The sequence below is a fragment of the Lolium perenne genome, chromosome 3 (genome assembly GCF_019359855.2).
Source record: "Lolium perenne isolate Kyuss_39 chromosome 3, Kyuss_2.0, whole genome shotgun sequence".
In the NCBI taxonomy this organism is placed as follows: Eukaryota; Viridiplantae; Streptophyta; class Magnoliopsida; order Poales; family Poaceae; genus Lolium; species Lolium perenne.
In genome coordinates this window covers 200,908,102-200,980,190 of record NC_067246.2, presented here as the reverse complement: position 1 = coordinate 200,980,190, position 72,089 = coordinate 200,908,102, and the positions used below count along the sequence as shown (strand labels likewise).

Genomic DNA, 72,089 nt, shown 5'->3' with positions numbered 1-72,089 from the left:
CGTCTAACTTGTTTGCAGGGTTTGGTGATGTGATATGGCCATGATGTGATGATGAATATGTATGAGATGATCATTAGTGTATTGTGGCAACCGGCAGGAGCCTTATGGTTGTCTTTAATTTTCATGTTGAGTAGTATTTCAAAGTAGTTGTAATAGTTGCTACATGATGTGTACAACCATGAACTCGGCGCCATGGACCTTGACGCTACGCCGACGATGATGGAGATCATGCCCATTGATGATGGAGATCATGTTCGTGCTTTGAAGATGAAGATCAAAGGCGCAAAGACTAAAGGGCCATATCATATCACATATGAATTGCATGTGATGTTAATCCTTTATGCATCTTATTTTGCTTAGATCGCGACGGTAGCATTATAAGATGATCCCTTACATTAATATCAAGATAATAAAGTGTTCTCCCCTCGTATGCACCGTTGCTACAATTCGTCGTTTCGAAGCACACTACAAGAAATCTGCCATAAGTTGACAAAATAAAGGTGTCACTGAAACGTCACTGATGGGTACTTGTGACGTTACGGTGACGCTTTTCAATACGTCGATAGTTGGGAGTCAGCAGTGACTGCTTGAGACGTTCCACTTGAAAACGTCATAGAGCTTTGTGACGTTTGCAAACGTCACTGACGGCATGACGTTCCCAAAACGTCATGGGCACCTGCCCCCGAGTCCAGCGTGGCAATCCGACGTGGCCAAATTGTGACGAAAAAATAACGTAGTTATCGGAAATCAGCCCGGTCCATTCAGTATGTTATATGGGCCAAGCCTAGTAATGCTAATTTTTTTCATCTTTGTTGGGCCTTGACCTGTTACGAGCCCAATTCTTATTTGAATTTGGCATTTTTTAGCTTCAATGTTTTTGGGCTCATGTTTTTGGGCCTCATTTTTTTCACGGTATGCATCAGGTCACATTTTATTCAGATTCCAATTACGAACTTGATAGCTAATAAATAACCCACATTTAAATCGAATACACAAAAAATGCACGTAATTATACTTCAAATAACACCCAAAATTAGTCAATGTAGATCATCTCACAAGCAGATGTGTATACAATCACAGTATTACTAGGTCTACAAATTTGATAACTACATAATTTCCACCAAGTGTCTTCAAACTTCTTCAACCTGGAGCTCCTTGATAAGGATCACAAACTAGGATCCAGCTCCTGTCAAACGAAACCATATGCATGATATCAGTACATCGCCAACTTACATCGCCAACTGCACCATATATGCTTGATATATCCTTTAAGGAATGTTTGATTTGAACAGCTAGCATAGCAGCAGTTCAACTACACTATATTCTAACAAAAAAACATTTTATAACTAGGAAGCAGAAACAACTAGCATAGCAGCAGTTCAACTACACTATATGCTAACAAATTACATTTTATAACTAGAAAGCAGCAAGCTGCAATTATTCGTACCAATGGAATACCACACTAAGATTTTGAACTGTCATAGGATTTATATTCAATAGATTTATATCATAGCCATCCATTCTCTGGTAGCATCAAGTTATATAAAACCAAAGTCATCCAGATGGGTCATTGCTGAAGTAACCATATGGGTTATTTGAAATCAAGTAAATATCCGACAAAGAAATAATACAGATCAGAGATTCATTATGGTTTACAAAAATAATTATGACAAGTCTAAAATGAAACATGCTACTGTGGTTTACATAGATTCATTATGATGCACCATATGATCTGGATATAATGAATGTAGCAACAAAAATCAGCAGGGGACAACAAGGAAACTTGGACAAAACACGGTGGGAAAATGAAGTGTAACACAGACGAGGACTTGACCCCATTGTAGTAAAGAAGAAACATTTAATGCATAACAACAATAAGCTAGTATTTAACAGGTTATGGAAACCTACAGACTAGTATATCTATTCATCTCAACTATGGGAAAAGGGTATTAAAATGAAAAGGTAATTTCGAATTCAACCATGTCCACATAGGTCAAATTATTAATCAAATGAACACAGGCACAAAGGCCACTGCATGTACAATTAATGTTATGTTGGTCAATATAGAATAATTATGCTTGGTTAATTGAATTGAAGAAAAATAAATTTACAACACAATCTGAGGAAAGTATAAGTGAAAAAAGAACTAAGCTTGATCAAGTACGTCAATTCGCAAAAGGAAAAGATATTAGATTATTACTATGCAATTTCTTGATTCAGTTTTTTTAATGCACTAGGTACAAAATCTGTAGAAGAAGCATGGCATGGTGAACAACTATTGTAGCAGGATTAAAGGAACGAACACATAACATCTGCAATTAATCATAAATTTGGGTGGCCGCAGAACATCTCCAGCATAAACAACAGCAATAACCATGGTTCGCACATGCGTGTCAAGTAACAGTTTTGCAAAAGGCACATGCCTACCTATCTACAATTCAGAAATGATAACATGCAAAAGCACCGCAGCTGACTTAGAATTATCGTGTTAATGCATACACTCAGTTCTCTAAACTGCAGTAAGAACATAATTAAGTAAAAGTCAGAACTAGCATAAAAAAATGCAGAGATTCTTGCCTCTAAAAATTTCTACACTATATATAAAAAACAATTGCAGTAATTTGCATTTCAATAAACACAATAAGTGGACAAGCAGAGACACATTAAGATGAATAGCAAAGAAGGTTAAACATCCTATTTCTATATGCAATGAATGGGCAAAGCAAAGGTACATCAACAATTAAATGAAGCTCTATATCTTACACAATATATATTTGCGTGTCTACAGCACACATGGTCTAGCCAGGCGCCTGAAACTAATACATAGCAAAGGCTCATACACAGTCCAGCGTACCAAGAATCAGAGAACCAAAGGCCCAGAGCACATGCTGATACACATTTCGTATGGGGACACAATTGGTCGGACATGGGAGGGGGCAGGGGCGAGCGTAAGTACCATGGATGTGCCACGATGGTGCGTACAGAAGCTCTAGGCGGGGGTGTGCTATTTGCTCTGCTGTCGCGCGAGCTCACTGGTGCCCATCGCACCTGACAAACCAGCAACACACAAAAAATCTGTCAGATTGGCATCGTGTATGCTGTAGAAAGACAAGAAAATAAGAGGGAGGGAGGGATCTGGGGGCCTGGAGTCGAGAGACGAGTACATCGACCAGAACTGCTTCTCCTCATCGTGGAGTGAGTGAGATGGGGGCGCCAGTGGTACCTTGACCGGATCTGGTGTACGAGCTCACCGTGGGAGAGATGGGGCATGATGGGGATGTTGAGCAGGACTCCATGGCGCGCTCGTAGAGGGTGACCTCCTTCTCGAGCTTGGCGGCCTGGGCGAGGAGCTGGGCACGCGCGGTGGCCATGGCTTCCTTGTCCTCGATGCAGCGGCGGATCCCCTCGGCCTTCATGGCGGACTCCTTCTGCACAATCACGCGGATGCGTGAAATGGATCGGTCCGGTTGTTGCTCGCGATGAGATGAGATTGAGATGAGGAGGTAACCGCTGAGGGGGGAGAGGGGACGGACCTTGAGGAGGTCGATGCAGCGGGCGGCGGCGTGGATGTCCTCCTCGAGGGAGAAGACTTGCTCCTGGAGGTCCGCGGAGGCGTGGAGCTGGCGGTGGAGTTGGTTTGGCGATGGGTGGCGGCGGGGGGGGGGGGGGGGGTGGGAGAAAGATTGGATATCGGCGGCGGGGAACGAAAGTGGATGGGGAATTAGGGTTAAGTCAGTCGCGATGGGATCTGAAAATTTCGATTAGGCGCGCACATATCCCGCTCGATGAAAACTTCCCTCTCTTCTCTTATACGCCCAATACAAACTTCCAGCAATGGGATTGAGGCGGGAGTGATACGTCTCAAACGTATCTATAATTTCTTATGTTCCATGCTACTTTTATGATGATACTCACATGTTTTATACACACTTTATGTCATTATTATGCATTTTCCGGAACTAACCTATTAACAAGATGCCACAGTGCCAGTTCCTGTTTTCTGCTGTTTTTGGTTCCAGGAAGGCTGTTCGGGCAATATTCTCGGAATTCGACGAAACAAAAGCCAAATATCTTAATTCACCGAGACGGACCAAAACACCGAAGGAGAGCCGGAGAGGAGGCCCAGGGCCCCCAGACTATAGGGCCACACGGGTGGACCCCTGGCCGCGCCGGCCTATGGGGAGGGCGCCCTGGTGCCCCTCCGACGCTGCCTCTTCGCCTATATAATCCCTCGTGACCTAAAAACTCGATACCAATTGATGAAACTCCAGAAAGACTCCAGGGGTGCCGCCGCCATCGCGAAACTCCGTTTCGGGGGACAGAAGTCTCTGTTCCGGCACGCCGCCGGGACGGGGAATTGCCCCCGGAGTCATCTCCATCGACACCACCGCCATCTTCATCGCCGCTGCTGACTCCCATGATGAGGAGGGAGTAGTTCTCCCCCGAGGCTGAGGGCTCTACCGGTAGCTATGTGGTTCATCTCTCTCTCCCATGGTGTGATCTTTATGTGATCATGAGCTTTGTATCACTATTAATCTATGTGCTACTCTAGTGATGTTATTAAAGTAGTCTATTCCTCCTCCATGATGTAATGTTGACAGTGTGTGCATCATGTAGTACTTGGCGTAGGTTATGATTGTAATCTCTTGTAGATTATGAAGTTAACTATTACTATGATAGTATTGATGTGATCTATTCCCCCTTTCACAGCTATTGTTGATAGTGTGTATGCTATGTTAGTACTCGGTCTAAATTGTAACGGTCTATTATGCACTCTAGAGGTTACTTTAATATGAACTCCGGATGTTGTGGAGCTTGTTTACTCCGGCTTGAGGTGTGCTTTTGTAGCCCTACACAATGAATGGTGTTTGTTATCCAACAAGAGAGTGTAGAAAGTAGCATTTATTTATTCATTTATGTGATCAATGTTGAGAGTGTCCACTAGTGAAAGTATGATCCCTAGGCCTTGTTTCTAAGCACTGAAACACCGTTTCCAACAAGTTCTGCTACATGTTCGCTTGCTGCCATCTTTATTTCAGATTGCAATTACTGCTTACAATCATCCATATCACTTGCATTTTACTATCTCTTCGCCGAACTAGTGGACCTATACATCTGACAAGTGTATTAGGTGTGTTGGGGACACAAGAGACTTCTTGTATCGTAATTGAAGGGTTGCTTGAGAGGGATATCTTTGACCTCTACCTCCCTGAGTTCGATAAACCTTGGGCGATTCACTTAAGGGAAACTTGCTGCTGTTCTACAAACCTCTGCTCTTGGAGGCCCAACACTGTCTACAGGAATAGAAGCATGCGTAGACATCAAGCTATTTTCTGGCGCCGTTGCCGGGGAGGTAAGGTAAAAGGTATTCACATCCTCCGACTACTAAGCTATTTCCTAGCACTGTTGCCAGTGTGTGAGTGCTCGAAGTTATTTCCTTTAGATCCTGCAATTGCATCTTTTTGTTTCTTGTTTTTATTTCACTAGTTAGGCTTAATGGAAAACAACAGTGAGCTTTTTAATCTATTTCCTGAGTTAAGACATGAATTGTGTGATGCGAAAATTAAAAAACCTATAGAACCTTATTTGCATGCTAGTAGCAATGTTATTAGTATGAACGCAATTACTACTAATGCTATGGAGAAGTCTAAGCTTGGGGAAGCTAGTTTTTATGATCTTTTTAGCTTCCCATCTTTAGGGGAGAAAATTTGCTCTGATAATACTTTATCTCCCATATGCGATAACTCTAATGATGCTTGTGATATTTTAAATCCACCTATTGAAAGTATTCCATATAAAATACCTATTAAAATTATTCAATGTGTTGTGGATAACCGCTATGAAGGAGATGGAACTGTCCATCCTGGAGATCATTTACTGTTTTTGCATGAATTATGCGGGTTATTCAAGTGTGCAGGTATCTCTATGGATGAAGTGAGGAAGAAACTATTCTCTATGTCGTTGTCTGGTAAAGCGGCGCATTGGTATAAATTGCTGAAGAATAGGCATTCTCTTAATTGGGAGGATATTATGCCTCTATTTTATTCTAAATTCTATCCTCCAAGTGAAATTCACAAAGACCGAAACCGCATATATAATTTCTGGTCTCATGATGGAGAGAGTATTGCCCAAGCATGGGGGAGATTGAATTCTTTAATGCTCAAATGCCCCATTCATGAGCTTCCTGGTAATATCATCATTGATAATTTCTATGCAAGACTTTCTTTTCAAGACAAAACCTTGCTGGATACTACTTGTTCTGGATCATTCACGCGCAATAAAGAAGAGTTTAAACGGGACCTTCTTGATCGGATTCAGGAGAACGCTGAAGATTGGGAGAACGACAAAGGTAAAGAATCAGGTATAAACTATGAATATGAATGGATTAAGTATTTCATTGAAACTGTTGATTTTCAAGAGCTTAGTGCTAAATATGGTCTTGATCCTCAAATTATGGTCGATTGCTATAGAGCCTTTGCTTCTCATATTAATGTTCCTAAAGAAAATTGGTACATGTATCATGAACCTTTCAAAGACACTTGCATGGAAAATGAAATTGTTGTTAATGATTGCAATAAACATGCCCAAACTTCTGAAAATACTATTTCTTATAAGCATGTTAATTTTTGTGGAATGCATAGACCTTGTGGAATTAATCAAATCGAAGATGAATATTGTATCCATCATAGGAATGAAAAAACTAGAAAGTGGTCTAGGGCTCTAGATGATCTTGGTGAAAAAGTTTGTGCCCTCTATCCTTTTATTTGTGAACTTTGCCATAGAGTGGGTCATTTTAATTTTCAATGCTCCTCCAATGATAATTCAAACCCCATGAGTGCTGCAAATTTGTATTGTGATGATGAAATTACTCCTAATCAGCATGACGAACTTACTTTATTTTTGAAGTGTGAAGAGTTATCAAGAAAAATTTCTTTGTTAGATATTAATGATCTTGATATTAATAGTGTCCTGCATGGGTGTCTTTCTTATTGCATTGATAATTTCCATACAAATAATTACATACAAAATATTTTAGAAGATGACACTTTGCCAAAATACGATAGGACCGCTGTGTGTTTGAAACTTATTAATGAAAAGGAGGAATCCTCCCAAGTTTCTTCTATTGTTTCTGGAAATAAATCAAGTTATGTGGAGAAGCCTCCCTTCAAGCCTCTTCCTCCTAAAGAAGGGAACGAGGAGAAGGAAAAGAAGAAGAAGAAGGGAACGAAGAAGAAGAAGAGGGGAAATAAAAAGAAAGAGGTAACGGCATATCCCCGCGTGTATGAGATAACGATAGGTAACCGTAAATATGTTGCTCCTAATGATTATTATGATAATGAATCTGAGTACAATGATCTTCCTATGCCCTTTACCTACATTAGTGATCATGATTTGAAATACCACACTACTTTTGATATTGAAAATCTCTGGAAAACTAATTCTGAAAAAGATGATGTTAATAATTGCCATAGTATTAGTACTATCCATGCTTCTTCCCATAATGATATAGAAAGCTCTAAGCTTGGGGATGAGGTGTTTGAAAATCCTTTTGCAACTGATGATTATATGTTTGATACTTCCCCTTCTAGTAACAATGATGGTATGGTTACAGATGAACATACTGTGGAAGATAACTATTTTATTTCTTATGATGACACTATGCCTCCAATCTCTGACAATTATTATAAAGAATGCTATGACATAGGTTATAATTACCCTTATGAAACTTGTCATAGTTATGATGGGATTGCCAAAAACAATTCCCTTAGTATGCAACTTGTTTATCATGTTCAAATTCTTGATAATGATCCTGCTCCAATTACTATTAATGAGAAGAATTCTTCTTATGCCAAAATTAATGATACTTTTATGCATATGAACCATGATAAGAATGTTTTAATTGATGGTTATATTGTTGAGTTTGTTCATGATGCTATTGAAAGTTATTATGAAAGAGGGAAACATGGTTATATGCATCTTAATAATATTAAGTTTCCCCTCTTTATGTTGAGAATCTTGAAGTTACTCGTGTTTTATCTTCCTATGCTTGTCACTTTGTTCTTCATGAATTTATTTGTGTACAAGATTCCTTTTCATAGGAAGTGGGTTAGACTTAAAAGTGTTTCTTATTTGCTTTTGATGCTCTCTTTTGCTTCAACTCTTATTTCTTGCGAGTGCATCATTAAAATTACTGAGCCCATCTTAACGGCTATAAAGAAAGCACTTCTTGGGAGATAACCCATGTTTTTATTTTGCTACTGTTTTGTTGTGTATTGGAAGTTGTTACTACTATAGCAACCTCTCCTTATCTTTATTTTATTGCATTGCTGTGCCAAGTAAAGTCTTTGATAGTAAGGTTGATACTAGATTTGGATTACTGCGCAGAAACAGATTTCTATCTGTCACGAATTTGAGTAGGCCTCTCTGTAGGTAACTCAGAAAAATCTGCCAATTTACGTGAGTGATCCTCAGATATGTACGCAACTTTCATTAAATTTGAGCATTTTCATCTGAGCAAGTTAAGTGCCTCTAAAAAATTAGTCTTTACGGACTGTTCTGTTTTGACAGATTCTGCCTTTTATTTCGCATTGCCTGTTTTGCTATGTTGGATGGATTTCTTTGTTCCATTAACTTTCAGTAGCTTTGTGCAATGTTCAGAAATGTTAAGAATGATTATGTCACCTCTGAATATGTGAATTTTTGATTATGCACTAACCCTCTAATAAGTTTGTTTTGAGTTTGGTGTGGAGGAAGTTTTCAAGGGTCAAGAGAGGATGCCCCCGTGGTTCATCCCTGCATATTTCAAGAAGACTCAAGCATCTAAGCTTGGGGATGCCCAAGGCATCCCCTTCTTCATCGACAACTTATCAGGTCACCTCTAGTGAAACTATATTTTTATTCCATCACATCTTATGTGCTTTACTTGGAGCGTCTGTATGTTTTTATTTTTGTTTTTGTTTGAATAAAATCGGATCCTAGCATTCCTTGTGTGGGAGAGAAACACGCTCCGCTGTTGCATATGAACACTGGTGTTCTTAGCTTTACTTTTAATGTTCATGGCGAAGGTTGAAACTGCTTTGTTCATTGTTATTTGGTTGGAAACAGAAAATGCTTCATGTGGTAATTGGTATATTGTCTTGAATAATTTGATACTTGGCAATTGTTGTGCTCAATAGATCATGTTTAAGCTCTTGCATCTTGTACTTTGCACCTATTAATGAAGAACTACCATAGAGCTTGTTGAAATTTGGTTTGCATGATTGGTCTCTCTAAAGTCTAGATATTTTCTGGTGAGGTGTTTGAACAACAAGGAAGACAGTGTAGAGTCTTATAATGCTTGCAATATGCTCTTATGTAAGTTTTGCTGTACCGGTTCATACTTGTGTTTGCTTCAAACAACCTTGCTAGCCAAAGCCTTGTACTGAGAGGGAATACTTCTCGTGCATCCAAATCCTTGAGCCAAAACCTATGCCATTTGTGTCCACCATACCTACCTACTATGTTGTATTTCTCTGCCATTCCAAAGTAAATTGCTTGCGTGCTACCTTTAAAATTTAATTCCTTGTCTTTGCAATATATAGCTCATGGGAAAATAGCCTTAAAAACTATTGTGGTAAAGAATATGTAGCTTATGTATCTTATTTCTTATAAGTTGCTTGTTGAGCGGTAACCATGTTTCTGGGGACGCCATCAACTATTACACCTTTGTTGAATATCATGTGAGTTGCTATGCATGTTCGTCTTGTCTGAAGTAAGGGTGATTTATCATGATCAAATGGTTTGAGTATGCATATTGTTAGAGAAGAACATTGGGCCGCTAACTAAAGCCATGAACCATGGTGGAAGTTTCAGTTTGGACATCAATCCTCAATCTCTTATGAGAATATTATCTGTTGTTGAATGTTCATGCATTAAAGAGGAGTCCATTATCTGTTGTCTATGTTGTCCCGATATGGATGTCCTAAGTTGAGATGTATCAAAAACGAGATATCAAATGCGATCTATCTCCTTGGACCTTTGTACAGGCGGCATAGAGGTACCCCTTTGTGACACTTGGTTGAAACATATGTTATGCAATGATAATCCATGTAAATCCAAATTAATTAGGACAAGGTGCGAGCACTATTGGTATTCTATGCATGAGGCTTGCAACTTATAGGATGTCTTATGCATAACACATATGAATTATTACTACCGTTGACAAAATTGTTTCTATGTTTTCAAAATAAAAGCTCTAGCACAAAAATAGTAATCCATGCTTCCCTCTGCGAAGGGTCTTTCTTTTACTTTATGTTGAGTCAGTTTACCTACTTCTTTCTATCTTAGAAGCAAACACTTGTGTCAACTGCGTGCATTGATTCCTACATACTTGCTTATTTGCATTCATCATATTACTTTGTGTTCACAATTATCTATGAGATATACATGTTGAAGTTGAAAGCAACTGCTGAAACTTATATCTTCCTTTGTGTTGCTTCAAAACTTTCTACTAAGAATTTATTTCTTTATGAGTTAACTCCTATGCAAGTCTTATTGATGCTTGTCTTGAAAGTACTATTCATGAAAAGTATTTGCTATATGATTCAGTTGTTTAGTTATTATCTTTACCATTGCTTCGAATCACTTCATTCATCTCATATGCTTTACAATAGTATTGATCAAGATTATGTAAGTAGCATGTCACTTCAGAAATTATCCTTGTTATCGTTTACCTACTCGAGGGCGAGTAGGAACTAAGCTTGGGGATGCTTGATACGTATCAAACGTATCTATAATTTCTTATGTTCCATGCTACTTTTATGATGATACTCACATGTTTTATACACACTTTATGTCATTATTATGCATTTTCCGGAACTAACCCATTAACAAGATGCCACGGTGCCAGTTCATGTTTTCTGCTGTTTTTGGTTCCAGGAAGGCAGTTCGGGCAATATTCTCGGAATTCGACGAAACAAAAGCCAAATATCTTAATTCACCGAGACGGACCAGAACACCGAAGGGGAGCCGGAGAGGAGGCCCAGGGCCCCCAGACCATAGGGCCGCGCGGGTGGACCCCTGGCCGCGCCGGCCTATGGGGAGGTGATGACCCACAAGTATAGGGGATCGCAATAGTCTTCGCGGGAAGTAAAACCCAATTTATTGATTCGACACAAGGGGAGACAAAGAATACTTGAAAGCCTTAACAGCGGAGTTGTCAATTCAGCTGCACCTGGAAACAGACTTGCTCGCAAGAGTTTATCAGTAGTAACAGTTTTATAGCAGTAGCAGTAGTGAAATAACAGCAGTAGTGTGACAGAGACAGCAGTAGTGATTATAGTAAACAGCACGATTAAAATACTGTAGGCACAAGGATGGATGATGGGCGTTGCATGGATGAGAGAAACTCATGTAACAATCAAGGCAGGGCATTTGCAGATAATAATAAAACGGTGTCCAAGTACAAAGCAATCCATAGGCATGTGTTCCGTATATAGTCGTACGTGCTCGCAATGAGAAACTTGCACAACATCTTTTGTCCTACCAGCCGGTGGCAGCCGGGCCTCTAGGGAATCTACTGGATATTAAGGTACTCCTTTTAATAAAGTACCGGAGCAAAGCATTAACACTCCGTGAACACATGTGATCCTCACATCACCGCCATTCCCTCCGGTTGTCCCAATTTCTGTCACTTCGGGGCCTTTGGTTCCGGACAGCGACATGTGTATACAACTTGCAGGTAAGATCATAAAACAATGCATATCATGATGAAATAATAACATGTTCAGATCTGAGATCATAGCACTCGGGCCCTAGTGACAAGTATTAAGCATAACAAGTTGCAACAATATCATCAAAGTACCAATTACGGACACTAGGCACTACGCCCTAACAATCTTGTGCTATTACATGACCAATCTCATCCAATCCCTACCATCCCCTTCAGCCTACAGCGGGGGAATTACTCACACATGGATGGGGGAAGCATTGCTGGTCGATGGAGAGGCGTCGGTGGTGATGATGGCGATGATCTCCTCCAATTCCCCGTCCCGGCGGAGTGCCAGAACGGAGTTTCTGGTCCCCGAGACGGAGTTTCGCGATGTGGCGGCGTACTGGAGGGTTTCTGGCGACTTCGACCTCCTCTTCACGTTTTTTAGATCGAACCCTTTAAGTAGTCCAGAGGGGGGCGTCGGAGGCCAGCCGAGGGGGCCACACACTAGGGCGGCGCGCCCCCCCCCCTGGGCCGCGCCGGCCTGGTGTGTGGGGCCCTCGGGCCTCCACCTGGCTTGCCCTTCTGGCTCCGAGAGTCTTCTGGTAAAATAGGCCCTTTGGTATAAATTCCGGGGATTTTCCCGAAAGTTGAATTTCTGCAAAAAAACAAGACACCAGAGCAATTCTGCTGAAAACAGCGTTAGTCCGTGTTAGTTGTATCCAAAATGCACAAATTAGAGGCAAAGCAATAACAAAAGTGTTCGGGAAAGTAGATACGTTTTGGACGTATCAACTCCCCCCAAGCTTAGCTTATTGCTTGTCCTCAAGCAATTCAGTTTACAACTGAGTGCGATAAAAGAACTTTCACGAACACATTTGCTCATATGATGTAAATATTCTCATGATATGGCTAACACTTAGGCAGTTCATAATAAGGTACATGCAAACAAGATCATCTAATAGCTATGTCAATCATGGAAAGGTACCAACAATTAATAATAAGCATCATGAATCATGTCTATAAGCATGATTGCAATGTTCATAAAAGGGTATGATAAAGTGGTATCTCGCTTGCCCGAATTTGAACAGCAAAACATAAATGCCCAGGCACCTCTGAAGTTCATAGAAAGACTAGAAATAGAGATTGTCAAAGATAAAGGCATCAAAGTTATACCACAGTCAATCATATTTTGGGACAAGCATATTACACTAAGAATGACAGTTGTGCTCTCAAGAAAGTGCTCAAAGAAAGGATGGAGACACAACATAAAAGTAAAAGATTGACCCTTCGCAGAGGGAAGCAGGGATTAACATGCGCTAGAGCTTTTTATTTTTAAAACAGGAGTAAAATCATTTTGAGAGGTGTTTGTTGTTGTCAATGAATGGTAATGGGTACACCAACTACCTCCCCAACCAGACTTTCAAGAGCGGCTCCCATGAAGGACGTTATTTCTACCAGCAAGGTAGATCACCCATCTTCTCTTTTGTTTACACATGTGCTTTAGTTTCATTATGGGCGACACTCCCCCCAACCTTTGCTTACACAAGCCATGGCTAACCGAATCCTCGGGTGCCTTCCATCAATCTCATACCATGGAGGAGTGTCTATTTGCAAAATTAAGTTGCTTACTGATGAATCAGAGCAAAACATGTGAAGATAATTATTAATGAAGTTATTAGTTGGGGCTGGGCACCCCATTGCCAGCTCTTATTATGAAATTCCGTCAAAAGTAAATGGCAAGGTTGGAAGATAAACACCACATACTTCCTCATGAGCTATAAAACATTAACACAAATTGAGAAGCATTTTGAAGGTTTTAAAGGTAGCGCATGAGAATTTACTTGGAATGGTTTGAAATGCCATGCATAGGTATTTATGGTGGACACTTTGGAACAACTTGGTTTTCAGGGGTTTGGAAGCACGAGCAGCATTCCCGCTCAGTACAAGTGAAGGCTAGCAATAGACTGGGGAGCGACAAATCAAGAGAGCGATCCTTTGTCATAATCATGCTTGCGGCAAAATAAATTAACGGAGGCATAAAAGTGATACAAGAACTCTGAAACAATGTAAATCATAGAGGCTTAATTGACTTTTGTTCAGTCATATGCATGCGTGAGCATGTGCCAAGTCTATTCAAATGAATTATTCAGAGGAGGATACCACAATATCATGCCTATTTATGAATAAAACAATGCAAGCAAACATCCATGACATGCTACTCATATTAATAAATTGGAGCTTAACATGAGAGATCATGAACTACTAGACTTTCTTAAATGACATATACCTTACATGAACCAACTAAGCATGCTCACATGGATGAGTATATGTACAAAAATGAAAACAAATAGAGTTCATACCAGCCTCTCACCACATTCGAATTGTCGTAGATCGTCATTATTGCCTTTCACTTGTGTAGCTTGGATAATATGAAATGAAAACCACGCTCCAGCCACCGAAGACCATTGAACTCATAATGAACTTTACAAAACCAAAGAAGAACAGCAAATATTTTTGCTGTTTTCAAATTTGAAACAAGAACAAAGTGAAACAAGCAAACAAATCAAAATCTTTTTGGATTTTCTTATAGCAAACCAACGATAGCAAATAAAGCAAAATAAATGCAAGAAACCAAAATAAACAAATGGTGAAGAGAAACAACAGAAATATTTTTGGTCTTTTTGTGTTTTAGGAAAGAAACAAGGCAAAAACAAGAAAATGGAAACTAGAAGAGTCACATAAACACAAAGCAGCAGGAATTCGTCAAACTTGACAGCAGTACAGTAATCGATTTTTAAGAAATTCTTACACTGCTCACATCGAAAAGTGTTAAACTAATTAAAGTTAGATAACAACCTGGGGAACATGCACAAAAATTGGCTTCGCAAAATAACGTCCTGGCTATTTTTGAGAATTTTTTCGGTAACCGTCCAGAATCTGTTTTCAGGCAGCACTTTCCCAAATATCATCTCCCTCTCATTAGAAAACCACTCAAAGAAACTAAACAAGTATATACAAGTATCCAGCAACCATAATATGCAAAGAATGAGTGATGCCGGTATACCTCCCCCCAAGCTTAGGCTTTTGGCCTAAGTGGAGTTCAACCCCAGCGAGGGTCGCTGTTCCACGCCGGTGGATCATACATGGCATAGTCATAGTGAGGTCCCGATGCAGAAGAAAAGCGTGGAGGCTCCACATGCCCAAAATGTTGATGCGAAGAACTTGCTGCATCGGATGACGAGTTGAGGTGTTCCTCGGCCTCCTCCGTGTTGTCTCTTGCATGATGGCCTCCTCCCTCTATGTGTGCATTCAGTGCACCTTCTGTGACTAACCAATCCTCCCTGGAATCAAGGTTAAATAGAACAGGCGCAGGCAATCTTACCAGTTTTTCAGTTTTCTTAGTTATTCTCCAAGTTTTCTTATAAAATGTCATCTTGTAAAATAGGTTACCCAAATTAGATGAATCAGAAACAAATTCATGTTTAATCATGGAGACTATGTCAAGTTTTTCTATGGGAAGTTGAATATCAAGATGGTGAGGTTCTACACCATGCAAAGCTAGTAAACGAGAGGCGACGAGACCTCCACAAATTCTGCCCTTCTCACGGTTAGTAGCAAGTCTATAGGCTATCAATGCACCCAAATTATAAGCCCTATTACTTTGCAGTGCAGCAGCTGATACGTCTCCGACGTATCGATAATTTCTTATGTTCCATGCCACATTATTGATGTTATCTACATGTTTTATGCACACTTTATGTCATATTCGTGCATTTTCTGGAACTAACCTATTAACAAGATGCCGAAGTGCCAGTTGCTGTTTTCTGCTGTTTTTGGTTTCAGAAATCCTAGTAAGGAAATATTCTCGGAATTGGACGAAATCAAAGCCCAGGGGCCTATTTTTCCACGAAGCTTCCAGAAGTCCGAAGGAGAGACGAATAGGGGCCACGAGGGGGCCACACCCTAGGGCGGCGCGGCCCCCCCTTGGCCGCGCGGCCCTATGGTGTGGGGCCCCCGTGCCGCCTCTTGACCTGCCCTTCCGCCTACAAATAGCCTCTGTGACGAAACCCCCAGTACCGAGAGCCACGATACGGAAAACCTTCCAGAGACGCCGCCAACGCCGATCCCATCTCGGGGGATCCAGGAGATCGCCTCCGGCACCCTGCCGGAGAGGGGAATCATCTCCCGGAGGACTCTACGCCGCCATGGTCACCTCCGGTGTGATGTGTGAGTAGTCTACCCCTGGACTATGGGTCCATAGCAGTAGCTAGATGGTTGTCTTCTCCCCATTGTGCTATCATTGTCGGATCTTGTGAGCTGCCTAACATGATCAAGATCATCTATCTGTAATTCTATATGTTGCGTTTGTTGGGATCCGATGAATAGAGAATACTTGTTATGTTGATTATCAAAGTTATATCTATGTGTTGTTTATGATCTTGCATGCTCTCCGTTATTAGTAGATGCTCTGGCCAAGTTGATGCTAGTAACTCCAAGAGGGAGTATTTATGCTCGATAGTGGGTTCATGTCTCCGTGAATCTGGAGGGGTGACAAGAACCTCTAAGGTTATGGATGTGCTATTGCCACTAGGGATAAAACATTGGTGCTATGTTCAAGGATGTAGTCACTAGTTACATTACGCGCAATACTTAATGCAATTGTCTGTTGTTAGCAACTTAATGCGGAGGGGTTCGGATGATAACTTTGAAGGTGGACTTTTTAGGCATAGATGCAGTTGGATGGCGGTCTATGTACTTTGTCGTAATGCCCAATTAAATCTCACTATACTCATCATGATATGTATGTGCATGGTCATGCTCTCTTTATTTGTCAATTGCCCAACAGTAATTTGTTCACCCAACATGCTGTTTGTCTTATGGGAGAGACACCTCTAGTGAACTGTGGACCCCGGTCCAATTCTCTTTACTGAAATACAATCTACTGCAATACTTGTTCTCTTGTTTTTACGCAAACAATCATCTTCCACACAATACGGTTAATCCTTTGTTACAGCAAGCCGGTGAGATTGACAACCTCACTGTTTCGTTGGGGCAAAGTACTTTGGTTGTGTTGTGCAGGTTCCACGTTGGCGCCGGAATCCCTGGTGTTGCGCCGCACTACATCCCGCCGCCATCAACCTTCAACGTGCTTCTTGGCTCCTCCTGGTTCGATAAACCTTGGTTTCTTTCTGAGGGAAAACTTGCTGCTGTGCGCATCATACCTTCCTCTTGGGGTTCCCAACGAACGTGTGAGTTACACGCCATCAAGCATACTTTCTGGCGCCGTTGCCGGGGAGATCAAGACACGCTGCAAGGGGAGTCTCCACTTCTCAATCTCTTTACTTTGTTTTTGTCTTGCTTAGTTTTATTTACTACTTTGTTTGCTGCACTAAATCAAAACACAAAAAAATTAGTTGCTAGTTTTACTTTACTTGCTATCTTGTTTGCTATCAAAAACACAAAAAAATTAGTTACTTGCATTTACCTTACTTGATTCATCATGTTTCCTTTTAATTTTACCACAAAAGACATACCGGTAGGACGTGGGTCTATAGTTGGGAGAAATAATATAGAAGAATTTTTCAATCATGTTAGTACCATCGAAAATTTTGAAGATAGACACTTGGTAGACCTTGCGCCTACTTATGAAATTGCTGCTGCGCATTTAGTTTGCCTGTTGGAGACTAAATTTGGTAATCTTAATCCTATAATCCAACACATGTTTCTCACACTTGGTGATATGGAAGAAGGGGAAAAGAAAGATTTTGTTTTAGAAACCCTTCTTAGAGAATTTGGTGGTCTAGCAAGAGAAGCTAGAAAGGTCTTTGCTAAATTTAATATGCTTGGTTCACATACTAATTTTGTTAGTCTCCTTGAAAAGATGGACATGGATAGAATAAGATACACCAATAATATTGATGATGGTGGGGAGATCAAAGCACCAATACCATGTAAACTCTTAGCTATGAATGATGCTCTAGAAAATAACTATGCTTGGCTTGTTCCTGAAAATTTGTTTGATGAGAGTAGCACGCCTAAGACTAATGAAAAGGGAGATGCTAAAACTTATGTATCTAATATACTATGCCTGGTTGAGAAAACTCCGCACCCCGCTGAGAATACACCATCCTTTGATAATACTTGATACACACTTTCTGCGCCTAGCTGAAAGGCGTTAAAGAAAAGCGCTTATGGGAGACAACCCATGTTTTTACCTACAGTACTTTGTTTTTATTTTGTGTCTTGGAAGTTGTTTACTACTGTAGCAACCTCTCCTTATCTTAGTTTTGTGTTTTGTTGTGCCAAGTTAAGCCGTTGATAGAAAAGTAAGTACTAGATTTGGATTACTGCACAGTTCCAGATTTCTTTGCTGTCACGAATCTGGGTCTACCTCTCTGTAGGTAGCTCAGAAAATTAAGCCAATTTACGTGCATGATCCTCAGATATGTACGCAACTTTCATTCAATTTGAGCATTTTCATTTGAGCAATTCTGGTGCCATTTTAAAATTCGTCAATACGAACTGTTCTGTTTTGACAGATTCTGCCTTTTATTTCGCATTGCCTCTTTTGCTATGTTGGATGAATTTCTTTGATCCACTAATGTCCAGTAGCATTATGCAATGTCCAGAAGTGTTAAGAATGATTGTGTCACCTCTGAATATGTTAATTTTTATTGTGCACTAACCCTCTAATGAGTTGTTTCGAGTTTGGTGTGGAGGAAGTTTTCAAGGATCAAGAGAGGAGTATGATGCAACATGATCAAGGAGAGTGAAAGCTCTAAGCTTGGGGATGCCCCGGTGGTTCACCCCTGCATATATCAAGAAGACTCAAGCGTCTAAGCTTGGGGATGCCCAAGGCATCCCCTTCTTCATCGATAACATTATCAGGTTCCTCCCCTGGAACTATATTTTTATTCCATCACATCTTATGTGCTTTTTCTTGGAGCGTCGGTTTGTTTTTATTTTTGTTTTGTTTGAATAAAATGGATCCTAGCATTCACTTTATGGGAGAGAGACACGCTCCGCTGTAGCATATGGACAAGTATGTCCTTGGTTTCTACTCATAGTATTCATGGCGAAGTTTCTTCTTCGTTAAATTGTTATATGGTTGGAATTGGAAAATGATACATGTAGTAATTGCTATAAATGTCTTGGGTAATGTGATACTTGGCAATTGTTGTGCTCATGATTAAGCTCTTGCATCATATGCTTTGCACCCATTAATGAAGAAATACATAGAGCATGCTAAAATTTGGTTTGCATATTTGGTTTCTCTAAGGTCTAGATAATTTCTAGTATTGAGTTTGAACAACAAGGAAGACGGTGTAGAGTCTTATAATGTTTTCAATATGTATTTTATGTGAGTTTTGCTGCACCGGTTCATCCTTGTGTTTGTTTCAAATAAGCCTTGCTAGCCTAAACCTTGTATCGAGAGGGAATACTTCTCATGCATCCAAAATACTTGAGCCAACCACTATGCCATTTGTGTCCACCATACCTACCTACTACATGGTATTTCCCGCCATTCCAAAGTAAATTGCTTGAGTGCTACCTTTAAAATTCCATCATTCACCTTTGCAATATATAGCTCATGGGACAAATAGCTTAAAAACTATTGTGGTATTGAATATGTAATTATGCACTTTATCTCTTATTAAGTTGCTTGTTGTGCGATAACCATGTTCACTGGGGACGCCATCAACTATTCATTGTTGAATTTCATGTGAGTTGCTATGCATGTCCGTCTTGTCTGAAGTAAGAGAGATCTACCACCTTATGGTTAAGCATGCATATGTTAGAGAAGAACATTGGGCCGCTAACTAAAGCCATGATCCATGGTGGAAGTTTCAGTTTTGGACATATATCCTCAATCTCAAATGAGAAAATTATTAATTGTTGTTACATGCTTATGCATAAAAGAGGAGTCCATTATCTGTTGTCTATGTTGTCCCGGTATGGATGTCTAAGTTGAAGAATAATCAATAGCGAGAAATCCAATGCGAGCTTTCTCCTTAGACCTTTGTATAGGCGGCATAGAGGTACCCCTTTGTGACACTTGGTTAAAACAGTGCATTGTGATGATCCGGTAGTCCAAGCTAATTAGGACAAGGTGCGGGCACTATTAGTACACTATGCATGAGGCTCGCAACTTATAAGATATAATTTACATGATGCATATGCTTTATTACTACCGTTGACAAAATTGTTTCATGTTTTCAAAATCAAAGCTCTAGCACAAATATAGCAATCGATGCTTTTCCTCTATGGAGGCCCATTCTTTTACTTTCAATGTTGAGTCAGTTCACCTATTTCTCTCCACCTCAAGAAGCAAACACTTGTGTGAACTATGCATTGATTCCTACATATTTGCATATTGCACTTATTATATTACTCTATGTTGACAATATCCATGAGATATACATGTTACAAGTTGAAAGCAACCGCTGAAACTTAATCTTCTTTTGTGTTGCTTCAATGCCTTTACTTTGAATTATTGCTTTATGAGTTAACTCTTATGCAAGACTTATTGATGCTTGTCTTGAAGTGCTATTCATGAAAAGTCTTTGCTTTATGATTCACTTGTTCACTCATGTCATATACATTGTTTTGATCGCTGCATTCACTACATATGCTTTACAAATAGTATGATCAAGATTATGATGGCATGTCACTCCAGAAATTATCTGTGTTATCGTTTTACCTGCTCGGGACGAGCAGAACTAAGCTTGGGGATGCTGATACGTCTCCGACGTATCGATAATTTCTTATGTTCCATGCCACATTATTGATGTTATCTACATGTTTTATGCACACTTTATGTCATATTCGTGCATTTTCTGGAACTAACCTATTAACAAGATGCCGAAGTGCCGATTCTTTGTTCTGCTGTTTTTGGTTTCAGAAATCCTAGTAAGGAAATATTCTCGGAATTGGACGAAATCAAAGCCCAGGGCCTATTTTTCCACGAAGCTTCCGGAAGTCCGAAGGAGAGACGAAGAGGGGCCACGAGGGGGCCACACCCTAGGCGGCGCGGCCCCCCTTGGCCGCGCGGCCCTATGGTGTGGGGCCCCGTGCCGCCTCTGGACCTGCCCTTCCGCCTACAAATAGCCTCCGTGACGAAACCCCGCACCGAGAGCCACGATACGGAAAACCTTCCGAGACGCCGCCAACGCCGATCCCATCTCGGGGATCCAGAGATCGCCTCCGGCACCTGCCGGAGAGGGGAATCATCTCCCGGAGGACTCTACGCCGCCATGGTCGCCTCCGGTGTGATGTGTGAGTAGTCTACCCCTGGACTATGGGTCCATAGCAGTAGCTAGATGGTTGTCTTCTCCCCATTGTGCTATCATTGTCGGATCTTGTGAGCTGCCTAACATGATCAAGATCATCTATCTGTAATTCTATATGTTGCGTTTGTTGGGATCCGATGAATAGAGAATACTTGTTATGTTGATTATCAAAGTTATATCTATGTGTTGTTTATGATCTTGCATGCTCTCCGTTATTAGTAGATGCTCTGGCCAAGTTGATGCTAGTAACTCCAAGAGGGAGTATTTATGCTCGATAGTGGGTTCATGTCTCCGTGAATGCGGAGGGTGACAAGAACCTCTAAGGTTATGGATGTGCTGTTGCCACTAGGGATAAAACATTGGTGCTATGTTCAAGGATGTAGTCACTAGTTACATTACGCGCAATACTTAATGCAATTGTCTGTTGTTAGCAACTTAATACTGGAGGGGGTTCGAATGATAACCTGAAGGTGGACTTTTTAGGCATAGATGCAGTTGGATGGCGGTCTATGTACTTTGTCGTAATGCCCAATTAAATCTCACTATACTCATCATGATATGTATGTGCATGGTCATGCTCTCTTTATTTGTCAATTGCCCAACTGTAATTTGTTCACCCAACATGCTGTTTGTCTTATGGGAGAGACACCTCTAGTGAACTGTGGACCCCGGTCCAATTCTCTTTACTGAAATACAATCTACTGCAATACTTGTTCTACTGTTTTCTGCAAACAATCATCTTCCACACAATACGGTTAATCCTTTGTTACAGCAAGCCGGTGAGATTGACAACCTCACTGTTTCGTTGGGGCAAAGTACTTTGGTTGTGTTGTGCAGGTTCCACGTTGGCGCCGGAATCCCTGGTGTTGCGCCGCACTACATCCCGCCGCCATCAACCTTCAACGTGCTTCTTGGCTCCTCCTGGTTCGATAAACCTTGGTTTCTTTCTGAGGGAAAACTTGCTGCTGTGCGCATCATACCTTCCTCTTGGGGTTCCCAACGAACGTGTGAGTTACACGCCATCAGCAGCTAGAAAAGCAAAATCCTGGATAGATAATTTACTACCATTCTTTCTAGCAAGAACGCACTTAGTAATGAAATAAGCAAAGTAGCGGATAGCTGGAAGTTGAATGCTACTGATTTTACCACCATCCTCTGAGAAGCTCCTTCCATGACAAATCATCTCGAAGAGGTTCAAGAGCTCTCGTGGCGATCCCCTTATCTTCTCGCATGATCCCCATTGCGGCACTCTAATTGTTGTACAAAAATCATCGAATGGCAAGTTGATAGTTTTATTATAAATTTTGTATTGAACCATGGGGTTAGATTGCGACCAATTGAACATAAAGTCCTGCACGACAGACATAGCCAATTTTTCATATTGGCATGGTTCTCCGTCAACAAAATCATTCAACCCTGCACGAGAAATTAGATTCTGAACAGCTCCCAAGATTCCTGCACTTCTCATGAAATCTGTGCACGGGTAGTAAGAGGGGTATACTCCCTTTTCGCGGTTCACTCTCATGACTTGTTGCACCTCCAATTCTTGCTGGTTTAGTTGATGCCTATTCCACTCCATTTTCTGAAATTTTTCAACAAACATTATAAAATTTGATTTGGTGACATATAATTGAGGGGAACTACTATAGGAACTTGCTAGAGTACTAATCATACATCAAAACTAGTTTCTACAACTTAGAACAAGCATGCAAGCTCACTAAACATGTTACCTACAACAGCAAAATATTCAAGATATACTCAACCAAACAAAATTCCACTTGGATAATCGGAGGAGTCACATACCGGAGAGCAAATGTGCCAAATTTCAGACAGAAATCTGGGCTGAGCAAAGAGATCGAGAAATCTTGAGCTCTTGAGCAGAAATGCGAGTGAGAGGTAACTGGTGCTGGTTTTTTCGGGAGAGAGAAGAGTGTGGGAGGAAGAGATAAGGAAGTGGGGCAAGGGGAGCCCACACACCAGGGTGGCGCGCCCCCCTTCCAGGCCGCGCCGGCCTGTGGGGTGCCACCCTGGGGTGCCCCACTGGTCATCCCCAGGTGCTCCCAGGTGCGTCTTCAAAAAATAGGACCAACGGTATAATTTTTGTGAATTTTTGAAAACTTTGAAAAATGCACATTTCTGGGTATTAAGTTTATTATTACTGGACACAAAAAGATTTTGAAATTTCTATACAACTAATGGAACTTTGCAAATCAAAAGTGCTACAGCAAGTAGAACAAGTGGAGGAAGAAAGAAATGTTGTTTACCTCCTCTATGCATATAAAAAGTATTTGTTAACAAGGTTGATCAACTCTTGCCACCAAATAAATTTTACATAGCATAAGAAGAAATAAACCTCAAATCAATCATGTTACCTTGAATTGTATTGATATGGATCCAATCATAAGATTTGGATAACCTTCTTTAGGCTCATATATAGGACAATCAATAGTTCCAACTTTGATAGTTCTCACATTAGAAATAGTATTAACTCCACATACTTTATCAATCTTCTTGGGGAAATAAACGGTATGCTCCTTGTCATCAACATTGAAAGTAACTTTTCCTTTATTGCAATCAATAACAGCCCCGTCATGTCATCAGCAGCTTCATCATCACCATCATCACCTCATCTGGGAAGCCCGATCCATTTTGGCTCCTACGAATTCACCCCGCACAGCGAATCATCTCGCTCGACCTTCTCTGGTCTACAAGGCAACATGGAGATGGCTTTCGGGAGCATCCACTACAACGTCAACTCAGAAGGAATTCTTCGGTTGCTGGAATCCCCTATCTCCAGATCGACGAGTCCAAGCGCATCGTCGATACCCGACCTCTCGGCTGGCCTGACAAGCCCGTCGAGTCCGTCTGCTCCATCGACTCCTCGTTCGGCATCTTCCATGTCGGTTGGATCTGATGACCCCGTGCCCTCGGAGCTGATCTTGTATTACTACATGAACTGCGACACCAGGCATGGACTAGGGTCAAGCGACACGCCATTCATCTGCAACACCTACTATTCATCGGGAGAGGACATCATCGGCAGCGTCGCCCGAGTAGACACCCGAAGAGTGGCGCCCCTCCAAGTTTATGTCGCTAACAGGGGAGACGGAGATCGCACCCCCCGTTCCAGCAGGCGGGCTAGTTTTGAGAATAGCGCCAGCAATGACAATAGCGACCACACCATTACGGAGGAGGAGTGGGCGGCGGCCAAGGCAGCCGTACTCAGCAACACACCGCTTTCGGCGGGAACCACGGTTGGCACACTCAATGCTTACCGCTCCATATTGGAGAAAAATCGGGAGCGCCTGTCTAAGGAGCAAGCCACCCTCGAGAGACGCCTATCTGCGGCAGACCGATCCAGCGAGCGACGAAGGGGCTCGCAGGGGAGTGCCTCTCGAAGTACCCACGGAGGAGGCAAACATCGATCGAGACTGTCCAGGCTTTCGGAAGATGACGCAAGGGAGATAACATCAAACCTGACCAAGTCTTTTATAACCACAGACACCGCGGGCATGCCACGGCCAAAAACCGTTGCGGGAGCAACAGCCAACCTCGCAGCATACCTCATTAACCAGCGTCCCGAAGGATCCATGGCTCAGGCCCACCGTGGTGCTTTGGAAAGTCTTGCGATACTAGGACATAATCTAGTTCCACCGAAAGAGAAGACCCTGCAGGCCAGCGGGTCAAAGCATCGCACAAAAGACGCTCGGGACGAAATCACACAGAGCAGGATCGACAAAGCAAGGCGGCGACGCGCCATCAGAGAAGAACTTGACAGTGATTCTTCGGACGAGACCCAGGAGAACGACGGCGAGCTTAGAGGAGCCGAGTGTTTGAGCTACAAAATTTGGCAGGCGATGCCACCCAAGAAGTTCAAACCTACACCTACCTATGCCGCCAAATATGATGGGCAGCAGGAGCCAAGATCCTGGATAGAGGACTATCTGCAGACAGTAATTCTGCAAAAATGGAATCAGATAGCAGCAATGCAATGCCTGCAGCTTTACCTAAAGGACTCAGCACGAGCCTGGCTCAGAGGGCTGCCGAAGGGTTCCATCAAGTCATGGGATGACCTAGTAGAAGATTTTGTCGCTAACTTTCAAGCAACCTACAAAAGGCCCGTCGGGATCGAGGAGTTACGACACTGTCAGCAAAAGCAGAAGGAGTCGATGCGCGCATATATCGGGAGGTTCACCAAACTCCTGAATGCTGCGGAAGACGTATCTGTCGACAGAGCAATCGACGCTTTTAGTGATGGAATCCGACGTGAAAGCTATATAGAAGAACTTGGGCGCAAGAAGCCGAAACCCATAACCAAGTTGATGGAAATCGCCAACAGCTGGGCCGATGGTGAAGACTACGTCCGAAAGCCACGACATCGCAGTGACGACGAAGAGGATGACCAGCCGAAGCATGATTCGGGTAGTCGAAGGGATCGGAACAAGAGAAGGAAGAACCGCAGTTACGATGACAATAACTTGGTGGCCGCAGGTTACTCTGATCGGCAGGATGATCGGTACGACAACAGGCGAGACGATCGGCAGGACGGTAATCGGAACGACTCTGGGAACCGTGGCAACTATAAACCACGACCACAGAGAACTCCTGAATTACCTTACGCTGAACAGATCAACGCCCCTTGCTACCTGCATTCATATACCGATTCAAAAGATGATAAAGTAAAGTCTAGCCACCTGCTCAGGGATTGTCGGCAGTTCCTCGATATGCATAAACTCATCCAGCAGGCAGGCCAGCAACAGCTACCACCACCACCGCCACCCCCATCACAACATCAGGTCCAGCAAGCTCAACCTCATCAACCCAGCGAGGCGTTCCCACCACCACGTGGGCAAATGAGTATGATCCACAGGACATGCGTTTCAAGGAGAGAGATGAAGAAGCTCACCCAAGAAATTAACCTGGCAGAAAGTGTTATGGCGAACATTCCTGAATATGTCGAGTGGTCGTCTCAGGAAATCACGTTCAGTCGAATGGACCACCCGATGACTATACCAAAACCAGGGCACGCCGCCCTAGTGGTCGAAGCACAGATAGGAGGGTTCAAGATGAGCAAAGTCTTTATGGATGGAGGAAGTGGACTCAACCTGATATTCCTTGACACAATTCAAAGTATGGGGATCACCATGAGAATGTTGGAAGACTCAGACACCCGCTTCCATGGGATACTCCCTACTTCGCCAGCGCATTCTCTAGGCAAAGCATACCTGAACGTCGTCTTCGGCAAACCCGACAATTTCAGGAAGGAAAAGATCGAGTTTGAAGTCGTGAACTGGGAATCACAGTACCACGCCATACTCGGGAGACCAGCTTACGCCAAGTTCATGGTTGTGCCGCACTATGCATACCTCAAGCTGAAGATGCCAGGGAACAATGGGACAAACATCACAGTCTACGGAAGCTTCTCGCGCTCGGACAATTGTGATCGTGACTTTCAAAGGATTGCTGCAAAATTTGGGCCACGGCGAGAGACTGTCGACCCCCCACCCAAGTTGACGATACAAGAAATCAAGGAGGAAAAACTCGACAGGGAAATCAAGAAGAAGCCAGCTCCCGAAGCCCCAGCAGCAATAGCATTGGCGGAAAAAGTTTCGGCAGAAGATGTAGGAGGTGGCAAGATGCTAACAATCGCTGCCCAGGCATCTGGCGAAATCAACAGCGCTGCAGCAACCACCAGCATGACGAAGAAATCGGAAGATGCTTCTGAAGAAGAGAAGAACCCCTTCCTTGATAAAACACTCCCTTAGTTTTTAAATTTTTCCCTTTACTTTATACAGGGCCTCTTGTTTTCGCCCTCTAGTTTTGTATTTACCCTATCAATAAGCACTTAAGTTTCGATTCTTGTTAAAGTATTGCAGTAATCTAAAGCATCTATGACCGTGCTGTCGCCAAGTAACGACATAACGTAACGCACGGCAGAAGATAGCGCCCAGGGCAAAAGCCTCGACAAGCACTGCAAAGAAGAATAAGGACATTAATCCTTCCCTCTGCTTCAGATGCCTCTACGAGTGCCGTACAAAGCAAGAGTTTGGAAAACTTACACACAACCCACGCTCGATATTTCACTTATGGAAATATCAGAGAGCAACGGGCTCATCGGCAGAATCATTACACCTGAAATATTTTGGAATGACTGTCGAAATTTACAATCGGTTGAAAGCAAAGTTGCGCATACAACAGGTTTAGCAAAACCTGCAACACGAGCTGATCACTCATAATGATTTGCTGACCAACTAGTACACATACATCCAACGGGCAATTAAGCTTTGCTCCCTTGAATATTTGCCAACGGCATGGTAAAAGTACATATTCATGTATTAACCAGATAAAAAAGTTTCGGCTCAACAATCCTAACACTCGGATGGACTAGCCAATACAATTTACAAAAGTAACTTTACACCTTCACCCTTGCGGAGTTTCCCTTTCCTCAGGTACCTTTGAATCCTCCTCAAGCCTGTCGACAATTATATGGGCAGGTGCTAAAACCTTCGGGTACAGCTCTTCAAAATCACCAGTTGCATTGGCGATAGATAACAAGCAAGCTGAAGGATGACAAGCAAGCACAAGGGCAAGTGTACACTTGGCCCCTGCAAAAACTTGAGATCTTACTAGCTCCAGAACCTTCTTGGCATTTCCAAACTCAGACATCAAAGTCAAAAGAGTAGGGGGAACTGCATTCAAAGGAAACATCGTCTTCCAAACTACCCTCATAGCCTTGTAGCACTTGTCGAAGAACTGGTAGACCTGTTGCACTCGATCCTGAAATTTGACGACAGCCGAGGCCTTCGAGTGTTCCCGCCAGAAAATCTCTTCGGATGAGGAAAGCTGAGTCAAAGCATGCACTCGCTCGTGTATCCGCTTGTTCTCTTCCGCGTGGTTCAAAGCTATGACTGGCAAAAGAATCAGTAAAGACTTAGACAAGAAGTTGCTAGCAAACAGGCAAAAGGATCAGGAAACTTACAGTTTAAACTTTCGGTAGCCTTATGCAGCTCGCTAAGAATGTACCGCTCCACGTCGGCTGCAATCTCGCTCTTTTTATTGAAGATGGCAGCTAATGCATAAGTGCTGCGTAAGTCCTTTTCCATCTGCGTGACCCGGTCCTTCATACGCTGGATCCGATCACTTTCAGGAAGGGCACCCGACGAGTCGTCAACAAACGAGGGCACTGGGAAGACCTACAGGAATTACCGTTATAAAAGGATGATGGATATGGTACAGCCGAAAATCCAAAATAACTCCCATCGGGAGAAGTGCAAGAAAGTGATATCATAACAAAAGTATGCTAACAACACTGCCAGCACGGAGTTTATTACAAGCATAAGTTTTGCGGCAGAACAATGTTTCGCATCAGCTCAAGGCACAAGTTTGTTACAAGAATCAAGGGAGTTGGGTCTGAGTCGATAAACTGGGTCCAGCCGACGACTTCATTGATGAAACCAGTTCAAGGAGCTGACGGGCACAAGTAAGAGCAGACGCCTTAAAGGTGCTCAAATCAACAAGCTGCCCGTCTCGCTCTTTCGGAAGCCCCTTAGTCATTTCCTCGATGTCACCCTTAAAGCCGTAACCCATCATAAGCTGGAAGGCAAGGACAGCACCAAAAGTGCGCGATGTACGCTTGAATACCTCGATGACCTCCTTGGTGTCAACTGCAAAGGTATCGATCAGCTGTCCCAAGGTCTTCTCTTGCTTGATCTTGGGGAAGATCATCGAGTGCATCCGCGCCAGGGCACCCTTCCCCTTCACAAGAAGCTCTTGTGTAAGCTGGTGAGAAGCAAGAATCGTTGATACAGCATTCGCTGGGGAGTTATTTGGAACTCTCTCCAGGGAATCGACAGGGATGTTCGCCGCCTCTGCAGTAAAAAGGAAGGAAAAAAAATCAGTCATTGACAAAAAGTTTGAATCCATAAGTACGTCATTCGACAGAAGTATGTTAGAAATTACCAAGCAAGGCCAAAGAAGACTGACGAAGGACTTCATCCTTTTCGGCTGCCCGAGCCTCAGCCACCAGCCTGGATGCTTCCTCCTCCTTCAGCTTCTCTTTCAGCCTGACCAGTTCCTCCTTCAGAGAATCAATCTCTTGGCGAGCCGCAGCAGCTATCTTGACTGCGCCATCCAATTTCGAGGAAGAATATTCGACTTCCTCTTGTAGCCGAGCTTTGTCAGCTTCTAGAGAAGTGAATCGGGAGGCGAAAACCTCCAGAGAAGAAATAACGCCTCGCAGGTCCTTAATAGAGAAAGAAAAAACAATTAAACAAGGCACGCACCAAGAAATCTGTATTGCAATCAGAAGAGGACTTACAGAAAAAGGAGTCGCGGTGGCAGCAGTTGGAGAAATATCCTTCCCTTTGGAAAGGGAAGAAGTAGTCGATGCTTGAGCCATGGGGGCAGCCTTAGGAGTCGAAGCTTCGGAAGCCACCACGACCGGCGAGGCAGCATCAGATTTGGCCTTTTTAGGCGGAGGCTCGATAAAGCCCTCGTCGCTGCAAAGGTGAATGGTTGACTATGATTATAAAAGGGGTGTGAAAAGTAAAAAAGGCAAAGTATAACTTTTAGAAAAGAACTACTTACATGTCGAAGAGATCATCTTCATCGGCAAAGCCGCCGGTTGCTCTCTTCGCGGGAGAAGCTCTGGCCCCTTCCACAGCTGCATCAACAAAAGTATCACGATCAGTGTCGATGTTACGCACTGATCCATCTGCGACACAAGTGTTATCGGCTGAGGAGGGAAGGTCAGTGTGGGCAACTTCGAGATCCATCGGATCATTATATTCATCCTCTAGACATGTTTGCTCGGTGGTGTGAAAATCTACGGGGATTGAGGATCCTCTCCCCTCAGAAGTATCATCCGGTGAATCACGTGTATTTTCAGAAGCCATGGGGATCTGGCGAAGAAAAATGACAAGTAAGAACATAGGTAATTATGTCGACCAAGAAAAAAGGCATAGTAGAGATGAGAAGAAAGAAAAATACCCCTGATGGTGGATGATCAACGTCGAGGGGAGCATAAGAAGAGGTCAACGGAATCGAATCTTCCTGGTTAAAGGAAGTAAGGCGACATACTTCATCAAGCAACTCCTTTTCTGATAGATCAGCAGCATTAATCCTAGTTACATCCTTTGGACCTGAGTACAACCACATCGGGTGAACTCTGGCCATGACTGGCTGGACTCGGCGCTTCAGGAATACTGCTGCCACCTCTGTACCAATCATAGTTTGGCCGTCGGCCTCTTTGATTCGAAAGAATTTGGCAAATAATTCTTCGGCTGAAGCCCTTTCGTCAGCTGAGAGAATATTCTTCCAAGAGTTCTTGGGCTTGGCTTCAGAAACATCGGCATAGCAAGGGAGCCGACACTCGGGTGACGAAGAGTCCTTGACGTAAAACCATTTCAGCCTCCATCCTTGCACGGACTCTCTCATTGGGAAATTAAAGTAATTGACCTCTGAGTGAGCGACAAAACCTACTCCTCCAGTAACAAAGTACCCATTACTACTGATGTATCTCTTCACATAAAAGATCTTCTTCCACAGCCCAAAATGAGGTCAATCCCCAGAAACGCCTCGCAAAGGGTGATGAACACAGCAACATGGAGGACTGAGTTGGGGGTAAGTTGCCATAACTGGATTTCGTACGTCCGCAAGAGATGGAGGAGGAATCCGTGAGTGGGGAGCGAAAGGCCTCGGTGAAGGAAAGATAAGAACATCACAGTAAATCCAGCAAGAGGATCAGGCCGAGAAATCGCACCTGGAAGGATCACATCTCCCGCATCGGAGGATATCAATCCTAGGCTTCGGGATCTCTTCTCGTCACGCTTGGTGATGGTTGATGCTACCCAGTCCCCAGGTTTGACCATTGAGCTTGACGGCGCTGGCGGCGCCGGAGCTGGGGGAGGGGCGCCCAGAGCGCTCCCCTTCGGAAGAGAAGAGGAGGACTTGGCGGCGGCACCTCCGCTGGTGGAGCTAGCAGCGGCGGCAGGATTCTTCTTCTTCACCATTGTGGGATCTGAGGAAGATTGGAAAAGCTGTGGTGGCGGCGCGACAATGACGAAGGAAGGAAGAAGGGGGAGAATGAGGAGATACTGCGGAACCGTGGAGAAGATTAGGAATTTTTCGCCCTTTGGAGATTTTGAGGAGAAGTTAAGAGCTAAGTAAGCACGTGGCGCTTGAGGAAGGGGAGGAACCGGCGGCCCACTACGCCCACGATTGCGCGAAAATCGAGGAGCCACCTCGATCGTTACGCGTATAGTGGTCAAGCCCTAAAAAAACTGATTGCGCAGAGCTAGGGCAAGCCTGTCAGGTCAGGACCCGTCAGATCAGCTCGCAGCAGTTACACGTCATCAATGACATCATAAAAAAACTAGAGGCACTCGAAGGAAACATGAAAAGTCATCGGATGAAGGACTTGAGTCTACGCACGGATTACAAGCATTCGAACCTAGACTCGGGGGCTACTCCCATCGGGAGCACTGACGTGCACCCGATAAAAAGAAGGCTCGACAGAATAAGCGGTCGAAGGAAGAAGGTTTGAGTCTGTATCCAGAATCGATAATTACTCCCATCGGGAGGACGTGGTGCACACCCGTTAAAAGGTTTTTGCACTCCAGGATCATGCCCGGGGACTTGATTCTGTGTAGGGTAACGTTGTTTTGCCATCGGCAGTTAACCAACAAAAGTTGGGCACGTTACTCATTATCCTTTGCGTAAAGAAAGTATATCGGATGACCTATGAAGATCTGTGAAAAATTCGGCAGAGGAAAGTATTCGAGTAGAACAACTTGAGTCTACGCACGGATTGCAAGCATCCGTACCTAGACTCGGGGGCTACTCCCATCGGGAGCGCTGACGCGCACCCGATAAAAGAAGGTGAAGCAGATTCAAGATGAACAAGGACAATGAAGGAGAAGAATATCAAGAGAAGACATGCATTAAGTCTCTACCCGAATAATCTTCGGCTAGACACTCGGGGGCTACTGACGTGGGCATTACCCTTCGAGTAACCAATGTTGCCCTATCCAGTATTGACTAATTGGAGGCCCATGAAGATACCTGAAGGCGTGATGGGCCACTAGGTCGGCGCACCAGAAGATTCCTTGACGTGCAAGACAAGGAAGCGATTAAGCAAGGAAAGATTGGATCTAAACTACTGTAAATCTAGTCGTATTCGGTTAGACCTCTTGAGACCTGGCCTCCTATATAAAGGCCAGGAGAGGGGCTGCCGAGGGACACGATCAATCTTAGCAATCTTAGCCAGGAAAAGCTTAGAGCTAGGTAACCCTAGCAATAGCAATCTCGACTAGATCTTAGCCGAACTATTCGGCACCCCATTGTAACCCATTGTCTTCATAATCAAAGAACAGACAGGCAGGACGTAAGGGTTTTACCTCATCGAGGGCCCCGAACCTGGGTAAATTGCTCTCCCCGCTTGTCTGAAAACCGATGTCTCGTGTCAGCCTACAGGATTCCGTCAACCCTAAGCCCCTATCGGAGGGCATTGGCGAGGAGTACCCTCGACATGCGGTGTTAAGAAAAGGTCTCCCAAGAATAATAGACATATTATCATCTTCAGGCATTTCCAACACAACAAAATCAGTTAATATCAAGCAGTTATTAGTAACTTGAACAGGAACATCCTCACATATACCAACATGAATAGCAGTAGATTTATCAGCCATTTGCAAAGATATATCAGTAGGTATCAACTTATCTAAATAAAGTCTCTTATAAAGAGAAAAAGGCATAACACTAACACCGGCTCCCAAATCACATAGAGCAGTTCTAACATAATTATTCTTGATAGAACAAGGAATAGTAGGTATACCTGGGTCGCCCAACTTCTTTGGAACCTTGCCATTGAAAGAGTAATTAGCAAGCATAGTGGAAATCTCCTCATTAGGAATTTTCCTTTTGTTAGTGACAATATCTTTCATATACTTTGAATAAGGAGGCAATTTAATAGCATCAGTCAAAGGGATTTGCAAGAATAAAGGTTTCATCCAATCGCAAAATTTATTATAGTGTTCTTCTTCCTTTGATTTTAATTTCTTAGCAGGAAAAGGAATTTGCTTTTGCACCCAAGGTTCCCTTTCATTACCATGTTTCTTAGCAATAAAATCTTCTTTAGTATACTTTTTATTCTTAGCATGCTTTTCAGGTTCATCCTCAACTTCTTCTTTATCAGAAACATCATTCTTATCATTATCATTATCATTATCATGTTCATTACCACTTTCAGTTTCGGCATCGGAAATAGAAATACTATTAGGATCATTAACAGATTCAGAGGATTCTACAACATTTTTATGTTTCTTCTTCTTTTTCTTAGAAGGGGCACTAGTTTCAATTCATTGAGAATCTTGTTCAACTCTTTTGGGATGCCCTTCAGGATATAGAGGATCCTGGGTAGAGACACCGCCTCTAGTTGTTACTTCATAAGCATGTTTCTCTTTAGAATTATTTTTTAGCAAGTCATTTTGCACTTTAGTGAGTTGATCAATTTGAGTTTGAACCATTTGAAAATGTTTAACAAGCATCTTAACATCATTGGAGGTTCTCTCCACAATATCATGCAAATTGCTAATAGCTTGAGAATTTTCCATTAGATGATTCTCTACTCTCATATTAAAATTTTCTTGCTTAACAATATAATTATCAAACTCATCTAAGCATTGAGCAGGAAGTTTCGGATACGGAATATCTTCCCTAGTAAAGCGTTGAAGGGAGTTTACCTCAATCATGGATGAAGGGGGAATTATCTCACATATATTTTCTATGGGGGGTAAATTCTTCACATCTTCGGATTTAATACCTTTCTCCTTGAGAGACTTCTTGACTTCCCTCATATCTTCATCATTTAATTTAATTAAACCCCTCTTCTTCAATATTGGCGTCGGAGTTGGTTCAGGTGTAGTCCAATCATCATGATTCCGGCCTATTTTAGCCAATAATTCTTCAGCTTCGTCTGGAGTTCTTTTCCTGAAAACACAACCAGCACAACTATCCAAATATGCTCTTGACTCAACGGTTAGTCCACTATAGAATATATCAAGTAAATTATGCTTTTCCAAATCATGTCTAGGTCGAGCCCTGATAAGAGAGCAAAATCTTGCCCATGCTTCAGGCAATTACTCTCCATCTTCTTGGTCAAAGCTATAAATTTTCTGTAAAGCAGCATGTTGAGCACTAGCAGGAAAGTATTTCCGAAATAAAACATCAAGCAAATCACCTGGACTTTTAATAGAACCAGGAGGCAAATTATTATACCAAGTTTTAGCATCATCCTTTAATGAGAAAGGAAAATTTTTAGCAACGAAATAAGTACGCATCTTGACATCATCAGAAAACAAGCTACTCATAGAAGAAAGTTCATTCATGTGTTCTACAACACTTTCTTTTTCAGTACCACAAAAGGGTGTTTTCTCAACAATAGCTATATGAGATAGATCAAGAGAAAAATCATAATCTTTATCCTTAATGCATATAGGAGATGTGGCAAATTTAGGATCAGGAGATAGCTTATGTCTAACAGTATATTGTGCGAGAAACTTTTTAATTTTTCTTGCATCAGCAGTAGCATTGCATCTATTAATAAAATCATCATTAAGCTCCACATAATCCTCATCAGGATCATCACTAGAATAATCAAGTTCAGGTGAATTAACAGGTGTAGCAGCATTTTCATTAGGAGTTTCAGCATTTTCAATTTGTCTAAACCTAGCAATTGTACCATCTAGAAAGGATCCCAATGAACCACTATCATCAAGCACATCAGAAACATTATCAATATTATGAGAGTTTTTAGATTCAGCAGACGTACCAGCAAGTGAAGCTTGCGGCGGTGAAACAAGTTGACTTATCACAGATGGTGAATCAAGAGTAGCAGAGGTACTCAGAGTTGTACCTTTTCTTGTAGTGGATGGTAATATGGCGACTTTAGGATCGCGAGATTTACCCATGATGGAGAATTTGTAGCGAACAATATCAATCCAAGTGAACTTCCAAATAAAGCTATGCTCCCCGGCAACGGCGCCAGAAAACATTCTTGATGACCCACAAGTATAGGGGATCGCAATAGTCTTCGCGGGAAGTAAAACCCAATTTATTGATTTGACACAAGGGGAGACAAAGAATACTTGAAAGCCTTAACAGCGGAGTTGTCAATTCAGCTGCACCTGGAAACAGACTTGCTCGCAAGAGTTTATCAGTAGTAACAGTTTTATAGCAGTAGCAGTAGTGAAATAACAGCAGTAGTGTGACAGAGACAACAGTAGTGATTATAGTAAACAACAGGATTAAAATACTATAGGCACAGGGATGGATGACGGGCGTTGCATGGATGAGAGAAACTCATGTAACAATCAAGGCAGGGCATTTGCAGATAATAATAAAACGGTGTCCAAGTACAAAGCAATCCATAGGCATGTGTTCCGTATATAGTCGTACGTGCTCGCAATGAGAAACTTGCACAACATCTTTTGTCCTACCAGTCGGTGGCAGCCGGTCCTCTAGGGAATCTACTGGATATTAAGGTACTCCTTTTAATAAAGTACCGGAGCAAAGCATTAACACTCCGTGAACACATGTGATCCTCACATCACCGCCATCCCCTCCGGTTGTCCCAATTTCTGTCACTTCGGGGCCTTTGGTTCCGGACAGTGACATGTGTATACAACTTGCAGGTAAGATCATAAAACAATGCATATCATGATGAAACAATAACATGTTCAGATCTGAGATCATGGCACTCGGGCCCTAGTGACAAGCATTAAGCATAACAAGTTGCAACAATATCATCAAAGTACCAATTACGGACACTAGGCACTATGCCCTAACAATCTTATGCTATTACATGACCAATCTCATCCAATCCCTACCATCCCCTTCAGCCTACAGCGGGGGAATTACTCACACATGGATGGGGGAAGCATTGCTGGTCGATGGAGAGGCGTCGGTGGTGATGATGGCGATGATCTCCTCCAATTCCCCATCCCGGCGGATTGCCAGAACGGAGTTTCTGGTCCCCGAGACGGAGTTTCGCGATGTGGCGGCGTAATGGAGGGTTTCTGGCGACTTCGACCTCCTCTTCGCGTTTTTTAGATCGAACCCTTTAAGTAGTCCAGAGGGGGGGCGTCAGAGGCCAGCCGAGGGGGCCACACACTAGGGCGACGCGCCCCCCTGGGCCGCGCCGGCCTGGTGTGTGGGGCCCTCGGGCCTCCACCTGGCTTGCCCTTCTGGCTCCGAGAGTCTTCTGGTAAAATAGGCCCTTTGGTATAAATTCCGAGGATTTTCCCGAAAGTTGAATTTCTGCACAAAAACAAGACACCAAAGCAATTCTGCTGAAAACAACGTTAGTCCGTGTTAGTTGTATCCAAAATGCACAAATTAGAGGCAAAACAATAGCAAAAGTGTTCAGGAAAGTAGATACGTTTTGGACGTATCACGAGGGCGCCCTGGTGCCCCTCCGACGCCGCCTCTTCGCCTATATAATCCCTCATGACCTAAAAACTCGATACCAATTGACGAAACTCCAGAAAGATTCCAGAGGCGCCGCCGCCATCGCGAAACTCCATTTCGAGAGACAGAAGTCTCTGTTCCGGCACGCCGCCGGGACGGGGAATTGCCCCCGGAGTCATCTCCATCGACACCACCGCCATCTTCATCGCCGCTGCTGACTCCCATGATGAGGAGGGAGTAGTTCTCCCCCGAGGCTGAGGGCTCTACCGGTAGCTATGTGGTTCATCTCTCTCTCTCCCATGGTGTGATCTTTATGTGATCATGAGCTTTGTATCACTATTAATCTATGTGCTACTCTAGTGATGTTATTAAAGTAGTCTATTCCTCCTCCATGATGTAATGTTGACAGTGTGTGCATCATGTAGTACTTGGCGTAGGTTATGATTGTAATCTCTTGTAGATTATGAAGTTAACTATTACTATGATAGTATTGATGCGATCTATTCCCCCTTTCATAGCTATTGTTGACAGTGTGTATGCTATGTTAGTACTCGGTCTAAATTGCAACGGTCTATTATGCACTCTAGAGGTTACTTTAATATGAACTCCGGATGTTGTGGAGCTTGTTTACTCCGGCTTAAGGTGTGCTTTTGTAGCCCTACACAATGAATGGTGTTTGTTATCCAACAAGAGAGTGTAGAAAGTAGCATTTATTTATTCAGTTATGTGATCAATGTTGAGAGTGTCCACTAGTGAAAGTATGATCCCTAGGCCTTGTTTCTAAGCACTGAAACACCGTTTCCAACAAGTTCTGCTACATGTTCGCTTGCTGCCATCTTTATTTCAGATTGCAATTACTACTTACAATCATCCATATCACTTGCATTTTACTATCTCTTCGCCGAACTAGTGCACCTATACATCTGACAAGTGTATTAGGTGTGTTGGGGACACAAGAGACTTCTTGTATCGTAATTGCAGGGTTGCTTGAGAGGGATATCTTTGACCTCTACCCCCCTGAGTTCGATAAACCTTGGGTGATTCACTTAAGGGAAACTTGCTGCTGTTCTACAAACCTCTGCTCTTGGAGGCCCAACACTGTCTACAGGAATAGAAGCGTGCGTAGACATCAGGGAGACAAAAAATAGGCCACGTAGGCGAAAATTGATATGAGGTAGGTCCCAAATGTCTGAGTAAAAGTGATGACATGGCAGCCAAACACATACCATTGTATTGAGCCGAATGCCAATGACGTTATTGATTTGTCGCAATCGGTAGTGGAAAAACGTCGTATGCCACTTAATTTTGCTAATGATGTTTTGACCTAAATTTCCAATGACGTTTTTGCCCAATAACGTCACGATTTTCTAGGGTTTTGCCCCCCCGAGTGGCCAACGACGGTCAAAGCTAGTAACGTCATAAAGCTATGACATTTTGATTTCCATTCATAAAAAACATCATATTATGGCAGATTTCTTGTAGTGGCATCTCGTGATGATCGGATGTGATAGACTCTACGTTCACATACAACGGGTGTAAGCCATGTTTACACACGCGGAATACTTGGGTTTGCTTGACGAGCCTAGCATGTACAGACATGGCCTCGGGACAACGGAAACCGAAAGGTTGAACACGAGTCATATGGATGATATTATCAACATGTTGATGTTCACCATTGAAGCTACATCATCTCACGTGATTATCGGTTTTGGTGTAGTGAATGTGGATCGTGTACCACTTAACAACTATGAGGGATGTTGTATTAAGTGTGAGTTCGTTAGTAATTAGATTAAAACATGAACTAATTATCACAAACATAGTCTGAGTAGTATTTTGAATTAATTTTGTAGTATTGGCATCCGTTTTCTACCATGCGCTAGTCTTGTAATTGAGATAGAAATACTGTTAAAATCTGACAAGAAACTTTACGAACTGGTACCGTATTGTTAAAGAATCAAGAAATGATTAAGTCCTATTGCAAACTTTTAGTAAACCTCACATTGTTGATTCAAAGAGCTATGGTTTCAATTAGTACCTAAAATTATCTTGTCTCCGTGAAACTTGAAGTTCAAATCTGTTTGAAAAGTAAGGAGCTGGAAATTTAGTTTTCAGAAATAATCAAGGTATGAGATATATGTGAAATGTAAGACCTTATTGCAAGATGATAGAATATAATTTGGTGAGACTACATAAACTCATAATTTTATAGGAATGTACGAAGGTTGAAGACGCAAGGCGTCTCAATCCTCCAACTGTTGGGGCACTAACGATATTCGTATATCCATGAAGTGATTGTCGTTGCCTAATCGACGGTACCTCGGAGGAGGGATCCTCACGAGGGGGAGAAGAAGTAGGGGCCATAGGGCGGAGTGCACACGGGACGGTGGTACGCGATTTACCCAGCTTCGGAACACCTGCACGATGACAGGGCCTACTGCTGCTTGTCTGGAATTATCTGGGCGCTTTCGCGTTGTTACAATGAGTTGTGGTTGTTCTGAACGTGCACGTGAACGTGAACGTGAACGTGAACGTGAACGTGAACGTGAACGTGCCTCTAGGGCTCCCAGGATCCGGCTTATAAAGGCGCACGGATCTAGGGTTTACATGGAGAGTCCTAGCCGGATTACAGGTCGCCTAACTACGGTACAAGGTCTTGCCGTGTACGTCAAGGATCTGCCTTCCTCCCTACGTCGTACTGGATCCGGGTTCCACATGGGCCTCCATGGATCCGGGTTACTCCTGGGCCTCCATGGATCCGGGTTACTCCTGTGCCTCCATGGATCCGGGTTACTCCTGGGCCTCCATGGATCCGGGTTACTACTGGGCCTCCATGGATCCGGGTTACTCCTGGGCCTCCATGGATCCGGGTTCCACATGGACCTTCACGGATCCGACTTCCTCCGATGGTCGGCTGGGATCCGGCTTCCCTATCCTGGGCTGGACTTCATCCTTTAGGATCAACAGCAACTGGGCTGCCCGGTGGGCCATAAGCCATCACCACCATCTGTGGGCCACCCGGGCTTGCCGGAATCGGACCATGTCGATGGTATACCTATGAAGTATATCCACAACAGTAGCCCCCGGAGTTCTCCAAGATTCGCCGTTCTTCCATCCAGCTCAGCTTGCGCATGCATCTTCATCCTTTGGCTGGAACGAATAATAGAGAATCTTGAAGGACTCCAAACTTCGTATCTCCAACCAAGTATTGGTCGGAAACTTCATGATCCAATGGTCAGATTCTTCGGAGACACCATCCAACGTAATCTTCGGTATGGATCCGACTAGCCAAATGCAGGTTCGGATCTGACTAGCCAAAATATAGGTGTGGATCCGACTACCCAAAATATAGGTGCGGATCCGACTAACAAAAGATTAGGTGCGGATCCGGCTACCGAAAATTGAGGTGCGGATCCGACTACCAAAAATTAGGTGCGGATCTGGCTGCCAAAAATTGAGGTGCGGATCCGGCTACCAAAAATTAGGTGCGGATCCGGCTACCAAAAAATTATGTGCGGATCCGACTAGTTAGCCAGATTTTCGCAATCTTTGAAAATTTTCTTCACATAGCCATATGTATGTAGCCCCCGAGCGTTGAGTCGGCTTGCTCCAAGGAGACTCGATGCTCAGAAACTTAGCCCCCAAGCGTCAAGGTGGGAAATTTCCGGCCTGTTGCTCCAAAGAGAACTTCATCGATGTAGCCCCCGAGCGCCAAGGTGAATTTACTTGAAAATCCGGCTTGGTGCTCTTAGAGTAGCTTTATCTTTATATGTGACTTAGGAATAGCGTAAATCCCAAGCATCTAGGCGGAAATTTCCAAGATCGATACCCGAAAGGAAACACACTTTTCACCTAAGATCAAACCGCAGCCCCCGAGGGTTGGTTCCGGCAAAGCATAGCGGAATCAAGACTCAAGTTGCTTTTCCAGCTGTGCACGCCATGGATCCGCCTAACCTCGGGAGACTGTTGTACGTCCAAGTGTCATGTACCTGATACATAAACATAAAAACATATTTGTATTAAATTGTTTCTTTGATCATGTTCAACGAACAAATGTAAGGCGGAACAAAAACGGCCTTTGAACAAATGTTTTAAAGCTGAAACTATGCAGCAGTTGAACAACATAAAACTGTCAAGGCGGAAACAACTCGACTATCTTGAACAGTTAATGTAATTTATATGTTTTAAGCAAGTGCTGGTTTATCCGTTCTTCTGGTTTATATGCTTGACTTTTCGCGAGACGGCAAACTTTAAACACGGAACATCTCTTTGAGGCGATAGCGCTTAATAGCGAAACAATCAAGAACCTCAAAAACAGAGGCCGACTTTAAGTACCGAGATGTCACTACTAAGGAATCCACACATAAAACAACAGAAAACGTGTAGGCCAGAAAACTCAAGCTAACGCCCGAAGGCGGAAATTTTGCAACGTCTTTGGAGCCTTAAGCGGCAAAAACAGTACAAAGTTTTTCACGAGCGCAAGGCAAATCGTGGGAAAGATATGACCAACAGCGAAAGCGGTAAAAGACTCAGGATATGAGTGAACCAATCTTAATCTCATGATCATAAAATATTAAAATATTAAATATAAATAGGCACTTAGCTGTTTGGAGCGGAGTCAACGTCGGTCGTGGTGGTTTTTCTTCAGCGTTCCGTCGAGCCGGTGCGAGATTGATTGTCGCAGTGGTGCAGATCCACCTACCAAAATTTAGGTGTGGATCCGACTTCCAAAAATTTAGGTGCGGATCCACATCCCAAAATTTTGGTATGGATCCGGCTACAAAAATATAGGTGCGGATCCGACTACCAAAATAGGTATGGATCCGACTACCAAAAATTGAGGTGCGGATCCGGCTACCCAAAAATTGAGGTGCGGATCCGGTTACCCAAAAATATAGGTGCGGATCCGAGTACCAAAAACGTAGGCGCGGATCCGGCAACCAAAAACATAGGTGCGGATCCGTCTACCAAAAACGTAGGCGCGGATCCGGCAACCAAAAACATAGGTGCGGATCCGTCTACCAAAAACGTAGGTGCGGATCCGGCAACCAAAAACATAGGTGCGGATCCGAGTACCAAAAACGTAGGCGCGGATCCGGCAACCAAAAACATAGGTGCGGATCCGACTACCAAAAACGTAGGCGCGGATCCGGCAACCAAAAACATAGGTGCGGATCCGACTACCAAAAACGTAGGCGCGGATCCGGCTACCGAAACCAGAATTTGAAATTTTCAGATCTAAGGCGGAGTCTTCCTTAGGAAGGTCCAGCAACTCAGATCGAATCTTTGCAGCTGCGTCCTGCTCGGCGGCGGTCGTAGCTACATTACTTAACAGTGCGTTTCCGTCGAAATCAACGGTCTCGCAGATGAAGATGTGGAACCCGCCCGGTTCCGGCCTCCAGACGCCGCAGGCCCCACGGTGGGCGCCAACTGTCGTTGCCTAATCGACGGTACCTCGGAGGAGGGATCCTCACGAGGGGGAGAAGAAGTAGGGGCCATAGGGCGGAGTGCACACGGGACGGTGGTACGCGATTTACCCAGCTTCGGAACACCTGCACGATGACAGGGCCTACTGCTGCTTGTCTGGAATTATCTGGGCGCTTTCGCGTTGTTACAATGAGTTGTGGTTGTTCTGAACGTGCACGTGAACGTGAACGTGAACGTGAACGTGAACGTGAACGTGCCTCTAGGGCTCCCAGGATCCGGCTTATAAAGGCGCACGGATCTAGGGTTTACATGGAGAGTCCTAGCCGGATTACAGGTCGCCTAACTACGGTACAAGGTCTTGCCGTGTACGTCAAGGATCTGCCTTCCTCCCTACGTCGTACTGGATCCGGGTTCCACATGGGCCTCCATGGATCCGGGTTACTCCTGGGCCTCCATGGATCCGGGTTACTCCTGTGCCTCCATGGATCCGGGTTACTCCTGGGCCTCCATGGATCCGGGTTACTCCTGGGCCTCCATGGATCCGGGTTACTCCTGGGCCTCCATGGATCCGGGTTCCACATGGACCTTCACGGATCCGACTTCCTCCGATGGTCGGCTGGGATCCGGCTTCCCTATCCTGGGCTGGACTTCATCCTTTAGGATCAACAGCAACTGGGCTGCCCGGTGGGCCATAAGCCATCACCACCATCTGTGGGCCACCCGGGCTTGCCGGAATCGGACCATGTCGATGGTATACCTATGAAGTATATCCACAACAGTGATCGTCCTTAGTATGCACCGTTGCTAAGACTCGTCGTTTCGAAGAATCATGTGATGATCGGGTGTTATAGATTCTACGTGTGCATACAACGGGTGCAAGCCAGATTTGCACATGCGAATACTGAGGTTAAACTTTACGAGCCTAGCATGTACAGACATGGTCTCGGAAAGTCGTCATGATATGATGGATAAAATTATGAGTGAAATTGTTCATCATATTAAAAAGTTACTAATAGTGAAATCTGAAACACTTGTCATATGATGATCAACTTCAAAGAAAGAACCTCAAGGTTATTGGTATTTGACCAACAAACCTAGAAGTTATTGAAGGTGAAGTTTTTTCTGAGAATGAGGAAAGCTAAAAGAGAAACTACAAAAGATATTTTGGCAGAAAGAAAGAAAAGACTAGAAAGTCTAGCTCAGGTATATATAGATGATATACATGTTATGGATGTATTCCTTGTTTGGTCACATAATGAAATTCTTGGTTATTTGTACCAGATTGGTTGGTATGAGATGTCATACAATACGACGCAATACAAGAATACGATGGCCTAAGTGACTGATAAGGAATATGGTATTAATGCACGTCTGGAATATAATAAGGTGTTATTATGTTTGTCGTTGGTATTCTACCTAGCCCTTAGAATTTATAACAAAGAACTTAATAATTGTTATTTTGCTCTAGTCAAATGAAAACAATGAGTTGTTCAAATTATGACATTACTCCATGTACGATGGATAAGTTATTATAAATCTTAATGGTGAAACACACATACATAACACTGACGCTAAAATGCCATAAGGTAAATGATTTGAATTACACTTATCTGTGGAACCGCCATTTAGATCATGTGAGAAACGCATGAAGAAACTCCATGCAGATGGATTTTTGGAGTCATTTGATTTTTGAATCGTTTGGCGCTTGCAAAATCTTTTCTAAAAGGAATGACTGAAATACCGTTCATAGGCCAAGAGTTGAACGGGAACTAACTTAGTGGAAACATACATAATGATATATGTGGTTCACTGGGCATAGTTGTATGCGGGAGATTCTTCTACTTCATGAGAACTTCCAACAATGAATTGAGTATATAGATGTGGATATATTCGATAAGGAAGAAGTTTGAAACATTTGAATGGATTCAAATAAATTTCAGCATGAAGCGGAAATCATCGTAATAGAAAAGTCAAATATCTATGATTGGATCATGGTGGAAATATTTGAATTACGAGTCTTAGCGAACATCTAAGAGAGTTGTGAAATTGTTCTACAACTCACGTTTCTTGGAGTATCATAGTGCTGATGGAGTATCCGAGAGACGTATCCAAACCTTGTTGGGTTAATGATGAGATAAATTGACGCCATTATATTTTGTGGATTATTCTTTAGAGACTACCGCTTTTACACTAAATAGAGAATCATCATAATCCGTTGAAATGACACCATACGTGTTATGGCATGGGTATGAACCCTAATAGTCCTTTCTTAATTTTTGGTATGCATAGCATAAGTAAATAAGTTTACAACCAAAATCGGATGAATGTCTTTGTTGGTTATCCCAAAGAATTGATTGGGAATTCTTTCCACTATGGAGACAAAGACAAAAGTGTTTGTCGATGTTTCTTACTTATTTCCAAGAAATTATTTCTAGCGAAGTATTTGAGTGGGAGGACAATGGAACTTGATAAGGTTTATGAACCTGAGCATGATCAGAGTAGCGCAGCATCAGAAATGGTTCCGGAAGCGGTCACGAAGATCATGGCTCCCATGACTACAAAATGTTATAGTCATGGAGATCAAAGTACCTATTGAACCTTGTAGGAATGGTTTACTTTGTGATCAAATAAATGATTTGTGGACAAAGGATTGTTTTTTGAACAATGATAAACCAACTACAAACAAAGAAGTTATGATGGGCCCTGACTCTGTTAAAACGGCCATGCGCCATGAAATCCATGATAGATGAATACTTTTTGAAAGTAAATGGATCTATAAAATTGATGGACTTGGATGGAATATCCTTGAAGAAGCTCGACTTGTCGAAAAGTTGTTTACGACAAAGTTCAAAGAGTTGACTATGATAAGATTAGATCTTCCGTAGCAATGCTTATAGTCTATGTGGATTATTCTAGTAATCGCTACATATTTCTTTTATGAGATATTCTAGTAGGATGGCAAAATACATTACTTAACAGAAGTGTGTATTAAAGGTGTACACAAGATACAACTAAGAGTTTTGCTAGTTCGTGGAATACTAGATAGGTATACGAACTTCAATTGGATGAAGTGAGTATCGCGGAGTTGGAATCTTCACCGGATGAAATAGTCAAAGAGTTTTTGATTTCATCAGAAACGATGAAGATCCTTGCATTTGCAAGAAATTAAGTGGGAGCGCTGAGACATATTTATAATACTTTATGTATATGACATATAGTGGGTTATAAATGATGTAATTATATACTTGATTAAAAGGTTTCATTGAGAATTAACTTCAATGAAAGGAAATGGACTAAAATATATTTAGTGTCAAGATCTATGAAGATAGATTGAAACACATAATAAGTTTAAGTCAAAGCACATGAGTGATTATAGATCACGAATAATATGTACACAATCAGATGTCCTGTGCTCTAAAGTGTTATGAGCATGTACCAGAATGATTCATGTGATGATCATTGGACGACAGTAAGAATATCCTTGAGTACTTTAGAAGAACTAAGGATATATATATATATATAGTTTTGTATGGGTTAATGACAAACAAATCGCTGTAAAGTGTTGCACCGATATTAGTTTGATCACATATAAAAATAAATTTCAATCTCAAATTAGGCTAAGTGTTGTTTAAAAGGTAGCACAATGAGCTAGAAGTTGTCTATGCTAGATTTAGATCAGTTCTAAATGTTGTGACGGATTCTACAAACGAAGGCAGAGTATGTCATTGTTTTGACAATGACTGAGGATGTTAAGTCAATAAGTTCTTTGAGAACTTGGTGTAGTTCCAATAGTGTCAGAACTTTGAAGCTATATTGTGTGTGACAATATTAGTGACATATTTCAGACTGCGGAATTAAGGTTCCACCAGAATACCAAACATATTTAATGCCGACTCATTAGGAAAATGAGTGATGCGTTAAGACGCAAATGAATTGCAAAATACATACGTTTCTGAGCATGTCAGATCCGTTGACTAAAACCTCTCCCGTGAGCAAAACATGATAAAGCACCGGAAGGCCAAGGTGTTATATCTTTACAAATGTAAACTAGATTATTGACGCTAGTGCAAGTGGGGGACTGTTGGAGATATGCCCAAGAGGCAATAATAAAATGGTTATTAAAATATATCTTTGTGTTTATGATAATGTTTGCATACCATGCTATAATTGTATTAACCGAAACATTGATACATGTGTGTTATGTAAACAAAAAGGAGTCCCTAGTAAGCCTCTTGAATAACTAGCTTGTTGATTAATAGATGATCATGGTTTCGTGATCATGAACATTGGATGTTATTAATGACAAGGTTGTGTCATTGATGAATGATGTAATGGACACACCCAATTAAGCGTAGCATAAGATCACGTCATTAAGTTCATTTACTATAAGCTTTCGATACATAGTTACCTAGTCCTTCGACCATGAGATCATGTAAATCACTTATGCTGGAAGGATACTTTGATTACATCAAACGCCACTGCGTAAATGTGTGGTTATAAAGGTGGGATTAGGTATTCAGAAAGTATGAGTTGAGACATATGGATCAACACACTACAACAAAAAAGACACGTAGAGACGTTCAATTTATGTGCTAAAGTCGCTTTAAAGCATCACTGCGTGCTTGTAGAGACGCTTTTGTAAAGCATCATAGAAGCGTCTCCTTATGCACCGTCTCAAGTTCTGTAAAGACGCATCATAGCATGAGACGTTGATAAAGCGTGCCAAGCCTTTTTAGAGACGTCGCGCTAAATTCCACCATACATCGTCTTTAAAGTAAGTCCTTGCGTCTTATAGAATCTTAAGACGTTTTGTTGTTTTACATAAAAATAATTATTTTACTTTTGTAACTATCATCCAGAGTTATCAGGATAATCATATATTGTACATGCTATCAGCAAGCACATCACAACCGAAAAATACATTGCATTCTTCTGAATAAAAAAATAACTTTATTTCTAGAGAATAGCAGTAATTTACAATTGTACATTTTCATGAAACAGTTACAATCTTGACCAGGCAAAATCCTGCAAATCTTGTACATTTTCTTCTAGTAGTTCGAATAGGGGGAAGCTTCCGCATGGAAATGATACATCAGCTCTCCATGGCCACTAATGTTGATTTTCTTTAAATTCTGTGTTGTTGCTTAAAAACATTCACAAACAATTTCTCTGTAGACAATGTCAGCTGAAAAACAAGTTCTTCTTTCCACATTTTTTTTTAAACAAGGGCAAAAGCTTTGCCCATTCTTTCCACATTCACAAATGAAGCACATGCCACCGGCGTGACAGAGCAGTATCTGTATAATGAAAGCACCATCTCTTCACATTGGTATTTTAGCTCTTTGTTGGCATAAAGTTGCATATGGCATACCAACTGGCAGCTGCACGGAAAAAAAGTTACTAAATACTAAACAACCATATAGAAATATAGAGTGCTTACTTGAGTGAAGATAAAAAATAAGTATATATTGGTTCTGTATAAAACAGTGCTTTACAAGTAAAGCAGAGATTAGTTCAGACGCCACTCTAAGGATTCAGCATGTAAAGCATGTACATCAAAAGTGATGCTTGGTGACGTAGTTAATAAGAAAGTATTCAGAAGATTACATATATTGCTGCAGTTAGATAAATCAGACTTCAGAGGATTAGATAATTGCTCATGGTATATTGGTATCTGATGAAACAGAGGCTTAGAACTGAGAAGAAAACAAAATAGAATGTACGTTGGCATTGGCTTTACAAGTAAATCATGCCGAGGGACCAATTCTTTGAGTTCACAACAATGAATAGATTACAAATGCAAACAATCTCCTGAAGTTGCGAAACAATGGAACATAAAATATGTATGTTAAGCTTGAAGAACAAAAACAATTAGTCCGCATGGTTCACATCTATGGCTTCACTCTAAGCCTTGATGCCACCATAGTTTACTTATATAAGTCACTCAAGGCAAAACCAAAGTGAAATACTTGAAAGGCAGCAATATAAATGAAAATTAACACAATGCATGTACGGATTCAGTTCCGAGAGGTAGCTACCCAAGCCAAGATGTTGCGGTCTTACAGAACAATAGGTCAACCCATGCCAGAATTAGCTCAATATGTGAGGCACAGATTAATTACGCTGCTACTTCTGCTCTGTCATGCACCTAATCTCTGGTAGAGCACACCTACCATGTAATCCACTTAGCCAAGCGTCAACCATGACCACAGGTTCATACACCATACTCATCTGAAATCTGCATCATAAAATTAAGAAAATCCCAGATCAAAAAAAGACTACTCGTGCATGATATGGTCTGATAACTGAGTGGAAGTTCTGTTGCATGACAGTGGAAAATGACAGCCATATATATCTTGGAGTGAAATGCAAAACTTACAATTTATGTTACTTGGGCTGAAGATTCAATATACATTTCTGGTGAGACGTTATCAATCGGTGCAGCACCTTGTAAACCATTTTCTGCATCTCATTCTGCAAAAAACTGGTCTTTCGCAGTCGGTTAGGTATCCTCGACATGACACCTTTTCCTAAAGGAACACAATCTCAGTCACTCCTTTCGTTCAGTAAATGTGACACATAATACAGTAAGCTAGCTAGATCAAACTTGATTACAATATGACTCCTCAGATTTTAGATGTCAAACAAATGGTGGGAAAGAAAACAACAGATAAAACCTTAAAATAGGCACTCATAAGGTCTCACCTGGGTGCGTTCTTCACATCGTACGAGGACACAAGCACCACTCCAATGGGTTACGCCGTCTACCACTGGGTGCACGCCTACACGCACTGCACCTCACGGAAGAGGCCTGCCGCTAGGGAGATGGGGTTCACTTCGCTACCGGCAGACCGACAACACCGCGATGGGGTTCACCTATCTCGGCGATTGGATCTAGCGGCATCGCGTATTGCATTAGACAACCTAGATTGATTTAGTAGTTGAAAATACAACATCTAACTGAGACGGAATTGATGGAGCACAAACCTGAGCGGAACTGTGGAAGAACAAGGACGGCGGACTCGATCTATAATTTTTTTCTCGAAATGGAATAGATCTTCCATGAGCAGTTGAAGATCTGTGGTGGCGGCTGAAGAGATGGAGGCGATGAGGAAAATATGGGTGACTTTATATGGTAGTTTTTTCCTAGGAGAAAAAGCGCGTATGTTTTCATGAAGCGGTAAAACTAAAAAACTTGGCGCCGAAGCAAAATATTTTAAGGGAAATCCTGGAGTCTGCCCGCTTTCGTCTCTACATATTCAGGAATTGGCAAAAGTATTTATTTGGCTACTTAGACATTTTGGGACGTTGAGTGGAACGTCGCAAGAAACGTCTTTACGTGAGGGTGATTCTTTCCTTTAGGGACAAAAATAATTGCAGTCTCATGGATAACGTCTCTACATGATCATTTTCTTGTAGTGACAGTGGGATTTGTCCATCCCGGTAACGGATAAATATACTCTGGGCCCACTTGGTGGATAGTCGTCTAATTAGCTTGCAAGCATATGAATGGTCCGTAAGAGACCACATACCAAGGTACAAGTAAAGAGTACTTATCATGAGACGAGGTTGAACAAGGTATAGAGATATCGATGATCAAACCTCGGACAAGTAAAATATCGCGTGACAAAGGGAATCGGTATCGTATGTGAATGGTTCAATCGATCACTAAGTCATCGTTGAATATGTGGGAGCAATTATGGATCTCCAGATCCCGCTATTGGTTATTGGTCAGAGAGAAGTCTCAACCATGTCTGCATAGTTCGCGAACCGTAGGGTGACACACTTAAGGTTTGATGTCGTTTAAGTAGATATGGAATATGGAATATGGAATGGAGTTCGAAGTTTTGTTCGGAGTCTCGGATGGGATCCAGTACATCACGAGGAGTTCCGGAATTGTCCGGAGAATAAGATTCATATATAGGAAGTCACTTTCCAAGTTTGGAAATGATCCGGTGAATTTATGGAAGGTGGTTTCTAGAAATTATCCGGAATAAATCACTATGGAAGGAGGAGTCCCGGAGGGACTCCACAAACCCTAACCAGCCAACCAAGTGGGAGGGTGGAGCCCACGGTGGACTCCACCTCCTTGGCCGGCCAAGTAAAGGGGGAAGTGGAGAGTCCCTGTCCCTCTAGGTTTCGTCCATAAGGCAGTTTTTCTGTTGGGGTCTTATTCGAAGACTTTGGGCATACCCTTGGGGTTCCACCTATATAATGAGGAGGAGAGGGAGGGGCTGCCCATGGCTTGGCCGCACCACCTAGGGCATCCAAGGGCCGGCGCCCAAGTGCCCCTCCCCTCTCCCCAAACCCTAGCCTCTCCTCCTCCACATAATACTCCTGCAGCGCATAGGCGAAACCCTGCCGGAGTTCTCCAGCACCACCGCCACCACGCCGTCGTGCTGCCGGGATTCCGAGGAGGATCTACTACTTCCGCCGCCCGCTGGAACGGGGAGGAGGACGTCGTCTTCATCAACACCAAACGTGTAACCGAGTACGGAGGTGCTACCCGTTTGTGGCACCGTCAAGATCTTCTACGCGCTTTTGCAAGCGGCAAGTGATCATCTTCTGCAACAATGAGATCTAATCTCGTAGGCTTTGGAAATCTTCAAGGGTTAGTCTCGTGATCCCCTCGTTGCTACCATCTTCTAGATTGCATCTTGGCTTGGTTTTCGTTCTTGCGGTAGGAAATTTTTTGTTTTCTATGCTACGAATCCCTTCAAAAACCCATCACGAAACTCACCATTACTTGAGGGTAGGGTATCACTCCCTAGAGACCAACCTTCGTAAAGGTCTAACTAACGTCCGTCCGTACGACACGTGGTATCTCAACAAACAACTGCAGCCCGCGCCGAACGAAATTTCCCGCGACTTAGGGCATCTCCAACACGGAGACCCAAACCCAAAAACGGAGTCCACTTTCGTCCGTTTGGGTAAAACCTGCTCCCAACGCGCGGACCTATATTAAAAACGGACAGCTATAGTGTCCGACACAACCCAAAGTCAGACCAAATTTGGGAGCAATTTGGGGCGAGCCGGACGCTGCGGGCGTCCGTGGTTATCCGCGCGTGTCCTCCCAAACCCCACATGGCAGCCGGACTAGTCAATCCACAGCCTTCTCTCTCCTCTGTCCTTCTCTTTTCTTTTTCTGCCATGGATGTTGGCTTCGCTCCTCACCGGAATAGGGCTCGCCGGCCAACCGCCGTCGTCGAGCTCGTGTGGAGGCTCCCCGCTAAAGACGACCCCTTTTTTTCGTCCATGCCGGAGGTCGCCGCGGCCGAAACGGAGCACGGGCGCGGGAACGGACGCCGGCCGCTTGCCACGCCGTCGTGGGCGGAGCTCGCCGCGACGGGCGCGAGCACGGGCGGGCATGGGCGGGGACGGAGCTCGCCTCGCCTCTCTGGCCGCGCCGCGCGGGGGCTCGCCGTCCGGGCTGCGCGGGCAGGCCGCGTCGGCCAAGGGCGGGCACGGGCAGGGGCGGGCGGGCACAGGCGGGGGCTCGCCGTCCGGGCTGCGCGGGCAGGCCGCGTCGGCCAAGGGCGGGCACGGCCAAGGGCGGCCGAAACGGAGCACGGGCGCGGGAACGGACGCCGGCCGCTTGCCACGCCGTCGTGGGCGGAGCTCGCCGCGACGGGCGCGAGCACGGGCGGGCATGGGCGGGGACGGAGCTCGCCTCGCCTCTCGGCCGCGCCGCGCGGGGGCTCGCCGTCCGGGCTGCGCGGGAAGGCCGCGCGTCGGCCACGGGCGGGCGGGCATGGGCGGGGCGGCGCTTGCCCCGACGGCCACGGGTGGAGCTTGCCGCGTCAGGCACCAGCGGGGGCGGGCGGGCACAGGCGGGGGCGCCGCCGGCCGCGTCGGCCACGGGCGGAGCGGGCATGGGCGGGGGCGCCGCCGGCCTCGTCGGGCACGGGCGGGGCGGGCATGGGCGGGGGCGGCGCTTGCCCCGACGGCCGCGTCGGCCACAGGCGGGAGCGGGCATGGGCGGGGCGCCGCCGGCCTCGTCGGGCATGGGCGGGGCTGGCATGGGCGGGGCGGCGCTTGCCCCGACGGCCGACGGCCACGGCGGGAGCGGCCACGGGCGGGGCAGCGCTGGCCGAGTCGGCGACGGAGCAGGCCGGGTGCGCATGTGCGGGGCCGGAGCCGGCCGCGTCGACACGGGCGGGGACGGGCACAGCCACGGGTGGGGCGAAGCTGGCCGCGGGCGTGGCCTGACAGGACGCCGCCGAGCTCATCGCCGGAGCTCGTCGCCGGAGCCGTGGCATGGCGGGGCGGAGTTGCTGGGCTGGTTCTTGCCAACTAGTAGTAGTATAGCTGGAGAAGATAAATAGGGATTTGATCACTGCGCGCGTTGGGGAAAAAATAAAGCCACGGATGTCTCGTCTGTCCGCGTCTCCAGAAGGCGACCCAAACAGCCAGAATCGGACGCGAAAATGCGTCCGGTTAGGGCATCTCCAACCGGCTGACCCAAACGGACGCGCTGGGCCGTCCGTTTTGGGCCGTTTGGGTGGCCAAGCGGACACCCGGACAACGGCCCGCGTCCGCGTGTCCGTTTGGGTCGCGCGCTGCGCCCAACGCGCGGACGCAGCGCATTTGTAATAAAATAAAACAAAAATGAAAATAAAAAAGGAAAAGAACAAAACATAAATTTAAACTAGTTGGTCATTAAACTTAGCCCTATTTTGGGCAAATTTTACACAAAAGAAAGCCATATATGGCTTTAAACTAAAAAAAAGCAAACCCTAGCCAGGGTTTGCGAGCACGCGGTGGCCGCCGGCAGTACTACCCCCAGTAGTACTCGTCGTCGTCGGCGTCGATGACGACGATGCCCCCCGGCGGCGACGCGCTGTTCCGGCTCGAAACGCCGGAGGGCACCAGGGACTCCAGCCAGGGCGACCACTGCGCTCTTTCCCAAGCAGAGTCCGGGTTCGGCGGGCTCGCCGGCCTGCGCAGCCGTGCCCTCCGCGCGGACTCACCGCGGAGCTGCTCCTCCGCTGCGGCCTGCAGCTCCGCCTGCAGCCGGAGCGTGGCCAGCGCTCCTCCTCCGCCGGCGCGCGGCCGGCGCTCCTCCTCCTCCCGGAGCGCCGCCGACGCGTCGCCTCCTCCTGACGGCGCGCGCCGGCTCGAGGAAGGCCCACGCCTCCGCTCGGGCGTCCTCCCGGGCCTTCCTGGCCGCCTCCTCCCGGCGCGGAGGTGCGCAGCGTCTCGGCGAGGTGTGGCCATTTGGCCAGCTCGTCGAGGTCGCCTGCTCGCGGGACGCCGCGAGCGCCGCTGCAGCCTCCGGGTCGTCCTCCTCCTCCTGGGGCTGCGGCTGGGGCTGGGGCTGGAGCGCGGGCTCGTTGATGTAGAGGCCGCCGGGGCGGCGGCCTGCCCGCCTAGCGGTGTGCGCGGCTGCGCGCGAGGCCGCGCCGTCGCGGATGTGAAGCACGTGCGCCGGCGCGCATCGTGCTCCACCTCGAACCACAAGTCCCAGTTGAGACTTGCGTCGCCGTACGCGGGGTCCTACTGGAGGTCCGCCGGCAGTTGAGCGCGGCGCCTCCGGATCTCGACGTAGCGGGCGCGGCCGGAGCTCGGGATGGGCGGCACCGGAACCCGATCTGGGCTCAGGTGCCAGCCGTGGGGGAGGTGCACGTCCCCCCACGGCATTGGGACGCCGGCGTCCTAGAACATCTGCGCCACCGCTACGGTGACGTAGATCCGATCGCGTCTGGGCGTCGCCGGCGGCCCCATGGCGAACGGCGCCGGCGCGACTGGCCGGCTGCTGCCGGCCTCGTGGTCGTTGGCGGATGGCGAGAACTCGCGCTTCGGGGCCATGGCGGCGCGGAAGCTTCGAGCTCGCGCGTGCGGCCGGAGTGGGAAGTGGGGGACTGGATAGGGACAGTCCCCCTCCCCAGTCCACATTTAATAGGGCCAGCACCGACAGGTGGGCCAGCCACGCGGACGAGGCGGACACGCGAGGACGCCGCGTGCCATCCGCGGCCACGCAAAGCCGGCCCAGATTTGGGCCGGGTTTGCGTCGTTCCGGACTCCGCGGACGTCCGCTTTTGCGGTGTGTCCCCGCGCTGGGCCGCTTTTTTGTCCGGCTCAACCCAAACGGACGCGCGGGCGCGGTTTGGGTCGCGCGGTTGGAGATGCCCTTACCTCCCGCCGCGTACTTGCCGGCCGCTCGCGCACGTACTTCCCGGCCGCTCCGCGCGCATGCATACAGGAACCAGCTCTCCGCTCGCGCATGCATCGCATGCATATGCATGGATTAGCACCACCTCCGCTCGCGCATGGATGCATGGATTAGCACCACACATTTACGGCTAGCTAGTAAGTACAAAAGTAGTTACAAACGCGTCCGGTTACGTATAGCACACAAGTATAGTCATGTACAAAATCGAGTACGACGAAGGACAAGTACAACTCAATAAGCACCCCGAGTACAATTGCGTACGAAACACGAGTACAGTCGCGTGCGAGAGCGAGTACAGGTACAGTAACGTAAATGAGATAGGTACAGTCGTGCAGTAAGTACAGTCGCCCAGACGAGGCAGTTACAGTCGCGCACACGAGTAAGTACAGTCGCGTACACGAACGAGTACAGGTACAGTTGCGCAGACGAGACAAGTACAGCCGCGCACTTGAGTAAGCACAGTCGCGTACGCGAGCGAGTACATGTACAGTCGTGCAGACAAGACAGGTACAGTCGAGCACACAAGGAAGTACTAGTACAAAAGCACAGGTACAGTAGCGCACACGAGTAAGTACAGTTACTGAATAAAGGGAAAAAATGCGTCAAATACACTAAAAACACAAGTACTTATCAGTTGAAGCACGAGTATAATTAGATACACACCACGAGTAGGAAGTACGAAAAAAAAGTATCTCGAAACCTATCAACATGGGATCTAGTTTTGAAGATCTCGACGCGGGGATCTCAAAAGTGAAAACGGTTCGTAATTTAGACTTACGGTTCGCAAGATATTTCATTTTGAAAAAACAAATCTTCAAAATAAAGGGAAAAACGCAGCCCCCTCTGCCTTCTCTCTCCTCCCTCATCTCCACTTTGCTTCTCCTTGCGACACGTGGCGAGCAGGGAGATCACTTCCCATGGATTTTCTAGCATCACAGCGCGCCACTTGTCGCGCGCGGAGCGAGTTGTGTTCCTTTCGTGAAGGTCGGTTTTTTTCTAGAGTTTTCGGAGGTATGATCACGAACCAGGTCCAAAGTGGCCATGGAGGACGACAACAAACTGGGCGGCTCTAGGGTTAGGGATTGCTTTGATTTCGAAATTTTGCGTCCAACACAATTCAGGTGATAATTTTACCGCTTCAAGATTTTTGCAGATAACCCCTCCTACTATTTTCGCAAGGTGGGTGATGCAAATTGCAACTCCTACTCCCTCTCACGTGCCCCGTACGCCATGTGGACAAAAAAAAACCCTCTTCTGAGCTGGTTTGTGACTAAAACGCTTATAATGGTGAGTTTTGGGAGTTGTGTTGGGTTTTCACATTGAGCACTAACCAATGTGCTTATCACGGAAAAATGCAGTGACCAAACTCTTACCTTAAGATTTTTTACCCGCTGGTACATTGATTATGGGTACCCTTGGCATCCCTGCGTCTCCTCCAATACGTGCCTAGTCCTTAAGCATACATTGCAACATTTCTCCCTTACTGGACAAGCATTCAAACAGCTTATCACAATTTAACCATCGACGGGACTAGGCGTCAGAAATAACTGCTGGACAGGTGTTCTTGTTACAGTTCACAACCAATGAACCGTGGATAGGCAGGTTCTCCCTCTGTAAACAAGAACCCCGCAGAATGTAAACCGAGCCTGCAGATATATGCAACTAGCTAACCATTTCTGCAGTATCTGATTTCAGAGTTTCCATGTCTCGAAGCTGCCGTGGACGAAGTCGTAGCGTGCACCAATCAAATGCAGTGTGCCCTTGCTCATTCTATCCTTGACGAATGGGTAGGAGTCCAGATTTCGAAGGGACACATTGACAGCCTCCTGCACAGCATTCACAAATGCAGAATCAGTACTTATCCGGCTATAGAATGGTTAGTTAACTACAGACGAGGAGTGCCCAAAGGATAGTTAGATGAGGGAAACCATTTTGAACAATTGACCCACAGTTCTGCTTAACAAGAAATGGAATGTTTTAAGCAATTGTACCTTTTCAAGTACAGTGCATTGGTCGTCAAAAGGCAACAACCTGTTTTCTCTCTGGACCTTGTTCTTGGCATTCATACCGATCTTCACCCAGTCCTCGATGAAGTGGCTAAGTAACAAAACAAACCATGAAACTCAATAAAAAGTGTGGGAGGACAAATTAACACTGAATCCATGTTTTCACTCACTGATCCAGACAACCCCTTATGTGGACCCTTGCGTATATATGGTTTGTTTTTGGTGCATAATAAGCATGGAGACATTTACTTACTAAGCATTTGGCCCTTTGTCCTTCAGCGAGAGTAGCTCCCTAATTCCAGCACAGCGGCTGTGACCAATCACAACAATGTACTCAACCTGCCAGATGGATGTAAATGAACTTGTGGTTTTCATGGAAAATATACCAACTTTTATAATTGGTAGCAAGAGCAAGTACCAGATATCCAGTGTATCCCTTTCGGCTTAGTAAAATACAACTAATGTCCTTTTCCATATTAGAATCATTAGACACATTATGAACTTCATTAACTGTCCGGATGATACTTTTGACCGAGTAGAATGGCTATTGCACAAATATAAACTTGAGGGTGGCTATAAGAGAACGTATATTTATTCCCTAATGAGAGATATCATACAGTTTCCCCTAAATGAGAAATATCATACATTTCCCCCTAATGAGAGTTCCTCTTCTCTAGGCACATCACTTTCACCTTTTCTAGCATGGCCCCAACACAACACCAATACCATCATTTGCATTTGACACGATATGTGCCCATAAAAGCGAGCCTATTTCTCTTAAGAAGAAGAGCATACATGAACTCAAGTAGAGAGAGGAAAAAAATACTCTTTATTTTATGGGATCATATCTAGGACAAATTAGAAAGGCTACATGAAACAGCCGCCCAACGTGTGGCCAAATACACAGGTTTGCCCAACGTTTTTGGTTGTAGTACATGGTTTTTTCAAACGAAAGATTCAAGGCATGAAGTCATTACCAGATTGACTACTAATTTAGAAGCAATCAATCTTGTCACATGGCATAAATATTTAAATTGCAAACTACATGAGCCAGTTGTATTCCTCGACAAAATTGAGCTTTGGTGTCTTTGTTCGAAAGGATATTAAAATCACAAGGAAGAAACTACCTTGAGGACAACCACGGCAAACTCGATGGCTGACCCGATGCTGCAGTGCCTGGTCTGCAACCAACATGCAGATGTCGAGTTCAGTATACACCTCAAATACACAGACCAAAGCTATTAAATAGTCCACGACAATATAGAAAGAAACAATGTACATAATAAAGAACCTTTTGGTAGGCAGGGATCATGCTAGCAACATTCCGAACAGTGAATGCCTCGCCTGGCTTCAGTCCGAGGGTTAATGTTGGGCACACTCGTGAGTCAGCGCATGCGAACACCATGTACTGCAAGCAAGAACGAATTAAGTGTTGTAGGCAGCCAGCACAGATGCACATCAGCCTTATACCAAAACATAGGTAGCCTGAGTGAATCATGATGAATTGATGGTCAAGCACAGCCTAGGCCCGAATAGCAATGACACAAATGAGGAATTGATATACGGGGTTGCTATTTTCTAACAGCTACATTGCTTTGTAGCCATTTTTCATATCTGACTGGTTTATGTAGTATGTTTGATTTTCATGTACACCGCCTCATTCTTCAAGGCCTGTCTAGGTATCTGATTCCCATGGTATCAACAGCAGTACCCAACGTATACAGCCTTGGATCAAATTCCAAATTTTGTACTACTAAGAAATTTCACAAGCTGAAGAGCTACCAGAATGCTCGATAGAGACAACATGCAGAGTGCACTCAATGGGCACTTGGAAAAACAGAGGTGTTCTTTTACCATGCATCAGTTCGATTGAACATACCTTGGGGGACTGGTCCTTCTTAAGCGGTTCAAACAGCTTCGGATTCTTGCTGCCAAGTAGCGATTAACACCACAAGATAACAAGTTAAATTCAGCACAAATCTTAATTGAACACATTCACACAATTCTTTGGACGTCAGAACATACTCAAAAATATTCGTCTTGAAACGCTCGAAGCCGGTCTTCAGGCGCACGATGGCGTCTTTACCCTTACCCTGCAAATATCAGTCACCGGCAACCACAGTCAGATGCATCTTTGGTAGAATCAAACAGTAGTTCTGAACCTACTGTCTGATCCTATCGCATCAAGCAGATCCCAAGGACGAAACGGAGAGAGAGCTGGACCTCGTCAGTGGAGTTGATCACCGGGGGCGGCTGATGGTGGGGAGGGGCGTGATTCGGCTTCCCCTGGATGAGCGGCTCTGCGGCCGGGTGCATTGGGTTCTCCCTGCGAGGTTTAGAGGGGAAGCAGCAGCAGCAGCCGCCCATCCTCGACCGTCTCAGCGGGGTTCACTAGACGGATGAAGGAAGAGAGGAGGGGAATGAAGAACAACAGGGCACCGACGGAGATCCGCCGCCCGCAGCTCGCTGCCTAAACCACCCGCCGCCCACCGGGAAAAGAAAGGGCTTTTACAGAGATGAAAACTAACGTCCTTCCAAAGGAGGGGATGATGACATGGATTCTATCTGTTCGTTTGTTCCAGATCCCTATCCGATTTTTCGCTTCAATCTGTTGAAACATTACGGGAGGGGATTAACCTGCATAGGGTCGTTTGAACTGAACGGATTTCCGGGTAAATTTCAGGATCATCATGTGGATTTGCATATCGTTTCAGAAAATGTGTGGATTAATATACGAAAGGCGAAATACCCGATCTGCCGTTATATGGCGTCGATCAAAACCGTAGGCAAAGAGGAGTCTTGACGGACGGAAGCGGCGCTCGTGGGTTGCGGGGGCAGCGCTGCTGCGGTGGGGGAGGCGGTCCGGGAATCGGTGGCTGTCGCTGTCCTGTGGCACTGGGAGCTCCACAAAGAGGGTGGCGGTGGGCTGCGTACGATGAAGCAAGTCAAACACAAGTGTAGACCATAAGGGTGCTGATGCGCACAACAAAGTAACCACTACATTTTTTCGATAACGCAAATATATCTCAGTGCAACAACGTCCTAATAACATTAGCAACTGAACATTAGGGATGCACACATACAGAAAAAAGAAAAGAAGACTAAAAAATAAAAGTCCCGCTACAGTATTCCAGCCCTAGTAACAGTAATACATCCACCACCAAGATAACACATTAAATTCAGAATTTTCAAAAGCAACGCTTCAAGAAGGGAACAGTGCACCAGCACCGTCATCGGCCGATAAAAAATCCTAGATTTTCACCCTGAAGATAGTCTCCGCTCTCAAAACAATGCTTTCAATAAGGACATTGCCCTACACAACCAGTTAAGGCCAGATCTTGAGTTTTCACCCTGAAAGGTAAGACTCCGAACTTCACATGTGTTGCCGCCCCCACTTTCATGCCACTGTTGCGAAGTCCGGAACATCAAACAAGCCCATCAACAACGCAAAGACTTGAACCTCCATTAGCTAGTCCTCCAAATCTGGCATTCATGATATTTTTTTCTTCTGACTTCACCATGGATCAGCTGTCACTTGGTGACAAGGGATTAACTTATCAATGCCTACGGATTGTAGACTAGGGTTTAGTTGGAAGTAGAGGGCAATTAGATCTCGAGGGTTTCAGCCGAAAAGTACTCGACGACTAAGAAACTAGGGTTATGTTGACAATGGATCTGATCCTCTCTTTGTCCCTCGACTCCCCCTTATATAGGAGGCGGAGCCGGGGATACCGTGTTACACAAGTTTACAAATCTCTATATTTTCTAATACAACTCTATCTTTCCTTAACACTAATTGGGCTTCCGAACTTCGTATTCTTCGACCTGTGGGCCTTCATTAAACCCCGGGTACTATCTTCGGCAGGCCCATTGGGGATGCCTATGTCAGTAGCCCCCGAGATTTTGCTTGAATCGAAGAATCAGGGAAAATCTCCAACTTTATAATCATCATATAACTTCTTCGAGTCATCACATATCTTTAAATAAACAATCATATATTGTACAGGGATAACGGTAATTGGAGCTAGTTCATCTGACGGATCAGGTACTAGTTAACTGCTCTAGTGGCAATCTGAAAAGACCTACTTCAAGATCATGTCCCTGGACATGATCTCGGGATACTGGCGTAACTCGACATGTGCCGCTTAAGGGCTTACCATATGCCGAGTTCCAGTCATGTTTTATCGGGTACCTAACGCGTCCGTTAGGAATTTTCTTCGTATCTATTGATACGGAAAAAAAGTAGCAAACCAACGTCAGAGACGGTGCCACGCCGTTCAGGACGGATCCGGGAACTTACCTTCGCAGAGTTTTGCGGCATTCAGAGACTACTCGCGACTGAGGCGCTCTGAGAATATATTGTCGAGTGTTTTTTCGGCTGTTGGAATAGCACATTTTATCGAGTCAACGGATGACTTATCTTGCCTTCCCGATGGGAGTATATGAAGAGTTATTTGTATAATTTGATATATGCTCATTATACTTTTTATAATTTCATCGGGCACGCGAACAGCGTTCCCGGTGGGAGTAGCCCCCGAGGCTACAACCAAGGACTTGTACTTGGTTGTAGGCTCACCACTTTAACGCCTTTTGTCGCTATATTGCCACCTTTTTTTTCTTTTGTCTTTCTCGCGTGCGCGACCAGCGCTCCCGATGGGAGTAGCCCCCGAGGCTATGGACAAATTCCTGCATTTGATCATAGGCTCTCGCCATTTCTATTTTGCCATACTCGAAATTTCTACTTGCAAAAGTAGCCCCCGAGCATTTGATCAAAAACTTGTATTTGACCAAAGGCTCTCGAAATTATCATCACTTATACTTTATCACCGATCGTCATATCATCGCTGTCGAGAATTTCTTCTATTAGAGTGACATCAGTGCTGACGTTTGCCACGACCCCTGTATCCGTTAAGCACGAGTTCTGTCCTGTCACTGACTGGTGGACCCAAAATATGCGGCAGTTTGACACGTTGCGCAAGTGGGGGCACACGTCCTCCACTTTTTCTGGCACGCGCACTGTAGCGCCTGTCCAGTTCCGTCCCCTTGAAAATACATTTTTACCCTTGTAAGCCACGTGTAGAACATCTAGTCCATTATTGGTGCATCCAACGGTGCGTCGATTCGCAAACTTTCTATAAAGGATCATCTTCCTCCTCTGTTATCCCCTTCGCTGCGCTGCATCTTGGCTCTCTCTCTCAAAATCCTCCATTGCAAACAAAGCCTCCTGAGCTCAACCACACTCCCACTCTTGCGTCCGCCATTGTTGATGCCACCGCGGTCGAGGCTCACCAAGCACACCTCTCCCATGGCGACCGAAGATCTGCAGCTTTCCGAGTGGGAGAGATCTAGGATCTCCAATCAAGACGTGAACCTGCTCAAGAAGCTCGGATTTATGAAGCAGGAGAAGACGCTGATCTTCCCCGGCGAGGAGAGCTACCCCACGCCGCGCATTGGATATCGGGTAACCTTTGTCGACCATGTCATCTGCGGCTTAGCCACTCCAATCCATGTATTTCTTCGTGGGTTGCTGAATGGATCGTAGCGAACAAGAGGGGGGGTGAATGGCGCTACGACAATTTTTAGCCTTTTTCAATTTTAGCGCAACAGAAGGTAAAGGTGATAGCTTTAGCGATAACGGTGTTCCTACAATGATACTAGGACAAGTGCAACAAGTAAAGGAATCAACAAGATAGTAAGAGTAAGGAGCGAGACAACCGGAGGGCGCGGAGACGAGGCGAGGTTTGTTTACCGCAGTTCTTTCCACAATAGGAAGTACGTCTGCGTTGAGGAGGTGCTAGTCTCACACAAGAGACTAGATGGCCACACCACGAAGGAAGGCCTCACCTTCTTCCTCGAGAGAGCTCCACGAAGGTTGTAATATCCCAGGTATTGGGGTTACAAAAATAGAGGAAACAGATGTGTGCATTGCATTCATGCATAGAAAATCTAGGGAATTTTCGCGCTTTAAAGTAAAACAGTCGCAGTAACTGAAGTTTCACTTGACCTTGGTGGAATTGAAGTAGCTCATCAAGTCAAGCGCTATAAACCTCAAATGGAATTAGATCAAATGAAATTACATCTAACACAACAACACTTTACTCAATGATCAACTACTTGATCTTATAACAGATCATAATATGGTAATCATTGCCACAACACATGAACACCAATTCAATTGTAAATCCAGTAACAATAATTGGAGAAACTATTCTTCACTCACCTTATCCATGTCTTAAACTAATCCTTGATCCTACCATGAACCTCATGGTATTCATTCTACTTTAATCTTGGAAACAAGACAAAGAGATCCAACTAAGAAATATATATCCTTCTCTATTCCAAATAGTTAAGAATCAAACCTAGAGAGGTGAGAGTTCTATTATAATTATTAGAGAAGCATTAACAAACCTTGAGTTAAACCTTGGATATGCATCCAAGTATTCAAATCATCATCTTTAAGAGAAACCCTAGGTTAGTATTGAAGTCCTTCCCAAGTAAGAGAGCCCATTCATATCAATGTAAGCTTTACCTATTTCAGAATAAAGGACAACCTTTGAACTATAGTATTGGGAGGTAAACCATTTCATCTTGGAGTGATGGGATAACCAAATACCAAGTGGAATAAGACTATATCCATGAATTAGGGAAATAAGGTTTGGACCAATCCAACTAAATTAGACAATTGAATCCTTAGCTTAGCTACCTAAATAAATATTAGGAGTACACCATAAATCCTAGAATAACTATTCCTATATGAGAGAACTCAAGTTATGGTGTTACACTCAAGTTAATGAGGCCACACTTGGACTTGGGAAAGAGAATTATCCATATACCCAGATGATTATATCATCATTCCCTGGAAAGAACCCTAAGAATTATCTCAGGCAATCTCCTGGGATATAAACTATAGAGGCCATCATAATAGCTCATCCTAGAAGATAAAATTAGAAATACTATACCCTAGTTGATCAAGACAATATTTGACCATGGAAGTGAGAACACCATTTAATGAGAGATCATTAGGAAGCCAAACCTTGATCATTATAAACTGAGTGATGATCATAAACCCTAAGAACTTGAGGTAGAGATATTAAGAACAAGTGGATCATGCCTAATCCATGACCATGCTTTGGGAGAAATAGGAGAATAATCCAAATGCTAACACTTATATGATTAGTAGATATTATTCACCACATGAAATCATGGGGAGATCACTAATAAGCAATCCTAGACTTATATCCCAACCTTAACTTGTGATTCACTTGGTGATCATAAGTAGAATCCTACTACATGTATATTCCACCTATTCCCCAATTAAAGAACATCAAGAAACCTTAGAGAAAAACTCCATAATTAATATGGTGAGAAACCATCCATCCATATGACCAAAGTTAACTATAAAAAGAAACATAACTACTTTAGTTACTTGAACAATAGATTAAGGAAATAATAGAAATCTATTGATATAAGATAAAACCAATTCTCAAGACCTTAGTAATTAAAGGAGAACAGAAACAATTAAACAACTAACCATATCATGGTTAGGGGAGATTCAACCCTAGCATGCAATATGGTGTCATCTCATCTCTACAACCCAGAATTAAATCTCAACCCTAGTTTGTGTATCACTTGGATAATCACAAATAAAACCTAAACCACAATTAAGATTCAACTCATGTGTCATTAGGTAAATAACATTGGAACCCTAGATTTGCACATCAAATAGACCTTATGCTTCAATTCTTGAACATAAGCAAAATTTTGTGCTACACTTTATAATTGAAACCATATGTATGGTGATCAACCAATTAACCTATTAACCAAGATCGAACCATGATGAGAGTAGAATTATTCTAAGTATTTCAAGGTACTAGTAGAATACAATTTAAATGCTAACCTTGAAATAAGGTTATAATAAAACCTACAAGACCTTAACAAGTAAGTGCTCCCATAAAATTATGTGCAAGTGAAAAATTCCTCAAATAGAAACCAAGCACTAATAATAATCTATGTAGTACTTTGAGTTCAAGGTATTAACTCTAATTATTCAACAGGGAGTATATCAGAAATGAGAAAGGAAATTAAAACTAATACCTAAATTCTTGCCTAATTAAAAATTGTAGCAAGGCCACATATATATATTAATGTTTATTCAAGAAGAATGCAATAATATAATGAATTCCATATTAGTCCTCATGAAATTCCAATTATCAAATACCTGCAAAATAGAAAAGAGTTAAACTATGAATTCAAACCTGAATTCAAATAGAACAAAACAAAACAGAAAATCAAACAGAAAAAGAAAAGGGGGATACTTACCTGGGCAGGCCACGGCAGCCCAGCACGAGCCCACCAGAACAGCCCAGTCCACCAACCAGGAGCAGCCCACTAAGCCAGCCCGATACCCCTTCGTCCAAAATATCGGAGAGGAGCTCGTCCTCATCCTCTCCGAGCGCATGGACGACAGCACGACACCGTGAGGAGCTTCTCCTCTCGCTGGCGTCCTCTCCTTGCTCCGAATTCGTGACGAGGCGCATTCCCGAACCCTATAAGTACCCTGGACGACGAAATTGCTCCGTTTCTTCCTCTTTCCTCTCCAATTCCATCCATGCCGAAACCTGGCCCCGCCAGTATTACTCACCGCCGGCGAACGAAGCCTCCACGAGCCAATCTAAGCACACCAGCGTGACGGCCACCCTCGACAAGCTCAGCTCACGGAAGGAATCCAGCTGAGGTGCCCGAAATCGACGCCGACGCCACCATCTTCTCCGACACCGGCAGCTACGAATTCCAGCGAACCCGACTACCCCTGCCTTCGTCGAGCAGCCTATCAGCCTCAGGGTGAGTGTGCGCTCCCAGAGACACCTTATTTGTGCAATTCCATCAACCGTAGCCTACGATTCGAGATCCCGCCGGAGTTGCTCCGCCGCGGGCATGTTTGCCGGCGACGCTCCGGTGACCCATTCGAAAATCCAACACCACTATGTTGTCCAGCGTGTCGAGGGGAGTCCGTAGGTACGAGTTTCGTTTCCGGGGGTGCCCTAAATCGGCGGCGCCGTTCCCAGTTGGCCGCCGGCGGCTAAACGTCGGCGAGGTCAAACGCTGGTCAAATTTTGACCAGTCTTCGTCCGCGTGGCAGCTGGCGTGGACTAGGGTCCACCAGTCAGTGACATGGGTAGAACCCCAACCGGTACACTTAGCCTTTTCTATTTTAATTTAAATCCAGTAAATTACTGCAACTTCAAATAATTATAGAAAAATCATATTAACTGAGAAAAATAAAAATAAGACATCAAAATTCTTATAAAAGTAAATTCTATTTAATAAAAATATAATATGAAATTTTTATTTTAAATAAAAATTTAATTGTTTAATACTTGTTATTTAAAGCCTTTAATTTTAATTCTAAAATACAATTAAAATTCAGAAATTAAGAAAACATTTATAAAATAAATAAAACCAGTAAGTAAATAAAGAGAACATGAAAACTAATTTTCTTTATTTATTATTTTGTTTAATCCTTATTAGAAGGATTTAAACCCTAATTAATTATTATCTTAATTATTAATTATTTAAAAATTATTAAAATGCCAAAATTCAATATTATTCTTATTTCAAAGTTATTAATAACTTCAACTTTTCAAATGAAGTTATTAATCCAAGAACTAATTGACAATTAGGAAACCCTAAGTTCCATATTGAATTAAGAACACAAAACCATAATTTTATGTGGGATACTAAAACCCTAATTCAATTAGGAACCTTAGCTCCACTACTTCATATGAACCCTAAATTATCCCCAAACATGAACCCTAAGTAACATGTGATCATGTTACTTCATTAGTAACCATAGATTCATATTTACCAACTAAATTCTTGTTCAAATCCACATAACATATGGGAACCCTATCACTACTAATTAGCATCCCATGTGTTCATCTTAATCAAACCTAGTTCCTATCACAAGGATCTCATCCTTAATTAACCTTAACTAGCATCACACCATTGTGATGAACTCCAATAGCAACCATGCTAACATTGACATCATATCTCATACACACTAAACCCTATTAGTGTGAGATAATTATTAACATCCTATTTAGGAAATCACCATTCCTTACTTAGTGAATCCAATGGCTAATACAAGACAACCTCAACCTTAATTGCAATACTTCTTATTATTTAAGAAGTATGTTCTTCAAAAGTTATTCTTTTGAAGAAAATAAGGAATCATCACCAACCACCTTATAAGAACCAATAAGTCCTAGCCACTATTACTAGCACGATAACCCATCCTTGACCACAACCAGTTTTAATGAATTGCTTACGACGCCTAGTCTTATCTCCCCCTTACAAGCCCTAGTTGCTGATGAATCCAACTATGTTGTGATCCATCGAATATTTACCACAAGAACTACCGAAACCATAGTCAACCATAGAAACCCAACTTAATTACTATACTTGTTCTTTATTAAAGAACATGTTCTTCAAAAGTTATTCTTTTGAAGTATATGATGATTACTCATTAACCATGCCATATAGTGCTAAAACCAACCACTATTCATTACATATTAGAATCATACCAAATGTTATTATTATGTGCTATTAATATTATTGTTATTATACAGTGCAACACCTGTTCATGATACCATGTAACCACACCTGAATAAGAACCTTGTATGAGAATCATTCTAAAAGTGCAACACACCCTAAACCAATCATTACCACTCACTAATCCTAAATCATCGGGGTTAGGACACGCTTAGAGCGATTGCATCTCATTCTTATGCATTATTGCATCCTTGCCAATCTTTCAAACATCGTCCTTACCGGACGATGATGCTATTTCAGAATTTGGAGTTATTGCGTACCGAAGACCTTGCCTGCATAATCTTGCAGTCAAGAAAGGCAAGTTCATCACTTGCTCATGCCATTTGAGTATTTTTATCAAATTACTTGCAAAGTACTATTATTATCACTATTGCATAAAAACCAAAACCACTATTTTCATAACTATGAATATGACTATGTGGTGGGCAATGGAACCATGGATTGTGTTGATATGGTGGAGGTTCCATTGCACGGGCTTATATCCATCTAGGATTAAACAACAAATGTCGCCAGTGATTCTTGTGCCGTAATACCCGTGTTAACCATAAGATCCGGAGTGGGACGGAGTAGTCAAAAGTGTTTCCACCTCTCGTTCATCAACGGATGCGCTTACCGTAGACGGTTGTATCTTGCGGAGCAATTGGTGGGTGGGGAGCCCCTTCTAATTCCCCACGGTATAGCTGTTGCTTACCGTAGACGGTTGCTGCTTGCGGAACAATTGGTGGGTGGGGATCCCCTTCTAATTCCCCACGGTAATGCGGTCTATGATGGGTTGCAGCTACCGGCGAAGGAGTTTGGTTCGATCCCAGACTGTCGTCGTGGTCGGGGTCCACCCTGAAATTACGGGAATAATGGGACCGGCGAGGACCCAGGGTCGGGGCATGCAACAAAGGGTGGGTGTTCGAGGTAGCGGAGGAACATGATTGGCTAGACCTTATACCGGGCCTCACACCAAAGGAAGTGTGGACGAGAACTTAAGCTCGGTTGGCACCAAGGATAAGATCTCTTATGGGTAAAGCAACACACCTCTGCAGAGTGTAAAGAACCGTGACCTGTCACTCCTGTTCGGGATATGGAACTGACAGCGACCGGAAAGGAGCTCCATGAAGTTCTAGTAAACCGGTGAAGGCTGACGGACATAGTTCTTCTGAATAAAAGCAACCTTTTGAAGAAATGGTTATGAAAACCTGCATTGGTATTAGACTTTCTGGTCTAATGCTGTAGCTAGTGCATTAAACACCTCTTTCCTATAATGAACTTGTTGAGTACGCTCGTACTCATCCCACCCTTAAATCCCCTGCTTAGATATGGAGGCATCGAAGGAGGATCTACAGTGCAACTCGAAGGCTGAGGAGTCAACAACTACTTCAAGAGAGAGGACCCTGTCAGCGGAGTCAGATACCACATCCAACAAGGAGGAAACCTAGTTTAGCCATAGAAGGGAACTAGCTTCCTAAACCTAGCTCCTATTTAGCTAGAGTCTATTCTTATCCTCTGTAGTTAGTGAAATACTCTACAAATAGAGTTCGTGATAAGAATAGACTACGAGTCGTTCTTCTGGAGTTTAATTGCAGTTTTACCTCATTGTAAAGTAGGAGGCTGTGATGATCTTATGTAACAGAGTCGATGTTGTAATTCTATAGACATGCCTTGGACCCGCATATGTTTCTGTTGTACCACTCTGAGCGATATAATACCGTGGAACGGTGTTTCATTGGTGTTATATCAGACTTGCATACTACACCATGCAGTGGTATGCCGGGTCACCACAGTTGGTATCAGAGCAAATGCTTTGACCCTAGGATTAAAACCCTTTAAAGGAGACCTATAGGATTGGTAGTGTCTATAGGAAGTTGTCTTAGTTAAACCAAATACTTTTTATGACTTAAGATGGATATTCACTTGAGTATAATCCTGACACACTTGAGTCAACCTTTTTACCTATCTTTCCTAAGTAAAGTTAGATAGCCAATTCCAAGTATGTAGAACATCAATAAGTCCTTAACACAATAGATGAGTAGATCACAGTTGGTATACAATACATGGTAGTCCAAAGAGAGGATACAACCATAAGGAAGATATCCTATTGGAAGATGTATACCAACACATGTTATGATTAAATAAAAATATTCAGACCTGTAATAGGAGTAATATCAAGTGATAAAGATAATTAAGATATCATAATAGAAAATATAGACCAAGTTAAGTAATGAGTAAGTAATTATCCAAACTTGTGAAACAATTGATAGTAAGTGATAACTATAAGTTATGTGAGGTAGTATAGACCATGATGAGTCAATCATGGGAAATAAGGAAGAGTGATAGGAACAATATATGTCTACTTACATGGTAGAGTTGTTACTCATATATGATTCACCTGAGAATCATTATGTGATGGACTAGAACCTCATAATTAATTAGAGGAGTACAATAAGAAGCCAAGTGCAAAACAATAGTGTAAGAATTGTGCTTCAAAACAATGGGAAGTGTGTCAAGCACATCAAGACCATATGTTTATGGTAGAAACACTTTGAAGTATCGGAGCAATATTCCAAATTGTTATGAGTTAAGAGTAGCAATATTAGAACCAAGATATACCATGTGAAATAGTCCTCAACCAAAATGGAAGTTAAGTTAGTACTTCCAAAGAAAATTAGGTTAATTATAACTATCCTAGACCACTTTGTTTCAAGTTTATCTCATTGCAATTGTGCAATTCAGGTAAATGTCCAGACAAATAGTAGAATGCCAACTATATGTGCTAAGTATCACAATATAAACTATCTTATGTGGTGTTATATACTACACATCAGAGCCTGATGTTTAGAGATGTCATACTCAACTAATATATTCAGGCTTATGATGATGTGTATTATAAGCACAAAGCTGAATCTTCTTGGATTTTATTGGATTTTCATTGTTTGACTAGATCCATACATGAAGTTTGACTTTGATATGCAAATGCATGTTGCAATATCAAGTCTTTACTTGATGCTATAGATCTAGAGGGTAATAGTATTCGTGTGAGGAAGCGACGAACTCTGGAAGATTCCGAAGACATGATGAAGGTTCATCAAAGAAAGGAAGCAAAATTGTGGGAAGCAACCACAATATTCAGAAGGAAGTACCAACCAAAACTCATGCTTTGCCTCAACAGAGGAGTACTTTAGTACGGAAGAAGCATGAAAGTGAGAAATCTGGTGATTATGGTGAAGCTCAAGCAGAACCATAGTCATCATAGAAGAGGGAATGCATGGGAAATCACTTAGGATACTATAATCATAGTGTCAGCTAGTGGTTTTCTTGCAACAATAAACCCTCGAAGAAAGGAAGATGACCTATGAAACCGTAGCAGATATATGAAGACCATAATTGGTATCAGAAGACCCCAATTGGTATAGAATCAATACTGCGAGATAAAGTAGAAGATGTCTCGTTCAGCTGATCAGAACCTATAATAGAATTCATTTTTAGATAACAAATAGCCACAATTGGTATCAAGTAGTCCACCATTGGATCATTTGTACCAAGAAGTTGTGAACAAATAAAAGTTTGTCAGCCAAATAACTATGATCTATAATCATTTAGTCGAAGGATTCACATTGGATGTCCACAATTGAGTGGATACACCACAAGGATTCTTCACGAGACCTTAGAAGAATATAAACCATAAGCTACACCTAGACTAATATCCTAACCATAAGTACAATGGTTGGAAGAAAAGGAGTTGAAGACCATAAGAAAACTCTAAGGGGTAGAGTAAAGATTGAGTTGGATGTACAATAACTCAATATTTTGAGCAGGATAGATGGAGAAGGTCTGAACTGAGAAGAAGTTCGATCTTATTTTCATAAGATTATCGAACACTACTTTCAGAAGGATGTCAGACCAGAAGCCGAGGTTCATACCTCGAGGAAGTAAGAATTGGACTATAACTTGAGAAAGTGAGTAATAGTTACTCAGAAGTAAGGAAGCTCAAGTAAACTTGGGTTAATGAAGTTGGATGAAGGAAATACCGAAGACCAAATATAGCTCAAGAAGACCAAAGACTGAAGAAGATTAACTATACCAAAATCAAAGACTAATAGAATGAGTCCTTTCATGGAACCTAAATAACCCAAAATAGTTATAGGTATCAACTATAAACCATGATTGGATAGACTAAATGAGTCTAAACCATTCTTAGGGAAATAAACTGTCAAGACCATATCTATGGTAAGTACCTTACCAAGTACCATTATTGCAGTTTGGTAGTAAGGAAAAACAAAGACCTATTTTATCAATTAGGAGAATGTTATCAAATTAGTCTTGAGATAAGACTAGCAGCACCAGAAGAAGTCCCAATCATTGAATATTCAATGAGAAAGGAAACAAGATTATGATATTGAAAGAAAGCATGGAAATGAAGTAAGAAGTCATGGTTCAGAGACAAACCCTAATGGATTCCAGGAAGAATCTGGACAAGGGATATATTCAATTATATCTAGTGAGATCACCACGGAGTTCGAGAGAAGTCGTAGTTTGCACAAGTCAGATCCACACTCCGGAAACGTGAGAGAGTTCAAACTTCGAGGACGAAGTTTAGTTTAAGGGGTAGAGACTGTAATATCCCAGGTATTGGGGTTACAAAAATAGAGGAAACAGATGTGTGCATTGCATTCATGCATAGAAAATCTGGGGAATTTTCGCGCTTTAAAGTAAAACAGTCGCAGTAACTGAAGTTTCACTTGACCTTGGTGGAATTGAAGTAGCTCATCAAGTCAAGCGCTATAAACCTCAATGTGACTTTGATAAAACCTTGTTTTGGGTAGAGATGATTTGATCTAAGGACTTAGATCAAATGGAATTACATCTAACACAACAACACTTTACTCAATGATCAACTACTTGATCTTATAACAGATCATAATATGGTAATCATTGCCACAACACATGAACACCAATTCAATTGTAAATCCAGTAACAATAATTGGAGAAACTATTCTTCACTCACCTTATCCATGTCTTAAACTAATCCTTGATCCTACCATGAACCTCATGGTATTCATTCTACTTTAATCTTGGAAACAAGACAAAGAGATCCAACTAAGAAATATATATCCTTCTCTATTCCAAATAGTTAAGAATCAAACCTAGAGAGGTGAGAGTTCTATTATAATTATTAGAGAAGCATTAACAAACCTTGAGTTAAACCTTGGATATGCATCCAAGTATTCAAATCATCATCTTTAAGAGAAACCCTAGGTTAGTATTGAAGTCCTTCCCAAGTAAGAGAGCCCATTCATATCAATGTAAGCTTTACCTATTTCAGAATAAAGGACAACCTTTGAACTATAGTATTGGGAGGTAAACCATTTCATCTTGGAGTGATGGGATAACCAAATACCAAGTGGAATAAGACTATATCCATGAATTAGGGAAATAAGGTT

At 43.5% G+C, this 72,089-nt stretch overlaps 1 protein-coding gene and 1 long non-coding RNA gene across 4 annotated transcripts; both read right to left on the bottom strand.

Annotated features, from left to right (window-relative positions):
- Positions 1 to 46,846: 46,846 nt before the first annotated feature.
- LOC127338492 (uncharacterized) lies at positions 46,847 to 49,011 on the bottom strand. The gene is made up of 4 exons (XR_007874382.2): positions 48,859 to 49,011; positions 48,577 to 48,765; positions 48,251 to 48,401; positions 46,847 to 48,109 (listed from the first exon to the last, which is right to left on the bottom strand). It is a non-coding gene; the product is annotated as an uncharacterized lncRNA (long non-coding RNA).
- Positions 49,012 to 55,460: 6,449 nt separating this feature from the next.
- LOC127343083 (carbonic anhydrase, chloroplastic-like) lies at positions 55,461 to 58,988 on the bottom strand. Of its 3 annotated transcripts, none has more exons than XM_051369164.2 (9): positions 58,799 to 58,988; positions 58,273 to 58,705; positions 58,075 to 58,142; positions 57,929 to 57,977; positions 57,341 to 57,457; positions 57,177 to 57,230; positions 56,303 to 56,388; positions 56,035 to 56,140; positions 55,461 to 55,869 (listed from the first exon to the last, which is right to left on the bottom strand). In XM_051369164.2, exons 2-9 carry the CDS (start codon positions 58,414 to 58,416, stop codon positions 55,735 to 55,737), a joined length of 759 nt encoding a protein of 252 aa, XP_051225124.1. In that variant the 5' UTR covers positions 58,417 to 58,705; positions 58,799 to 58,988; the 3' UTR covers positions 55,461 to 55,734. The 3 variants fall into 3 exon arrangements, with proteins under 3 accessions (XP_051225124.1, XP_051225125.1, XP_071684390.1); XM_051369165.2 differs by having other exon boundaries at positions 58,273 to 58,686; XM_071828289.1 differs by having other exon boundaries at positions 58,273 to 58,988.
- Between the last annotated feature and the right edge of the window lie 13,101 nt (positions 58,989 to 72,089).

Excerpts from the sequence above, each read along its gene's own strand:
- LOC127343083 (XM_071828289.1), bottom strand. The coding sequence starts at position 58,416 with ATGGGCGGCTGCTGCTGCTGCTTCCCCTCTAAACCTCGCAGGGAGAAC. Across the intron at positions 57,978-58,074 it reads TTCAAGACGAATATTTTTGA|CAAGAATCCGAAGCTGTTTG; the intron begins GTATGTTCTGAC and ends GCTACTTGGCAG. Across the intron at positions 56,389-57,176 it reads TTGCCGTGGTTGTCCTCAAG|GTTGAGTACATTGTTGTGAT; the intron begins GTAGTTTCTTCC and ends TCCATCTGGCAG.